This window comes from Xyrauchen texanus, chromosome 22 (assembly GCF_025860055.1).
Source record: "Xyrauchen texanus isolate HMW12.3.18 chromosome 22, RBS_HiC_50CHRs, whole genome shotgun sequence".
Taxonomy (NCBI): domain Eukaryota; kingdom Metazoa; phylum Chordata; class Actinopteri; order Cypriniformes; family Catostomidae; genus Xyrauchen; species Xyrauchen texanus.
In genome coordinates, this window is record NC_068297.1 from 15,465,162 (window position 1) to 15,526,109 (window position 60,948).

Genomic DNA, 60,948 nt, shown 5'->3' on the forward strand with positions numbered 1-60,948 from the left:
CTTCCATGTTTCTAATATTCTAGTTTTAATAAAACATCAGGAATACTACAAGTTGCTTCTTTTTTTTGTTGTTGTTGTATAGGGTTCCCCACGCCCAACCCTCATTTCGAGCACTGAAATTAAACCGATCTATTTTTTTTTATTTTAATTTATCCCCTTTTTCTCCAAATTTGGAATGCCCAATTACCACTACTAAGGTCCTTGCGGTGATGCGGTTACTCACCTCAATCCGGGTGGCTGAGGACAAGTCTCAGTTGCCTCCGCTTCTGAGACATTCAATCTGCACATCTTATGACATTGCTGCGCCTGACTCGTGGAGACTCACAACATGGGAGTCTAATGCTACCCTCCGATCCATGCACAACCCCATGAGGTTACCCCATGTGACTCTACCCTCCCTAGTAACCAGTCCAATGTGGTTGCTTAGGAGACCTGGCTGGAGTCACTCAGCACGCCCTGGATTCAAACTCAATTCTCCAGGGGTGGTAGTCCGCGTCAATACTCGCTGAGCTACCCAGGCCCCCTAAACCCATCTATTTGTTATTTATAATGGAAATGTTTGGAAGTAATGAGCTGGAATTAGATCATGAAGGAAGTGAGTGTGGTCAAATTCCAAATGATATATTTGGCCCCTAGAAGGACACTACGGAAAGGGGACACCACTTGTAATGACCAAGGTCGTTAAATTGTAAGTGTGCAACTGTATACCTTCAGAAGAGTGCACGTTAGCAAACATATGATGGTTTACCTGGGATTTTAAAGGACTATCAGCGCAAAGTATAGGTTGCATATTTTCATGTTTGTTTGTTTGTTTGTTATAAAACACAACAACACACAATCTAAAACAAATTTAACAAAAGTTTTAGTTGCCACAATTTGCCACCCTGATGACTGTTTATTGTTGCCAGAGATTTCAACCATGCAAATCTCAAGACAGTGCTCCCTAAATTCCATCAGTATGTGGACTTTGCAATGAGAGGGGCGAACACGCTTGATCTTGTTTACACAAACATCCCAGGCGCATACCGGACGGAGTCCCGCCTCCACCTTGGCTACTCAGACCACATCTCTGTTATGCTAATCCAAGCATACAGACCGCTCCAAAAGCAGGTGAAAACCTGGCCAGCAGGAGCCATCTCTGCTCTTCAGGACTGTTTTGAGTGTACTGACTGGCAAATGTTCAGGGAGGCTGCAACATATGGCAACTCTTCGAACTTGGAGGAATACACAGCATCAGAGACCAGCTATATCATCAAGTGCATTGATGATGTCACTTTCTCCAAGACCATCACCAAACACTCCAACCAGAAGCTGTGGATGACTGCGGAGGTGTGTGCGCTGCTGAGGACCCGAGACTCTGCCTTCAGAGCAGGCGACAAGGCTGCCCTAAGAACAGCGAGGGCCAAACTGTCCCGGGCGATCAAAGAGGCAAAGCGCGCACACGCCCAGAGAATCCACAGTCACTTCCAGGACAGCAGTGACAAGCGGCGCATGTGGCAGGCATCCAGGCCATCACCAACTACAGGACAACATCAGTTGCCTGTGACAAAGATGCCTCCCTTCCAGATGCGCTGAATGACTTCTACGCTAGGTTTGAAGCACAGAACGACGTGGAGGAGGGGAAGACCACCCCTCCTCCCAACGACCAGGTGCTCTGTTTTACCACAGCTGATGTGAGGAAAACTCTACGTAGAGTCAACCCACAGAAGCCTGCTGGACCAGACAACATTCCTGGCAGTGTGCTACCGACATCTTCAACATCTCTCTGAGTAGTGCCGTCATTCCAAAGTGCTTCAAGGCCACCACCATCGTCCCCATGTCAAAGAAGTCTTCAGTGTCCTGCCTCAACGACTATGTCCCGTTGTACTTCCACCCATCATCATGAAGTGCTTCGATAGGCTCGTCATGAGGCACATTAAGCTGCCAGCTGCCCCCCTCACTAGACCCACTGCGGTTCACGTATCGTCCAAACCGTTCATCAGACGACGCCATCGCCACCACCCTCCATCTGGCCCTCACCCACCTAGACAAAAAGGACACATATTTGACTTGCACCATTTCGGACCGCAAAGCCCTACAGAGGATAGTGAGGACAGCTGAGAAGATCATCTGGGTCTCTCTTCCCTCCATCAAAGACATTTACAAAAAACACTGCATCCGCAAAGCAACCAGCATTGTGGATGAGCCCACACACCCCGCACACAATCTCTTCACCCTCCTGCTATCTGGCAAGACGTAGCGAGGCATTTGGGCCCTCATGTCCAGACTGTGTAATAGCTTCTTTCCCCAAGCCATCAGACTCCTCAATACCCAGAGACTGGACTGGCACACACACACATGTCCTGAGTTGCACTTTAATTATTGTTACTTTATACCTGGCTGCTACCTCAATAACTGCTATGTGCATAGAACACTATCTCATAGTATGTTATGTTTACATTTGGCATTTTAGAAACTGTCATCTTTTGCACTACTGTGTACTGGTCGGCACTGCACTGTCTCTCACTGTGCCTATTGTCCTGTTCATTGTTAGTAATTTATTGTACTGTCCCATACGTTTCGCACACGTTTCACACTTTATATAGGTATGTTATTTAGTCTGTGTAGTCTCATGTGGTTCTCTGTTTGTCCTATGTTGTTTTATGTAGCACCTGGGTTCTGGAGGAACGTTATCTCATTTCACTGTGTATGGTACAAACTGTATATGGTTGAACGACAATAAAAACCACTTGACTTGTCATTTGCTAAGTTATCAAGGTTACATTTCAGTGCAAATATAGTGGCAGCCACATATTGTACATTCGTCGTTGCGTAGTAATGCCCTGTTCCCTTCAGAGTGCTCACTTAAAGTGCTCTGCCCTGTGAATAGAGTTTGTGCCCTATGTGTGTTAGAATGGAAAAGAACTAGGAAGTTTAAACCACTGCAGCAGTTTATGAGGACTGTACACAAGGGCTCTCTGGATCCCTGGGTGCGGTTGGTTATTGTGTTCCACTAGATTGTTAATGTGAAAGCAACCGAGCAGTAAACATGCTGTTTTAATAACCTGCATGCAGTGCTGGGCCACAACACAGCAGGACACGCACACATATTGATGATTTATGAGCAAAGAGGTGTTCAGATTGTTGTCTTCACAGCCAGACACTCATCTCTTGAGTAATTATTTGAGAATACAACATTTGGAGTCAATGGAACATATAATGTACGGCCCATATGTGACTGCTGAACACATTTTTGAACTCTTAAGTTCCAAACCATTATAGGGGGTTGGTCCTCCCTTTGCTGTTTTAAGTTTAAACTCAAATGGGATTTGCTCCCATTCAGACTCAAGAGCATTAGTGAGGTCATGCACTCATGTTGGCGACGGAGTCTGGCACTCAGTTGGTGTTACAATTCACCGTACTGTAAAAGTGTTCAAAGGGATTTAGGTCTGGACTTTGTGCAGGGCAGTCAAGGTCTTCAACACCAGACTTGGCAAGCGCTACATAGACCTTGCTTTGTGCACAGGGCAGGGGCATTGTCATGCTGGAACATAAAAGGTACATATTGTTCTACTTTAAACATTTGCCAAAAAGGTTTGCATGGCTGTCTGCTTTTTTGTGTGTGCACTTGTTAGTAATGGGTGTAGCTGAAATGGCCAAAACTGTTCATTAGAAGGGGGTTTTCGCAAACTTGGCCATGTTTTGTATTTCCTCAAGTTCACATGGGTCATTTTTGCTGGTTCACTATGGAATGTGTAAAATCAAAATGATTTATAGATACAGTTGTATAAAAGAAACAACAAGGCTGGTATTTTCCTAATATTACAAAGCCTGTTAAAGGAATCGTTCACTCTCGATCACTATTCACATTCATTGCATCTGTTTGGATTGAAAAACAAGTCCTATAACCCTTCCTGTTCTAATTTTGCTCATTAACAGAACCTTATGGGAATGAAATGTTTTGATGATGTGGCAGTCATTGTGAAATACTCAATGTCAAAAGATGAGCTCATAAGAAAGGAAAACAGGAAATCGGTCTGTCGCATCCTGCTCTGACATGGCCACAGATGGTCTCCAGAGTCTGAGGTAGTATCGGTCTTAATACAGAAGTTAATCATTAACCAGAAGATGAATTCTGATACATCCTTGAAAACATTTTTATAGAAATGCATAATATAAATTAGGTAATGGAATTTAGATGATCTTCTTCCATCAATTTTGTTTTTCTTTCTTTCTTTCTTTCTAGATAACATACTGCAGTTCACATATACAGGCAACTTGTTCATATCCAAAAACAAATTAGGCTTCAGATTATGAATATTTCATTGCTCAGTTATTTCAGTTATAGACTTAATTGATATATAAAAGCTCATTTTCAATCAGATTCAGATTCACTCTCACGCGTCACATTACTGTTTTTAAAGGATCCTTATGCCATCTCAAACTCATGACTTTCTTCTGCAGAACACAAATGAAGACATATTGATGGCGATATGTGTTTTTGTCAATTCAATGCGTCCTACACTTTCAAGCTACAGCACATGTATACGTGAAGTGCAATGAAATGTATTGTTCCTATGAGACTGAAACAGATATATTTTGGTTTATTTCCCACCCAAAACTGAACCTATAACCTAAGAAGACATGAGTAAATCCATTGAATCACATGGATTACCTTTACGCTGCCTTTATGTTCTCCTTCTGCCCTTAGTTTCAGTAGTCACATCAAAGTAATAACTCAATCAGCCTACTATCATCTAAGAAATATAGCCAGAATAAGATTTTTTTGTATCAGTTAAGACTTGTTCATGCATTCATCACCAGTTGGATGGACTACTGCAATGGACTTCTCACTGGCCGTCCCAAAAAAATATTTGACACCTTCAGCTCATTCAAAATGCTGCTGCCAGGATTCTATTCTAATCTTTTCTATTTGCAAAAGTAAAGTTTCAGAATCTAACATTTATATTTCCTATTGACACACCAAAGCTGAAGATATAAATAACCATCTTAAGACAAATGCTTTTGTAAAAAAACATCTTATGTGCCTAAAACCTTTGCAGCATTTATTAATCTTTGTTAATATTAGTTCATAAAAAAATCTGTTTATTGTTAGTTCACAGTGCATTAACTAATGTTAACTAATGCATCTTTTGATATATAAAAAAAATAACATTAGTGTATGTTAAAATTAACTTTAGATTTATAAATGCTGTAAATGTATTGTTTATTTTAGTAATATAAAAATGTCACAATTCAAATGCCATAATGACAGTTAACACTCCATTGCACCACTCCCATAAAACAATTCCTTTAGACTGAACCCAATGTAAGCTTCAGCTGACAACATATCTAACACATGCTGTTAACGCCGTATATGAGCATGTAGAGGTTTCAGTTTGCAGTTGCAGGTCACTAATGAGGGGTATGGTACTATTAACCTTGAATGACATGCTGACACTCACATTGTATACTTTAGTATAGCTCATAGTTTGAGGGGTTCATCTAGCAAATGGGATTTTTTTATCAGCTGATGCAATGATGCTATACTATACAGACCACATGGCGAGACAAGCAGAGAAAGAGAGGGCAGGATGTAAAGATGACAGCAGCTATGATTTAGGAGACTGAGAGAGTGGCAGAGAGGCCTTTGCTGTCAGAATGCTTCTGATGTATTTTACAAAGGCAATCTTGTAATCAAGAGTGAGGATTGCAAGTTATGACTTAATACTGTATCTGTTCTCAAACAGAGGCCTTCTTAAATGTGAAGTGGGTCATTTCTGCTTCACTAAATCCAGCGAACAAACTTACCAAAATAATGGAATTACCATTTACACTTTTTGAGAGAAATCATAGAATGAATGGCTTTCTTATAGTTGTCTTAGCATATTAAGCCCAGATTGGACAATGTATTTTAACCCCTTTTAACCTTTAAAAAAATAAAAAATAAGTTGAATGGTTTGGAAAACACTTTAGACACTTTAATTCCAGCTTGGTTTTGATTATGTTGCCTGGATTATACTAAAATGATTACATAATGAGCTTTCTTGGTGCGGTTTTGAAATCTTATTATGGACTGCTATAGCTCATCTTTAAACTAGTACAAAGACCTTAGTGTGAAAAAGGGTTGTTCTCACATCTGCTTTCTACCATTACAAACTGCTGTTTAGCAGCACACTGCTTCCCTGGAGGTCGTCACATGACTTGATTTTGGCTGCTGTCCTGATTCTGCTGACGGAGAGGCCACTTATGTAAGAACAGACCTATCAAAACAAACAAAAGGGCTCTGTGGTAAGAAACTTGAGTATAGCACTGGTACTCCAGACTTCATGGACTATTATTGGACTCAGCAGGGTAAAAATGCCAGAAAATCCACCACATTCATCTGAGGCCAGAGTCAACTATCTGTAATATTTGTATAGGAGATTACCAGATGTTCCCCCATCCAAACTCCCCCTTACAACTTTAAGCAATTGTAATGCCTTTTAAGACAATGTGGGAAGTCTATTCCAGGTTAAAATTCTTAGTAGGATAACTTCAGCACCTCAGAATCATTTTGGAAGAAAACAAGCCAAACATGAAGTCCTTTTGTTCTGCCACATTGCAAGCACTTTCAAACACCAGAAAGGAACAGGGATATATTTAAATGGGTATGAGGAATACAAGGAACATGAAACGTGTAGGTTATTCTTTTTTCTTAGAAACAACAGAGAACATAAAAAATGCTAAGAAAAGTACAAAAGGCTGATACGTGAGCTCTGGCATCTTTCTTCCTCCTTTACCCAGGGGCTCGTTATTACAAGCACAAAGCATTTATATGTGTAACTCCATCGCTCTACATGAAGATATATATATATATATATATATGCGCAAGCATAACCTTAGACACCCTTCCAATTCTGTATGTTTAATGTATTAACCGCTGGGATTAAAACCATGTTTCACATGTTTCCTAGATCGGTTTTATTTAGTTAGTTAAACTCAGATTAAAATAAGGTGTTTAAGCACTACACTTCCACATTTTATTTTAAATTTAGACAGCAACCATGTTCATTTATCTCATTAATTTCAAGTAGAAGGTGATGACAAACATGTGGGATCACTTTAGTTTTACATAGAATGTAATCAGATACATTACCAATAAGAAACCTTATCCAATAAGATGCATAATAAAAACAAAACAAAAAGTTCAGGTGCAAGACAGACAGCGCATGCATCTGTGAGAGACAAAAAAAAATCTATGAAACCTTTAATTTGTTTTTCTTCATCAGTACTTTATTTTAATTTGGTACAAAAAAATTGTAGATCAGAAACACTCTCATCATTTGCCTTTTAAGCATTCTTTATTTTTTTCAGAACACAAGGACACACTCTCTCTCACACAAACACACACATGCTTAAGACTAGGATCATGCAGACTGGTTAAACAAATAAAAACAGGACAAATCAACAGAAAATGAAAGCCCTTTACACACGATGTCTCTGCAGACAAACGTGCATTGCCCTTTAAATGTATCACTAAAATCTAGCGTTTACTGGGAAAAAGGCTCACATGGGATGAGATGGAGGAAAATTTGCCATTTGAAAAAGAGGAACACAATGACAAATATGTCTGTGGTGTGATCAAGTTTCAGATTTGCTTTTGGCATGATGTGGTGAAAAGAACAGCTCAACCAAATATGAAAAGTCTGTCGTTATTTACTCAGTGTATAATGGCTTAGATTATATGATAGTGAATTTGCTATCATTTGGCTTCAGAAGACCTCAGAAATAGCAGGGATACAAACTCAAGTTGAAAAAGATGAGAAAGTCTTAGCAGGTGTCCCAGATGTATATTTTCAGTTGATTTGTTTGCTGTATTTAAAGCTTTTCGTGTTAGCTTAAAGTAACCCTTTCAAGTGATTCTAATAAGAAAGAAATGTGAAAATGTAACCAAACAATTTGGACATATAAGCTTCAGAAAAGGTGACTGAAAGGTGAGTAGTTTGCATCCCTGAATAATAGCACTCGAGTGGTGTCCTTTGAATCTTAAAATCTTCAGTCCCCATTCCTACATGAGAGCGAACAGACTTCAGATTTTCTCCTTTTGTGTTCCAGAGAAGAATTAAGTCATACAGGTTTGGAATGACAGAGTAAATCACAATAGAATTGTCATTTTTTTTTTAGTAAACTATCCCTTTAGGATCTCCCACATACAGATCCAAGATCAGCCATCTGGTCTGGAATATTTAATGAACATGTGCCCAGGTGGTCAGGATAGAGGAAAGTCCCTGAGGTGAACAGTGCACCAGTATGCTGTATAAGTGCTCTTCAGAACAGCAAGAACTGAATCTCTGGAAATTCAAACTGGACTCCACAACAAGAGAGAAATCCAGAATCCAATTGAAAGAGTTCTGAAATTTTCAACCTATTGGACTCAATATAAGCTCTCCAGGTTCTTACACGTCACAAGAAATAGTATAGTACATTTTACACATTCCCACAGTACTGTACATACAACTGTATGCACAATACATAATTAAACATTACATACATTTACAAATACAAATATATTAGCATACTCTTACACGGAGGTCAATTCAAGGGGAACTGAAGTTGCTTGCAACAGGATCAATGATCTCCATACAGTGTACAAGCAGAAAAAAAACTCAAAAATAATATCCACTTCTTAAATCCTTAATCCAATTCTTAAAAATAATATCCACCTTTAATCTATTTTAATTTGAAAGAGGAGAGATTACCCTTTGTTCTACTGGAACCATGCTCCCAGTAGATGTTGGGTACAAAGTGAATCAAAACTCGTTCAAAGCACTGAATGGCAAAAGTGAACTAGGCAAAAGGGATGAGAGCAGTCAAGTGCTGCTCCTGCAAAAAGAACAAACTTTGAACGGAGTTCCCACTATTCCTTTACTCACCCTCATGCCATCACAGATGTGTATGACTTACTTTCTTCTGCAGAACACAAAAAAGGTTTTTAGAAGAATATCTCAGCTCTGTAGGTCCAAACAATGCAAGTGACTGGTGGCCTGAAATTTGAAGTTCCAAAAAGCACATCAAGGCAGCATAAAATTAATCTCCAGTGATTTAATCCATGTCTTCTTAAGTTATCAAATTGGTTTAGATGAGAGCAGACAAAAATGTAACACCTTTTTCACTGTACATCTTGACATTGTAGTCTCTATGCACGATCATGATTTCAAGATAGATTACACTTCTTAGTGCTTGATGCATGCGCAGAGCGCTAGGAAGAATAATTCAGGTTTGAAATCCTGATTGACAAGGAGACTGCTTATGTCAAGATTTAAAGTTAAAGAGGAGTTACATTTGGGTCTGTGCTCACCCAAAACAGATTTTATCGCTTAAGAAGAGATGGATTAAACCACTGGAGTCGTATGGATTACTGTTATGCTGCCTTTATGTGCTTTTTGGTGTATTTGGTCACATTGTTTGGACCTACAGAGCGGAGAAATGTTTCTAAAAAACTTTGTGTTCTGCAGAAGAAAGTAAGTTACACAATTTTGGGATGGCATGAGGATGAGTGAATGATGAGAGAATTTTTACTTTTGGGTAAACTGTTCCTTTAAGACAAGACCTTACGCACATACAACATACACAAACATTCACTGACAGTGCATGTGGTTTTGGCCTGTGCTTAAAGGGAGGTGAAGACTTTTAGGCCTCTGGAGTTTTCTGGAGCTCAGCCAGAATTTTCTATGAGCATGACTTAACGGGTTCACTATTGCAAAAAAGATTCCACACTTACATAAATCTTGTTACCTTTATAAATGTGGACAAACTACAGAAGAGCAAAAATCTGAAAGCTAGCCAAAGCTACATGTGGAAGGTGGAAAAGATGAGAGAGATAGATAGATAGATGATAAACAGACATACAAAAACCCAGCTACATAGAACTTCCCAAAAACACAACTATAATTTTATCTTTGATAAAAATGGATATTGTATATAAATAAAAAAAACATTAACAAGTATTTATTTTTAAGTTAGACATATCAGACTATGGAAAACAACTTTATGCAGTATAATGTATTTGCTTTGTGAAATGCTGTGAATTATTGAATGAATGATGAGTAATAAGTAAATAGAATCTTTTGTTAGCTCGTTATAAACACACAAGGATGGTGTACTGCATCTCTAATGCTGAGTATTACTGCAAATAAACACTACACATCATCAACTGTGACGGTCACGTCGCCCACCACTTGAAATGAAGAACAGAGCCACCCAATCAGAACTCTCAAAAATGGGTGTGCATGTGCTCTGCTGTTTTGAATAGGTCTATTCGGTTTTATTTTTTGCTTTTATTTTTATTTGAAAATATATATTTCTTTGTCTTTTCGGTATTCGAAAAAGCAGTATAAAAGGTCACTTACAAACCAGAGGAGAAAAAAAAAAACAGTCTTGAGTCAGCGCTTATAAAAGAAAAGCAACAGTAGAGAAAGAGAGAGTTAGAGAGCAAGCCTTGCATATCTTTGTCATTAGCAGTGCAGGCTATGGGGCAACTTGGGTAAAAGGTCATAGGAAGGTGTGTTTAGTCCACCGGCCCCTGGAAGATCAGTCTGATGTATCCCTGCTCACCGTTGAGCTGCTGGGCACAGAAAGGACATGCGGCATGAAAGGTGTGCGTTCCGTGGGGGAGGGGGATTTGACTCCAATACGCTGCTGTTTTTTCAGAGCAAACGTGACCACAAGGACTAAATGCATGAGTGGGCGGGGCTGCATCCAAATAAAAGCCTGCCTCGCAGCCCAGCCAAAGCGGCACGTACGGCCCACGAGCACGGCACATTGGACATTCACGTTCCCTCCCCTCTCTTCCATCTCGTTCTGCATCGCGGTTCCCCCAGTTGTGATAGCCGTGAACGTGGCCGCAGTTCAGGTAGACCCAGGGCTGCTTCTCGTCCACGATGTCCTTCCTGCGCATGCTGGGGAAGGCGAGGGTGTTGAAACCCACAGGGCACTGGGGACGAGCAGCGTTCAGCTCCTGCCGGAGCGCCTCAAGGTGTTTGACGGTGGGAGTGTGGGACAGGCCCTCAGCTGTACGCCACAAGAGTGTTGCTCCACAGAGATCGATCAGAGAGCCGTCCACTAACTCTTGAGTCTCATTGTCGACCTAAAGAGAAGGAGAGTAAGACAGAGAAAAAATTATTAGCCCTTACTGTATTAACAGTGGACAGTTCACCCAAAAATGAATCATCATTCCTCATCTTCATGTCGTTCCAAATCCGTATAACATAGGAAAACCCTATGAAAGTAGTTATCTCTAGCAGAATTTCCAAGCTGCTCTTTTCCATGTAATGAAGGTGAATGGTCATAATGGTAGCCCCTGTACCCCATCCAATTTCCTTATGTGAAAAACAGCAGCTTGGACATTATGCTGCTAAATATATCCTTCTGTGTTTCACTGAAGTCGTCAAATGGGTTTGGAACAAGTAAATGATAAATGCTTTCAAAAACCAATTGTGTGTGATGAAATTAAATTCAGATGGTTGACATGAGTAGGTGCAGTGTTTAGAGTGTGCCTGCAGGGGGAAGTAAATCCAAACATTTTCAGTTTTATGATTCCAACTACAGCATAAACCACATTCCAAAAGGGGATTTCACAAACCCCAAAATGTAACAAATAATAATCATAATTAAACCGTATACTGGCTGAGACAATGCATGTCAGAACACTTACAATGCACTCTTAAACACAAACATTATCTAATGCACAATAGACCCCCTATGTAGTCATATAATCATCATATAATTCATGATTGTAACAAAGCCCAGACACCCTTCATCAGCCTTTAGTTTGACCTTCACAATACAGCATTAGCCACACCACTCCTCACACACACAGCTGTAATGACAACACATGTGAACGGTGCAGTGTGTGTGCGCTTGTCTGTACGTGAAGGTAACTGAGTGCAAGTGCAAATATGATGCCGGTTTGTAATTGAGCAAGCTTGTGTGTGTGTATTTATGCCTTGCATGTCTTCAATGTTTCATTCATCTGAAAGCCTCCAAATATGTACTCACATTATTTTATACAAACACATTTATGTTAAAAATTTAAAATAAAAATTTAAATCTACGGTCATATCAACCCAATCCTGTAAAATTAGCCTAAAACGCCTAATCAAGGCATACCCAAAGTAAATTTAAAGCTGTTCTTGAACCGTTTGGAGTACATGCATGGTTTTGGTCACATTTGAAAGGGGACACTCTGAAGTTTTTTCCCCAGCAGTCAGAATTACTGTAAGTGCTACTGATTCTGAGTAATAGAAGTTTGAACACAATGAAATAGAAGTTTTTTTTTTCCGCCTGAAATTTTGTTTGCATACAGATGCCTGCAGATGACTATAACTTGTAGCTATTAGCTTGAGAACACAATGGGATCACAGCATGAAGCCTTACCTAGTCCAAGTTCAAATTTTAGAACAATACCATAAAAAATGAATATTTTACACGTTTTTCTAAGGGTACACCCAGGCGTTTTACAAAAGTGCCTTTTGGATACTCCAAAAGGACCCTTTGGTAACCTAGGACAAAAAGGCTCCTACTTTTGAACGCTTCAACGTACAGTCATAATTTTGGGCTCTAATGAAAGATGACACTTAGAGCTATCATATTCCATATCCAGATCCACTATTAGTTTTGCTGACACAGAGTAACTGATGCATAAACACATTAGAGTGCCTTTTCCCTTCTTGAAACTAAATGTTGTGCATATAAAAGAGTCAAAACTAGTGCTATGGTGGACAATTTGTTTATATAAAAAATACACAACAAACTATTTACATGAATTTTTACACAAAGTATTTACAAACCATTATAAAATTGTACATGTTTCTAGCAACATGCCAGTCATTGTAGCAGTCACATTTGGGTACAAAGCACAAAGGCAGAACACAGGAAGACTACTTCACTGTTGTCTTTGCATGACACTGCCTGCACTTCAGACGACCAGCGGTGCAAGATTTGGTGATGTGCAACGGCCTGTGATCTGCTCTTCGTGGAGCAGGAGATACGGGTCTGGCTGTGGAGTGAGACCCCAACTCTGCCAGCTCCTCAGAAAGGGTCTCTCTGAAAGCCCTCCTCTCTTGATGAGGTGCTGTCCTGCTGCTCCACTTTATGTGGCCGCTTGCTGAGTGGGGGAGAATAAATACATGTAATTTACAAAGCTAGACACAACTTTTCCATCTTTTCTGTATTATATATATATATATATATATATATATATATATATATATATATATATATATGTATATATATATCTTTTTATCGAGTGTGTAAATATGCATTATTGTATGTATATTTACTGTAAATACTGTATACTTTGCCAATGTACTATGTAACAAATAGATGGGCCTACACCTCCCCCACCTCCCCGCGATTGTAACAAATAGACTCTCAAACACAATATATATTCTTATTTTCAAATTATATATATATATATATATATATATATATATATATATATATATATATATATATTTACAGTAAATATACAAAACATCTATATAGCATGTCAATAGATCTGAAACAAACAATGAACTAAAACCTCACACACGCACATACAAATACAAAAAACACACACAAACGGTTCAAACACTCACTGAGGAAACACACGACAAAGGGTAATTACAAAATGTGTTCATTATTCAAACTAAAGCTTATTTATGCGGAATATACAGTAATATATGTTATAAAACACAAGAAAACACTTACTTGTCCAGAGCCATGTCTCATCTCTCCATATTTCCTCTGCCTCCAAATCATCCGTATTGTTTTCAGAAATTTCATCTCCAAACTCAGAATTTTGACAATGAATGCCTTCTTATATCACATCCTGGGGTGAAAATCCTGTTTTTCGCGTCCGTTTCACCATATTTAAATCGCCAAATGTGTAAACAGTTCCAAAACAGTTCTCCAATGGCTTTATGCGCGGAGGCGCAAAACTGTCGGTAAACTCGAGGCTGCTTACGCACACGCATAACAGAATCGTGTTCTAATCAATCCACTAAAGCCGCATATCACTGTTTTCAGAATTTCATTGGCTATACGATGCGTCAGTCATTTCCACTCTTCGATGTAATTGGTTTGATCAGTAAACAAAGGAATGTGGGTATGCCCTTACACTCGACACAGACTGTGGTTGGGTATTGAAGGCTTTGGATAGGACATGGAAGCTCCTATTGGGTCAAATGAGGTGTCAATCGAAAGGTCAGAGTGCGTGCTTCCATTTTGATACCGGATATAGGAAATGTTTACATCTGAACTGAAGTTATTACCGATAATATGTGAAAGATTAGGCACAGCTGCCAGGTGCTTTGAAATGATGCAACAAGAGTCTGTGGATATTTATTGATGTAATAATGTGATTTGGACTAAACATTTTACTTGATTTGATCGTTTGGACATTTGACAATGAAACAACACCGTTTTTGTCGGGAAGTTATGGCTCAGTGGACAACTATGAGGCTTCATAGGTGAGTTGCCTAAATTTTGTTTTTGGTTGTTTATATGTTGGTGGTCTGACAAAGATATAGATTGTACCTGCTGTTGTGATTGTATCTTAAAAAGGTTTACATCAATCGAATCACGAGTATCTCAGCTTTCCAAATATATGTATTATGTTTACTTTTTTTTTTTTGGAGTTTTATCTTTCAAAAACATAAACCTCTGAAACACACCGTGGGTCGAGTTCGGCACGTCGGACCGGGAAAGCGTTAAATAAAACACCTTATGGTGTAATTTGCACTGCAGCATATTCGAGGCTTCGAGTGTACATGTTAGTAATGAAAACCACTGCATTTGGACATAGATCAAAACACCAAACAAGACTTCCACTGAAAAGCAGCCAATTCATAAAGTACAATGAAACTGAACCCATTACTCAAATGTGCACTTACATTTCAGTATAGATATTTTGAGTCCGATTCACCTCCAGAATTTGTTGATTTTAGAAGTAGTACATCAAAAAGTGAAATCATGACTGTAATAACACTTGCAGCACACATACACACGCACACACACACTATACTTTGCATCATTCATACAGTATGTTTCTCTTTAGTAAATGGGTATTGTAAAGATAGGATATTTCAAATCCCCCAACTAATCTCGTGTCTGACCAGCATAGTTTCAGTACTTAACCTCTGTTATACCAGCATTGAGTCAAAGTCTAAACAGTTTGGCTATAAACTTGATCTGTTCTGAGTCACTAAGATGAATGTCACTGCACAGCAGCACAGTCAAACGGTGTTTGGCCAGCACTGAGGCAACATTAGCTCCATGTTTACTCAGTGCAGTGCCAGTAGTTGGACTCAACAGGAGCAGGACATGAACAGCAATCAAGAGTGTGTTTGTTCTGCCTGTGACAAGTCAGATTAATGGGGCGCCTCTCAGTTCACGAGCCACAGGACTTGTGATGTGATGCGCATGTAAGCGCGTCAGAGCCAGAATTTGAGTTGTACACTAAGCAGTGTTGTTCTCTTTACCAAAAACTAAAATAAAAACTTAATGACAATATTTGAGTTAAATAAAATAATAAATAAAAACAAAATTTAAAATAAGGACTGAAGATTTAACACGTTAATTGAGGAAATAATTATATGAAAAATAACACGTAAAAAAAATATCAAAGCAGTTCATCATGTTCCCAACCAGTTCATAAATTCTGTAGTAATACATGTTCCTACCATCTAAGCAATTCAAGCTTGATGTACCACCTTGATGTTTGTAAAAATCTGTGGTAGAAGGGGGCAATCTGTACAGGCTCAACCTTCCTCAGATGAGCTTTTAGGCTCAATGACATTTTGACCGAGCACAATTGAATGCAGGGATTTCAAGACACGTTTTCAAAGTTTCAAGATATGTTTAACCTGTTGATATGCAATTCTCCCCGCACGCGGTGGTGATGTCACTCTGCTTACATTTAACATATATTTTACTGTCTATAAATGTAACTAATGTTAACAAAATATACATCTTTTCAAAGGTCTAAGGGTTCAACATTGATATCCGATATCTGTTTCACAATAGCAATGCTCCAGAAACAGCAATTTAGTTATTTGTGCCAGGATTACAAATGAAAACATGCAATATCAAAACGGGACTTCATAATTTTATGAAAACATGATCGCCAGATGAATCAAGTTTGCCACACTTGGGTCAATTGTCCATGACAAGCGTTCATTGACATCAACATCCAATAGCACTTTTTGTCCATAAAAGTGAACAATCTGGGAAATATTGATATATTCTCCATTGAAAGAATTCCCATTCCTTGTCGTTCTTCAACAATCTTAGCAGCATTCATGTTGTAAAACTGTATATTATCTTATATATTAGAGTCTCGTAAGCAAAATGAGCCTGTCTCCAAAGTATATTTTTAAAAATGCGGCGTAGTTTCATTCATAATAGCCAAGCAGTGCAGTCAGATTTTGTGTCGCCTTGAAAGGCGGAGCCTTAATTTTACTTCGTATGCTTCCAGTGATTTTCAGAGAAAAAAAGCTTGCAGGAACTGTATTTTTTGTTAGATCATCTTCAAATTTTAAACGTAACTTCTTTGGACTTGTGGCTTTAAGAACATTGTATTTCTGGGTTGTCTTGGCAATTTTATTATTGTTTTATAGATTATAAAAACATGTTCATCACAAATTATTTCCATTACTTTAAACTTTGCTTCTCTAACTTAAAAGAATAACAACATATATTAATTCTGAAACTTTGGAAATAAAGCCCAAAGTGTCTTCTTTCAAAAGATACTACAACTGTGTCCATACTCCAAAGGGTCCAGTAAATACAACCATTTAAGTTCAGGTATGTAATTTTCATGGTTTGTGCTCAAAAAGGGGGTGCGCATCAACAGATTAAATTGACACAGCCTCCTAAAAACAAGCACTTATGACCGGAGGCTCAAAACGAATAAGACATGAATAAAAAAAAGTGAGGCGCACGAATACAAGACCAACAATTAAAAATAGCGCAGAGAGTAGGCAAAAATGGAAAACAAACAAAATTTTGACTGTAATTGTCTGAATGCTTGTCTGTTGCCACAATACATGTATATGATGTATTTGAATGATCTGAACATTTATAGTATTTCATTTTAAATTTACAATTATTTTAATCATTATATATTAAATTATCTTTATTCAGGGGCTTTTCTCAGTAAATATCGATATGCGATTAATTAGAACATCAAGTAATAAAAATGATTACAACTTTTAATCGATTGACAGCTGTAATTATAATACCTTGGCACCAAGAGTGTATACATTTTTTTTACTGGAATTCCTTAATGCGGGCACATACATCCTGGTCACAAAAGTTCTGAGTTTCATAGACTTTCATAGACATTAGTCCAGCTTGAACACAACCATTGAAAACAATGAACTATCATGACCACAAGGGAAAAGTGTTGAGAGAAAGAGATAGTTCTGATTGGACCTCCTGTCTGACGCACTTAACAGATCAGCTTTGGATCGTCTTACAGATTCGTGTTACACCAGACAGAGCAAAACTGTCTCGCCTGAGCTGTTACTGTGGCAACTGCATCCCAGAGCAACCGGTCAACGGCACCGGAGCGCTCCAGTGTCCCATCTTGCAAGAATCCATCTGGCTGTTTAACACGGCTTCAATTTCAGAATCCTGTCTAAAGTGCACCACATAACGTTTGCAAACACTGGCTTGAAAGTTATGGCCTTATGATCTGGCATTATATTGGAGTAGAGGGTGTGTCTTTAAAATGCAAAAGCTCTTTTGTTAAAGGAACAGTTCACCAAAAGAAAATTCACTCATCGTTTTTGCACGCTTATGTCATCCCAGTTGTTTGACTTAATTTCTTCTGCAGAACACAAATAATGATTTTTAGAAGAATATTTCAGCTCTGAAGGTCCATACAATGCAAGTGAATGGGTGCCAAAATGTTTATGCACCAGAAAGAACATAAAGGCATCATAAAAGTAATCCATACAACTCCAGTGTTTTAATCCATATCTTCAGAAGTGATTTGATAGGTGTGGTTGAGAAACAGATAAACAAGTTATTTTTTGCTATAAAAAATTCTCCCTGCCCAGCAGGGAGTGATATGCATGAATCACCAAAAGTTGAGTGCAGATTGAATGAGCAGGGAGAATTAATAGTAAAAAAATAAATTAAATGTTTGTCTGACTCACCCACACCTAACGTATGATTTCTGAAGACACTGATTTAACCACTGGAGTCTTATGGATTGCTTTTATGCTGATTTATATGATATTTAGAGCTTAACATTTTTGGCATCCATTCACTTGCATTGTATGGACCAAAACAGCTGAGAATTTCTTCAAAAAAATCTTAATTTGAGTTCAGCAGATGAAAAAGTCATACACATCTGGGATGGCGTAAGGATGAATAAATTATGATAATTTAAATTTTTGTGTGAACTATTTCATTAAAAGGTAAAGTATATAATTGTTTCAGTTTAAAATACTTTAGCTGAGCTTAATAACAACTAGAAGTCATTCATATGTTGACTTGCCACAAAAATCTCATTGCTCTGTTTGTTTGAGCATCACAAAGCAACATTGGCTCAACCCAATGGCGTGAGATTTGGGCCAGATTAGGGGAGCGTTTTAATTTTGCAATCCGTTTGGTGACAATAGCGCCACAGAAATTACACACTTCACTTTTAAGAATGTGTGTGCTGTTATGTGTATTAACGCTTGCAAGCACAGCACTGACCATTTTCCCTCGCTGCAGGGCCGAGCGGGTCTCTCTCAAGGTGAACACATTTCCACAAACCGAAATCTCTCTCCACACACCAGGTTTTGAGTCCTCCGTAAAACCAAGGCGAGGATGCATTACTAATACACCGTTAGTTGTCAGACCATCCATCTGTCCATCCAATGTCCTCCACTTCGCTGCCTTCTCCTAAGAATAAAAAAAAAAAAAAAAAAGGTACTGTAATTACATTAATGCTTTCAAATCATTACAATACAACATTTAACACCTAAAACACTTATTTTAATACTTTTTCAAGCTAGAGTCCATCAAAACCTCTAGATCTTTTTGTTAGTGATTTGGACATATTGGTTCCACAAAGCAATTTTTTTTAATCAACGCCAGCAGTGCCAGTCATTTCCCACTGTCTTGATTTCACAAGTCACACTTTCTCAGCACCAGTTTATTTCCCTCTCTCTCTCTCACCCCTAGAAAGATGTTCTTGGAAGAGTCGAATCCAGCAGCGTAGATGCGGGCGGTGTAAGGGGGCGATCGCTGGCACATGATCCGGCACGCAAAGCGAGAGATGGTGCTCTGAACTGACTGGGTGTCTGAATTACTTTGACTTCCGGGAACTGTGTCGGTCACCACAAAATCTATTGGACTCTCAGTTGAGCGGCCAATCTGATGTGAAAAGAGAATAAACAAGACAAATTAAGATGTATTCAAGGACCTGTTTGAACCACCATTCACAATTATATTAATGTCTTCTTCCATAACTACAGTGGATGATAGCTACCCCTACTCTCTGCCTAGTGACAACATTACTTCAGGGTTATTTTAGGCTGACACTTTGAGTAGTGTGATAAATGGAAGCCTTTGAACACCATCCAGGCAAGCATTCTAAACCAGGTCAGAAATAAAGACCTGAAGGAAAGCACAGCACAGTCAGCAGCAAGTCAGTACCTGAAACATGTCTGTATTGCTGTCTTGAGTGTACTCCACCACAACTGTCTGTGCTCGGGACAGAGTGTAGGAAATACTGTGCTGATCCTTGTTGCTTATGGCCTAGGGAGACCGGAAGAGTAAGAGACAGAGAAAGTGGAAAAGAGAGATGTGAGGGAGAAAGAGAGGAACTTTCAGTTGTGAAATAACAATAACAAAAAAAAGTCATAATGCACATACTTAGAAATTAGTGCTGAATAAATCCAATAAATAAAATCTTTGAGAATGAAATGATTACATTAGTAGATACAGTTCAAGGTTAAGAGAGCCAGGATGGCTCAAGTTTGACCTTCAGGCTAACTGATTTTAACAGAATAAGGATGTAAAACAAGAGTAGACTGTGGAATAAGGGAGCTGAATTTGACAAAACCTCCCTTTGGGGACATTTAGGGATGTCCTGATTAATAAATAAATCCTGTTTTCATAAATTCTTCATGCACAAAAACTTTAGGGTTAGTATATAATAATAATAATAATAATAATAATTCAGCTTTATACAAAAACAATAGAAGTCTATAGTAAGTCCCCATTTAGAAACAAGTAAACATGTCTGTGTGTGTGTTTGTGAGGGTGGGGGAACTACAGAGGGGCCATTCATGAACTCAGCAGTATCCAGATGTGTGAGTGGAAACACTGTTTCATTCAAGCTCAAACCCACGTAGTTTTAATATTCAAAACAAGCCCAGGACCAAATTATACTATAAGTGCTGATTCTCTTTTAGGTCCTGTGAAGTCCCTAGGTGGAGTTTTGGGTGTGTACCTTGGCTGCCTGTGGGGTGCAGGCTACGTGTACTGTGCTGGGTTTGACACCATTGGATTTGGGCCTCTTGAAGAGTGCGAACCGGCTCTTTCTTCTGCCACGGTCCCCGTTGGGTAGAGCGCCATTATACCTGTAGGAGGAGAAATTAAACTGAAAAACAGCACACAAAACTTCCCCCATCATGAACTCTGCCACAAATAACAGGTGGAGTACACAACAGGCAGACAAAAGCGTTAGAAGAGCACAAACAAACAAAAACACACAACCATACGAATCTGTTAGTAAGCTGTACACATCTACTCATGCTTTTCGAAGTAAGCAGCCACACAATCTAAAATATTTAGAACATTATCTGGAAGCAAAGACAATCACAAATATACTACATAAAAGCCATTGTACAAGTTACAGTAGTGTTTGGGTAGAGCAGGCTGTTTTTTTAGGGTTGCTTATGGGCAATACCAGGGCTCAAATCCAGTCCAGGAGGATCATAGTACTGCAAAGTTTAACTCAAACCTAGCTCCTGCCTGTAATTTTCAAGTAATTCTGAAGACCTTGGTTTGCTTGTTCATGTGTGTTTGATTAGGGTTGGAGCCAAGCTGCAGGATGATGGCTCTCCAGAACCAGATTTGAACAGCCCTGGGCTATATACCATGTAATTCAAAACCAAATGATGAATTTCAAGATTCATTCTTTAAAAAAAAAAAAAAAAAAAGAAGAACAAATTATCTATCCATCTATCTATCTATCTATATATAAATATATACACACACATATAGTATCTCATAAAAGTGAGCACACCCCTCACATCTTTGTAAATATTTAATTATATCTTTTCATGTGACATTGAAGAAATTACACTTTGCTACAGTATAAAAGTAGTGAGTGTACAGCTTGTATAACAAAATAACTCAACACACAGCCATTAATGTCTAAACCGCTGGCAACAAAAGTGAGTACACCCCTAAGTGAAAATGTCCAAATTGGGCCCAATTAGCCATTTTCCCTCCCCGGTGTCATGTGACTCGTTAGTCTTACAAGGTCTCAGGTGTGAATAGGGAGTAGGTGTGTTAAATTTGGTGTCATCACTCTCACACTCCCTCATACTGGTCACTGGAAGTTCAACATTGCACCTCATGGCAAAGAACTCTCTGAGGATCTGAAAAAAAGAATTGTTGCTCTACATAAAGATGGCCTAGGCTATAAGAAGATTGCCAAGACCCTGACACTGAGCTGCAGCACAGTGGCCAAGACAATACAGCAGTTTAACAGAACCTCCACTCAGAACAGGCCTTGCCATGGTCGACCAAAGTAGTTGAGTGCATGTGCTCAGCGTCATATCCAGAGGTTGTCTTTGGGAAATAGATGCATGAGTGCTGCCAGCATTGCTGCAGAGGTTGAAGGCGTGGGGGGGGGGGGTCAGCCTGTCAGTGCTCAGACCATACACCGCACACAGCATCAAATTGGTCTGCATGGCTGTCATCCCAGAAGGAAGCCTCTTCTAAAGATGATGCACAAGAAAGTTCACAAACAGTGGATTACTGGAACCATGTCCTGTGGTCTGATGAGTTCAAGATAAACTTATTTGGTTCAGATGGTGTCAAGCATGTGTGGCGGCAACCAGGTGAGGAGTACAAAGACAAACTGTGTCTTGCCTACAGTCAAGCATGGTGGTGGGAGTGTCATGGTCTGGGGCTGCATGAGTGCTGCCGGCACTGGTGAGCTACAGTTCATTGAGGGAACCAAGAATGCCAACATGTACTGTGACATACTGAAGCAGAGGATGATCCCCTCCCTTCGGAGACTGGGCTGCAGGGAGGGGACCAAGACGACCACTGCCTTGCTAAAGAAGCTGAGGATGAAGGTGATGGACTGGCCAAGCATGTCTCCAGACCTAAACCCTATTGAGCATCTGTGGGGCATCCTCAAACAGAAGGTGGAGGAGCACAAGGTCTCTAACATCCACCAGATCCGTGATGTCCTCACGAGTAGAAGAGGACTCCACTGGCAACCTGTGAAGCTCTGGTGAACTCCCAAGAGGGTTAAAGCAGTGCTGGAAAATAATGGTGGCCACAAAAATTATTGACACTTTGGGCCCAATTTGGACATTTTCACTTAGGGATGGATGGATGGATGGATGGATGGACGGACGGATGGATGGTTTTTATATAATAAAAATATAATACACATAAATATATTTGGGAGAGATGGCATACTGAAACGGACACAATCCACATAGCAAGTCTCTACCAGGGTGAGAGCACAGTTTGAACAGTAAATCTTGTGAAGAAGTTCTGTTCCAGTGGCGTGCTGTATAAATAGAGGGAAAGTTTTGCGCAATTGTGAGACAACAGGACCCTTTATTTGCGTATGTACTAAACATACATACATACTGAACACAATGAACACTGCACCTGCAGTGCCTTGTGGTTTCCTTTGTGGAGGTTCTGGTGCTTCCAACCACACTAAGGGGCCATTTACACAGAATGCATTGGTGTTCGCTTGAACTGTTAATAGTTTTTCGCTGTAAACATGAGCTAAATGGACATTTTTTAAAAAATTTTCAGCATCTCACACATGAACACCATGTTTTTAAGATGCCGTGCCAATTTAAAAGAACAAACGTGTCTTGAGACACCTGCATTCTGTTCCAATTGTTGTGCTGCAAACATTTTTAAATGTAAGAACACAATGTCCGAATGATGCAGAGTTCTCTCTCTCAGTCACCCACCCAGTTTCTCAATGTGTAGTGTCCTTCAGGAACCACATTATTGCATGTGTCTCTCTCTGGGTGTCAAAATGTGTGGGTCTTGGCTGTAAATACACATTTATGGACTTCATTTAGTCTCTGATTGATTTAACACAAGCTCACAGAGGACATTTAAAAAAAAACATGGTTTGACGTCGTTGTCTGCATTCCCAACATATTTTGGCAAAACCACATTATTGCAATGTACTCTGTAAACAAGTCAAACAAGCTCACTGATTGTGCTTGTTTCTCTTGAGGCAGGCCTCCCCATATCTACCCTCCGATCTTGAAATATGATCTGCCATAAAGTTAAGAAAAGTGCAATAAAGACGTTTGGGTTTACCCCCAAGTATATATGTTCAGCTTGGGTAAGTCTGCCAAAGTCAAGGTACTGACCAGGGAGTCAGAACATTTCTAGGCCTGTTCCATTCGCAAAATCATTCAGTCCACTGAAACGTTTGCTCTCAGAATCTAATGTAGCATTGTATTTCACTACATCTCTCAAATCACAAAGACAAACTTTGATGTTGGCTTGACAAGGCCTTTTCCGAAAGTTTGAACTAGTTTTAAAGCTTGAAGTTTAACTGTTATATTACAGTAAACTAGCCAGACATACAGAAAGATAAAGCATCAGCTAAAGATCAAAGCAACTTAAAGCAGATCAAATCCTTTTATGGTTTGTTTACATTTGCATGATATTCCAACACCATGTTAAGACCCCACTGTGTTTCCCAACGAAGGGCTCCATGGTTCCCAATACACATGCATCAACCTCATATCTTGTCAAAATGATGGTTAACAACAACAAAATACATACAAAAATGTTTCAATGGTATGCCAATTGTATTTTCAAACATGTACACAAAGTTGTCACTGAGACAGCATTATAAGCATTCTGATAAACGTCCAATAAACGTGTGCGTGTGTTATATATATATATATGTATAGATATATATATATATATATATATATATATATATATATATATATATATATATATATATATATAAATAAAACATTCTAAGCTTTTGTACTATAGTTTACTCTTGAAACTTGGCATTGTGATACTGCAAGTATTATTGGTTTTTGTGTTATAAAGTACTTATGTCACTTTGGACTTAAATGAGTTCTTGAATGCATCTGCTAAATGATTAAATGTTGAAACTATTAACTCTGGCATGACAGATGTTGTTTTTATCTGATCTGAGGTCAAAAGCATTCTTACCCGAGCACAATGAGTTCTCCATATTTGACTGGCACTTTGGTTGAGGACGTGGAGATGTTTTCCTGGTCGGGGGAAAACATGGATGCAGTGTGTGTGGGGGAGGGGGGTCCTTTCCACTCCCAAAGTGAATGCAACACAACCACACACACTCAGCTCTGTCTCCTCTTCATCACCATCATCACCCTCATCATCACTGCAACTGTACAAAACAGAGAGAGCGAAAGAGAGAAATATATTACTAAAACCTTAAGCACTTCCTTTTAAACAAAGGTGAAAAACTGTAAAAAGCTATTTTTAGCACTTTTTGCTAGAGTTTCGTTGAAGCTGGTGGAAAAACTTTTATTTCAACTGGAAAATGGTGAAAGCTTCTGTGTACAGGGTATCTGCAGGTTCGAAGGAATGACATTTAAGACTTTAAATCAAAATAAAAGACCAAAATTTAAGACCACCTTTGCAATACAAAAAAAACATTAATTCATTAGCTGGTAAATACAAAACCACTGAGGCTAATTGAATGTCTCTGGACATGTTTTTTTATATATATATATTTTATTGTAAATAAGTTAATACAATATTAAAACTCTAAATTAATTAAGAATGCATGTAGCCTATATTGTGGCTATACAAGATGTATTGTAAATGCTAACTGATTAAATTATGAAAGAGAAGCAGAGGGAGAGACGCTGTGCTGCTGCTTTCCCCGATTATAAGCAGGAGCAACAGTGTTAAAGATGCAATATATATATATATATATATTTTGAATATGTTGAAACATAACACTGGGCGAATGAAAACTGCACCGTTAGAAGGGTTTCATGCTGAAGAGCCGCTTAAAATTTTTTTCTCTCTCGTAAATGTAAATGAGTGTAAATGTCAACATCATAGTGTATGTCGAAATGATTGATGCCAGTCACGCAAAACATGAGCTCATTGAATATCAGTCTGCTTTTTTATTCCATCCGTTACTCTTGGTCGGAGGCTTCTGTAAATATTTAGTTTATACGTATGGATACATCATTCTTAAAGTTTATTGGTGCAACGCTCAAATATTTAGTAGTGTGTAAATTGTGACTTAGTGCCGATTTACACCACAATTGGCTAAGTTGTAACATGCGTATAGCTGGTGTGTGTGTGTGTGTGTGTGTGTGTGCGATATAAAGTGTCTCCAAATATTTGCTTGTGAAGAAAGCCGTGAATTGCTCTGTATTGTTGTGATTCATGAAGCGTTCCATTCAATTCGGAGAGTTTGAAGTGCAACGGAATGACACTTTATATCAGACATCCAACTTGGAAACTGGTGCTGAAAACACTAATTTCGTCGAGATGCAAGTGTGCGTTAGGTCACTTAGGGCAGGGAGGTATACAGTCAGTAACAAACATTCACTTTTATTAAATAATGTAAATGAGTCAAATTTCGTAGATTAAATGATAATAAAAGATGTTTAGCAAACATTTAGCAGAGGCAGGTGTTCAAAACACGATTAATTACACTGTTTTGATTAACGTAATGTTAGCATTGGAGCATCGTATATCAGTTTGTTTGCTATGAGACGTCTCTGACAATCAATGTACCCCTCAAAATCACAATGTAATCAATCTCAAAATTAAAAAGCCAACTCTCTGACACATTTGTGTTTAGTTGTCAGGTAATGGTCACTGAATTTCAAATTAAGAGTTAAGTCACATCATGCATGATTACTTTCGCTCATCGCTTTCATGATCGATCATTGCTGCCACGTCAGAGTACCCATGCCCATCCCTAGTATATGGTTGCACCAGAAGCATCTGTCACCATGACAAATTCTGTGTGTGTGTGTGTGTGTGTGTGTGTGTGTGGATACTTGTCAATAAAGCTAATTCTAATTCTGACATGAGATTAAGCTTGCTAACACAAGCTAAAGGGCAAACAGTCATTTTGTGCTCAGCTAAACCAAAGCAAACAAGCACCCAAACACACACACTCATTAACAGCTAGACAATTAGTAAATAAAACCTAGTGACCACTGTTAAATACGTCTAAATAACAGGCATGTAAAAACAGGACAATTTCAACATGCACCTTTAACAGCATTAACACAGGAAACACACCTTGGTTCTGCATTTAAGGAAAGTTCCGGGTTGAATACAAGTTATGATCAATCAATAGCATTTGTGGCATGAAATTGATTACCCAAAAAAAGTTTTTTTGACTTGCACCTGTTATATTATCTATCTATATATATATATAGGCACCAAACTGTACACCTAACCTCGACTCAATTCTTTTTTTCTTTTGGTAATCAACATGTCCAGGGTTGGGGAGTAATAGAATAAATGTAAAAGGATTACATTTCAAAAGACTTAAAAAAAAAAAAACTCTCCCAACCCAGATTATGCCATATATACTGTCGACTGAGATTAACTTGTATTAAACCAGGAATGTACTTATTAGACCTATGGCAACATGGACAGGATACATAACATGCCTCATACTCCATGAAACCATGAAAAAACCTATACAAGCTAAAATCTGATCTGATCTGATCTTACCAAGGAAAAGACAGGGAACATTACTCATAACCTTCCTTTAATGCAGGCCAAGTCCATTTGTCACACTGGTGTACCATTAAGTACAGTAACAGTACTAGGAACAGGAAGAAGTTACACACAGTTTATACATGTCCTTTATCTCATTCTAAGAAATAAAAAACAGAGAGAGGGGGGCACAGAATGTGAAAGAGATATCAGAAAGAGAGAAGGCAAAGGAAAGTGTGAAAATAAAAGTACATTTTGCTATATGGCACACCTTCTTCCAAAAGGACAGAAACTCAATTGAAAAGGGCAGTATACACAATATTAACCACAAACCAACCCTGCAAAAGAGAGTATTAATGAACCTGAATCAATGCTTCATTTCCATCAGTGCAGGCCTGAAAATACAATACTGAACTATTACAGGACACACCACCCTACAGCTATAAAGAACAGCAATATTGAGTGTGTTGTGAAAAGCGCTATAGAAATAAAAATGACATCACTATTTGTAGCATAATTACACATTTCTACTTGACAACCCTTGTTCAAGCAATTTTTAAAGTCACTAAGTACGGCACAAATTTTACTCTATGCAAAATAACAAAATGAAAATGTGTGATCAAGGGGGAGAGAGAAAGCAAAATAGAACAAAGGGGTAAAAAAAAATGAAATTAAAACTGAGGAGAAAGAAAATCAGATTTCCATTTTTGGTCATCAGATGCTGCAAAGCAGAAATACACCTATGCATGCAAACTCTTCTAAGATAGTTAGCACTTTCCTCCATCTCTCTAGCAGTTTCATAAACAAAACCACAACATATCAAAGTCAGTAAAAAAGCAGTTTCTCTATACACACATCTCGCCATCTCACCACATTGAGAAGAGTTTATGTTCTATGAAACAACACATGGTTGCAGTTTCACATTGAAAACACTAAATTATATTTTAGTTCACAATCCTTTAATAATATTCTAAGGTCAAGAATTTATATCGGAGTTACATTTTTAAATGATTTTTGGGGAGGGTATTTGGGTGAGGGGAAAAAAATGAAAAAAAGAGACTGAGCACTTCTCAGAGCTAGTATGTAAGACAACATGAACACTCCATTAATATGAATGAAACACAGGTCATCCACCCCATGAACAGTTAAAACTGCCCCCAAATACTTTTGTCAATACAACAATGTGCAATATTCAATCCATACATTCCTACTTAAATCAATTTTTTATTTATATTCTTTAACATATCCTACCTCTTTTTCAATACATTACATCACCTGCACATAAATGTATATCTGTATATAAAATATTCAAATCAACATTATTGCTCTATAGTATATTTCTCTTTTATTCTGTTATATTGTCACTATATGTATATATGTTTAAATGTACACTGGCGGCCAAAAGTTTGGAATAAATGTACAGATTTTGCTGTTTCAGACAGAAATCGGTACTGTAATTCACCAAAGTGGCATTCAACTGATCACAAAGTATAGTCAGGACATTACTGATGTAAAAAAACCCAGCAACATCAGTATTTGAAAAAATCTAGACAAACCCCATTTCCAGCCGCCATCACTTCAACACTTTATCCTTGAGTAATCATGCTAAATTGCTAATTTGGTACTAGTAAATCACTTGCCATTATTTCAAACACAGATGAAAACTATGTGGTTTGTTAAATGAAGCTTAACATTGTCTTTGTTTTGAGTTGCCACAGTATGCAATAGACTGGCATGTCTTAAGGTCAATATTAGGTCAAAAAGGGTCAAAAGAAATAGATTTCGCTAGAAACTTGTCAGTCAATCATTGTTTTGAGGAATGAAGGCTATACAATTCTTGAACTTGACAAAACAAAATCTTAAGATTTTATACAAATGTGTACACTACAGTCTACAAAGACAAAGGACAACTGACATTAACAAGGACAGAAAGATGTGGAAGACAGATGTAAAACTAAACAAGATAAGAGCTGAAACGATTGGTCAACGTTATCGACAAGGTTGACAATAAAATTGTCGACAGAAATGTAGTTGTCGAATAGTCATTTGACCTCATTTAACATAACATAAGATCATATGAAACTCTAATGATGAAGCGAGAGTGGCGCGCATGACTGAGGAGTGGAAGAAAACATGTCCAGATGCACTCTAAACTTTCATAACAGTAATGTGGATCACAAAATATAACAGAATTATAATGGAAAAATACAGAAGAACTGTCATCATTGAATAACGCAGAGCCGGATCTGGCATTCCACTTAAGCAAAACCTGCATGTCAGAGCATCTAAAAAGCAAACAACCTGCCATTATATCTTTATTGCATACTTTATTAAAGTTCAAATAATAAGGAAGTGCATCCAAACAAACCAAAAAATCAAATGGCATTTCTCTGTGCGGTCAGTGCCACGTCTAAGAGTCATGTGAAGGTGGAGAGATTGAAAATGCACCCGACTGAGGCACTCTCTGGCACATGGACACCCATACCTCGTGTGCGTTTGCTGTAGCTAGATTAATAACATGATGGATTGCAGTATTGAATCATAATATACTGTAGCCTATCTCATATCGTGAAGTAAATTGGTGATACGCAGATCTATTAAGAAGATAGAGTTTTTTTTGTGAGTTAAAGATGGATCGAAGTGAAAATAAAAGGTGAGAGAGTGTAGTCTTAGCCCATAATACACGGCAACAAAGTTTTTGATCAGTCTTTTTTGGCTTATTTTCCCAAAATAATATCTAAAACTCCTTTAAAACAACATACATTTACATTCGTAGCTATACTGCAGAAGACTAAATTGTTATTGGAGAATGCTGAATACAATATTTACTATTTCAATATTTTAAAATATCTAAAAACAGCCTACTTAAAACAAGATACATTTACCTGAGAAGCGACATATAAGATATTTAGACTTACTTTTAGAGAATATGTGGAAAACAAGACAAGAACTCTTGATTACAATATTTATTTATTTAATTTTGCAGTTAATTTTTACTGAATTAAACTTACAAAAAGGTTTTTTTTCCTTGGAATTCAGTGAATGTCATTAGGAGATATTTTTAAAAGAAGATTTTGTCCTCTTTATTGTTAGTCCGCATGTTTAATACAACATTTTAAGTCTCAGAAGTGCAGTCCTTATGGGAAGAATTGCAAAGAAAAAGCAACTTTTGAAACAGAAAAACAAAAAGAAAAGGTTAGAGTGGGCAAAGAAACAACGATATTGGACAACAGATATCTGGAAAAAAATGTTATGGATCTTAACCCCACTGAGTTTTTGTGGGATCAGCTAAACTGTAAGGTGCTTGAGAAGTGCTGACAAGCCACATCTATGGCAATTGCTACAGGAAGCATGGGGTAAAATATCACCTGAGTATCTGATCAAACTGATAGCTAAAATGCCACCAGTGTATATGTTTGTATGTATATATTAGAGATGGGCATTTTGTCTACTCAAGTACTCAGACTAATTACTCAGAGTACTCAAGGGTCAATGACATGTCTGAAAAACATCTATGGCTGCTGCATTAGTCTTGTTGTTCTCTTTTGCATTTTCAAACAAAACCACAACATATCAAAGTCAGTAAAATAGCAAAAACAAAAATAGTTTCTCTACTTCATGTGGTGAGATGGGGAGATGTGTAGATAGAGTTTCTGTTTTGTGAAACATCATTACATCTAGCTCACAATCCTTTGATATAAATTCTTGACCTTAGAACATTAATAGAGTTATATCTGGGGGGAGAAAAAAAAAAAACTGAGACTGAGCACTAATTCGAGCTAGTATGTGACAAGACAATATGAACACTCAAACTGAATTACTGAAGGTTTGCATGTACAAAAACATGGGCAAACTTGATAGCACGCACACAAAAATTATCCGAGCTAATCTACTAACAGTCTTCCAAGTATTGCATAACATAGTAAGTCTTGGCAATTTTTGTGTGTATCCCGAAATTAATATGCAGTTTAGAGGCAGGCATTAAAATTCACATAACTAAGGGCAGTGTAGATACAAAAGAATAAAATTGCACCAAGTGAGTTCTCAAGCCTGAAAGTCATCTCAGAAAGGGAAACTGCATTTATTAATGCGTAATTAATAGGAATGAAACGGGTATTAATCGGAATTCGTGCTGCACATTTTGAGTCTTTGACAGTGGAGAATAAATCGAACACCCATTGATGTTTTTTGGGGGGGGGTTTTGGAACGCAATATCCTAACTGTTAACATCATATACAGTAGAAGTCAGAGGTTTACATACACCTTAGCCAAATACATTTAAACTCAGTTTTTCACAATTCCTGACATTTAATCAAAGAAAACCTTCCGTCTTAGGTCAGTTAGGATCCCTACTCTATTTTAAGAGTGTGAAATGTCAGAATGATAGTAGCGAGAATGATTTCAGCTTTTATTACTTTCATAAAATTCCCAGTGGGTCAAAAGTTTACATACATTTTGTTTGTATTTAGTAGAATTGGCTTTAAATTGTTTAACTTGGTCAAATATTTAGAGTAGCCTTCCACAAGCTTTTTACAATAAATTGCTGGAATTTTTGCCCATTCCTCCAGACAGAACTGGTGTAACGGAGTCAGGTTTGTAGGCCTCCATGCTCGCACATGCTTTTTCAGTTCTGCCCACACGTTTTTTATCGGATTGAAGTCAGGGCTTTGTGATGGCCACTCCAATACAGTGACTTTGCTGTCCTTAAGCCATTTGGCCACAACTTTGGAGGTATGCTTGAGGTCATTGTCCATTTGGAAGAACCATTTGCAAACGAGCTTTAACTTCCTGGCTGATGTCTTGAGAAGTTGCTTCAATAGGTCCACATATTTTTCCTTCCTCGTGATGCCATCTATTTTGTGAAGTGCACCAGTCCCTCCTGCAGCAAAGCACCCCCACAACATGATGCTGTCTACCCCCATGCTTCAAGGCTGGGATGGTGTTCTTCAGCTTGCAAGCCTCATGCTTTTCCCTCCGAACATAACGATATCATAACGACGTCATTATGGCCAAACTGTTCCAAGTTTTTTTAATCAGACCTGATGACATTTCTCCAGAAAGTAATATCTTTGACCCCATGTGTACTTGCAAACTGTTGTACTTGCTAAGCAGCCTTTCAGGTTATGTAGATTTAGGAGTCATTTTACTGGTGATATAGATACATGCCAACCCGTTTCCACCAGCATCTTCACAAGGTCCTTTGCTGTTGTTCTAGGATTGATTTGCACTTTTAGCACCAAACTACGTTCATCTCTATGAGACAGAATGATTCTCCTTCATGAGCGGTATGACGGCTGCGTTGGCCCATGGTTTTTATACTTGCGTACTATTGTTTGTACAGATGAACATAGTACCTTCAGGCATTTGTACATTTCTCCCAAGGATGAAGCAGACTTGTGGAGGTCCACAGTTTTTTTCTCTGAGTTCTTGGCTGATTTCTTTCGATATTCCCATGATGTCAAGCAAAGATGCACGGAGTTTGAAGGTAGGCCTTAAAATACATCCAAAAGGTACACCTCCAATTCTGTACTCCTATCAGAAGGACATCATTTTCTGGAATTTTCCAAGCTGCTTAAAGGCACAGTTAACTTAGTTAACCTACATAAACTTCTGATCCACTGGAATTGTAATAGTCATTTAAAAGTGAAAAAAATCTCTCTGTAAACAATTGTTGGAAAAGATTACTCCTGTCATGCACCAAGCAGATGTACTAAATGACTTATTTCATCAGTGGATTGGTTAAAAAATTTGTTTTAATGACTTCAACATAAGTGTATGTAAACTTCTGACTTCAGCTGTACACTATAACTCTTTAAAAACCTACTAACAATTTATGCCCAAATTATACAGTCAGTCATTCTATGTTTTAAACATTGCAATCTTTCGCCAGTTAATAGCAAAGTAATTTAACTGGTGGTTCTATCCAACATTAACATGGTCACGATATATGTGGTTTGAAATTCAGATTTCGTTTTAGTATATAGTATCAGTGCGATGGCTTAACGTGTCCATAATATTGTATTTTCTATTCTTTGTGAATTATGATTTAAAGAGAAGAGTGCCATACATGGGTATTCTACACTACTAAACTACGCTTTTCTTGATAGCCAGCAGGGATTTTATGATAATGTATAATCATCTAAATAAAAAATATTAAAATATATTAAAATATATTAAAATTATATTATATATATATATATATATATATATATATATATATATATATATGAATAAATGGCATATTATATTGAATAAAAATAAGAGTATTATTTAGTGAGAGCGGTACTGTAAGTGAGCATGCAAAACATGCACACATGCAAAAGCCACTTTCTGGAGAGTGTGTCTAACATATTGCACGTATAGCTATTTGCGTATAGTTCTTTTTAGTAAATCTCCTGCAATATGCCCTAGACATGCACATGCAATTTAATAAATTGCACAAGCAAATTAGTACCCAGTGATTTGGATCTTAGTAAATCAAGGCCACGATTGTTCTATATGACCAAAAGGCAAACTCAAAACAAGCTCAGAATTTAAGTAACATTTACACTGCAAGGATTTTTGAGGGAAAAAAACACTCTGGGGAAAAAAGACACTGCCGTACCTATGCTCAGCAATGAAGCAGAAAGTTGTTGTGCAAAGCACAAATCCAATAAAGATAAATGAGAAACAAGTAAATAAAAGATCATAAAATACAGTAACACAATTTTGAATTCCAATACAATAAATATAAACAATTGCAATATCACAATTTCACAATCCATATATTGATATAATGCCATACCATCAGGTGATTCCCATCCTAGTTACAAGTTTGGTCTTTCCTTGTTAAAACAGAGAATCATTCTAAGGTTTGTAACATCCAGCTACTGTACTAAAATACAGTTTTTACACTGGCCAGATGCACAGGCTGTTTTTCCATAGCAGCAGATATTTGGGCAGGGCTGTTTCAGGCTCTCCCCTGCTGTTTTTGTCCTGATTTGTCTAGCGCGCTCTCCACTTCTGTATGACCTGAAAAATAACCCAATCACATAAACAACCAGGGGCTTATAGCATGAAGCTTGTTGAACAGGGTAACAGGATTGGTCTTGAGTTGACAAGCCAGACTAGGGCTGAAACGATTAGTCGATGTTATCAACAATAAAAAATTGTCTACAAAAATTTTGATCTCATTTAACATAACATGGGATCAGATATGAAACTAATGATGGTGCAAGAGATGAGCTCTACAGCTCAGACCAGAGAGGAAGACACATCATACAGTCCAGATGCACTCCAAACATTCCAAATAGCTTCAGGTCATGTAGATCGCAAAGTATGAGGAAATTATACAAAGAAAACGAAATACAGAAGCACTCCCGCTGTGAAATACAGTAAAGCTGGAGCTCTATTTATTATTAAATAAATAATATTTTATCCCCTTTTTCTCCCCAATTTGGAATGCCCAATTCCAACTACTTAGTAAGCCCTTGTGGAGATGTGGTTGCTCACCTCATTCCGGGTGGTGGAGGACAAGTCTCAGTTGCCTCCGCTTCTGAGACAGTCAATCCGCACATCTTATCACGTGGCTCGTTGTGCATGACATCACAGAGACTCACAGCATGTGGAGGATCATGCTACTCTCTGCGATCCACGCACAATTAACCACGCACCCCATTGAGAGAGAGAACCACTAATCGTGACCACGAGGAGGTTACCCCATATGACTCTACACTAGCAAAACAAAATAAACCCATTTATGATGATACAAGACTCCGACGATTGTGCGATAAAATCTGGCTGACTGCACAAAATCCGTTACGTACTTGTTTTTTTTTAAAGACGTATTTTGAGTACTGCCATTGAACTTCATGTGAAATACTGTTCTAGTCAATGAAAGAAGAGGTTTGGGAGGCATTCATCCCTTTCGCCATCTTGTGGAGTGATTAATATTTCTTGGCATATATTATATTAATCAATCTTACTAGCTGTTTTATAGACAGCTTAATATTATATTACATTACATTTTTCATAGATACTTATTTTTTGATGTCTAAAGTAGGTAAATGAAAAACAACTATAGTGTATTCAAAAAGAATACAAGACTCCATCTTCCTAAAATGTATATTTATACTTTCAAATTAAATAAATTATATTATATATAGCGTAAGTTACATAGCTATGGCGATGAACACCTCTAAAAGCAGACCAAAATACATGGTACCTACAGTAAAACCATACCTGGCTAGCCACCGAAACCAGCTTCATGGTACAGGCCACAGGACACCACGTTAGCATTAAGCCACAACACAACCCTTAACAAGAGTTCCAAGCAGTGAGAAGTAGTGTCACAGGTTAACCTGTTGAATGTATAAACTTGGACTTACAAACGTACACCCATATCACTTGTACTGTACATTGCCGGCAAAATTAACATCTGTGTACACCAGGGAGGTGTTATGGAGTTTTTATTTTGTTCAGTCTAAAATTTGTTAGTGGAGTCAACTCTTAATAGTTTGTTTTCTTAAGTTTGTCACTATATTTCTAAAAGGACAAAATGCCAGAACATACAATAATTCATGTGACAATTACCTTTATTTTCCCACAAATCTGGTAGCAGTTAAACTTCCCAGTTCACACTTTGTACAACCAAACCCATAATCTGGGTCAAACTGCTTTTTAAAGCAACAGCCACATCACTTGCTGTGGAAGCTATCATTTTGGTGTGATGTCACAGGGGAGAATTAAACGAACCGTGTTTATTGACCATTTATTTTGTTGTTAAACTTTTTTCTGTTAATGGTGTGGTATTACCTGTTTGGTTGAGTGTTTAAATTATTTTATTTGATTGTTGTAAACTTTTTAAGTTTGTTTCTGTTAAATTGGTATGCCCTGTAGGTGGGGCTTTAGCCTATAAATAGGCTTGCTGGCTGAATGCATTCAGCTCCGATTGTGGATTGAGCAGTGTTGCCAATTTGGGCCATTCGGTTTAGCCAAATTAGCAAATTGTTGCCGTTTTTTCTTCTTTTTGTACAGTTTTTATTTATTTTTGTTTCCTCCTGCACTGTAAATATTTTTTCACCTTCCAATTAAACAACATTTTTGGATTATTCATCAACTTTTTTTACAGCACGTCATTTCCTTTTATAACTCAAACTGTATAGCCTCCTTACAAGTAGCAATCCAGACACATGCACACAATTCTGTTTCACAAGCAGAAACAGGCTAGGGCGGTTTCAGAGCAGAGATGTCGATTACTTTTTACACAGCTCAGCCCACAGCTTACATTAAAAACAAAAACACTGAAAATTGCTTGGCTGATTCAGCACTGGTGAGATGTTGCTATCATTCCTCACCAGCCTGAAGAAACCTTCAGTGTACACAGGCTCAGGCTGGGATTAAGGTCCAGTATCCAAGGCAGATTGGCTTCATCTCCACAACTGGAGGAGGGCAGGATCCTGCCTTTATGCGCCAGCTGTATCTGCTGTTCCCAGCCTGGCGGTTTACACCAGTAGCTGCCTGGCACCACCACACATTTCATTCCCTTTCTTTACTACTTTTCTTTCTATTTAGGCTTGTGGTCCAAACCAGACTGATTCTTTACTGATTCCATCTCCAGAAGAGGTCAAGAAATGTTTGAGTATCATCAATTCAAACCATCTTCAGTTTGGTCATGACATCATGGTTTTGCAACCAGCAACCCTGCAAGCTATCAATTCTTTTTACAGGAAAGCTTTTTAATCTCTTGCAAGGTTATTACAGACAACACAATTGATAAAATGTTTGAAAGGAGTGTTTTATAGACAACTTAAGGATCTGTAAATCAAACTAAGGGATCAGATACTGTATGACAATGTGTAGAAATTTAAACATACATTTTCAGCAATAATAAAGAAAAAAAATTTAAAAAATATATATAATTCCTTTGTATTCAGTATTACCAACAAAAAAAGAAACGTCCCTTTTTCAGGACACTGCATTTTAAAGATAATTTTGTAAAAATCCAAATAATGTCTGATTTATTTAAGCAATGTCCGTACTGTGAGACGCCTAAGACAGCACTACAGGGAGACAGGAAGGACAGCTGATTATCCTTGCAGTGGCAGACCATGTGTAACAACACCTGCACAGGATCGGTATATCACACCAGCGGGACAGGTACAGGATGGCAACAACAACTGCCTGAGTTACACCAGGAATGCACAATCCCTCCATCAGTGCTCAGACGGTCCACAATAGGCTGAGAAAAGCTGGCCTGAGGGTTTGTAGGCCTGTTGTAGGGCAGGTCCTTACCAGACATCAATTTCACCTATGGGCACAAACCCACCTTCGCTGGACCAGAAGGAATCATCGAAGGAATGACAGCTTGTCATTGTAGGCAATCTCAAATCTGTGCATTACAGAGAAGACTTCCTCCTCCCTCATGTGGTACACTTCCTGCAGGCTCATCCTGACATGACCCTCCAGCATGAAAATGACACCAGCCATACTGCTCGTTATGTGCTTTATTGCATGCGAAAAAGGAATGTCAGTGTTCTGCTATGGCCAGCGAAGAGCCCGGATCTCAATCCCATTGAGCACGTCTGGGACCTGTTGGATCGGAGGGTGATCATTATCCCCAGAAATGTGCTTGCAACTTGCAAGTGCCTTGGTGGAAGAGTGGGGTAACATTTCACAGCAAGAACAGGCAAATCTGGTGCAGTCCATGAGGATGAGATGCACTGCAGTACTTAACGCAGCTGGTAGCCACACCAGATACTGATTGTTACCTTTGAATTTTGCTTGCCATGGGACACAAAATGTGTTTTCAGAATATGCCAGAATATATAAAAAATTACCACCTCAAGAAGTACAACACAGGTTTTACAGCAGTGATGTCGAATGCTCATTGGCTCGTGACCTTTGCGACATGTCGTATTCTGCGATGTATATGTTTGAATGAGATGACAGCGCATTACAAAGTGCATCAGAAGCATATTTCCAGCTATTAATAACATAAATTCCACTCTCTACCACACAAAGCTATTTTATGACAAATTTTGTACTGAATTTTGACAATTTTCAGAATAAATGAATGTGATTAAATTGATCAGCCCCTTACATTTTTATATTCTTAATAAATAGTTTTGGTTAGGTTTAGGGGTAGGAATAGGGGCTGTAAAATATATATAAATTAATATATATTGTAACAAAAATTACAGTATTGCCACTGTAAATTAATCTAATGGTTACATCTTTTTATACTGTTGAAAAGTGGATGTTTAGATGTTGGGGTAGTGTTAGGGGATCTAAAATACCTATAAAACAGTAAAAATGTACAAATATATTTATAATAGATTTGTGTATTCAAATATATTAGTAACAGATTAGTCAATATCGTACATTTCTAAATACGTAAACATATTACATTTTACATGCTTTCAAAACGTCCATATTGTACTTCTAGTGCCTATCCAAGCATATAAAAATGTTACAAATATTAACATACAGATAGCTACATATATTAATGAGATCAAGCAGGTCGCTCTCATCTTTCCAGTCACATTGAAGCATTCAATGATTATGACAACTGTAATTCTGTGCTCTGTGAAGGGCATGTGAACAGTCAAATGAACTAGTCAAAATGTATTTGCCAAATGCAGCCCAAAACCATTCCGTTTCCCATGAGTCCATCTCAATGAGATGAAAACACAATATATCCCAGAGTAAGGAGGCATCTAATTAGCGTTAATATCCTATTTGCTCTAAATATTTCAAGCCCAAAAACTGATGGTGTCATTGCCCCTATCAGATTTTAGTGTTATGACTTTTACTCACACATTTACCATCAACGATTATAACCTTTGCACAGAACTTTATGTGGGTACATGTAGGCAACATCATGTGTGTAAAGAGAAAATATGTTCTTCATGAGAAAAGAACAATGATGACATTTCAAATCTGTAGCACAAAAAAATCCAGCAAATAAATGTGTTCACACTAAAATAGGTTATGAATCATTTCGCTTACATTACAAATGTAGAGTTTAAGTTTACAGTTATGGAGAGAGAAGTATAGTTTTAAATGTCAAGTCAAGTGGTTTTTATTGTCGTTTCAACCATATACAGTTAGTACAGTACACAGCAAAACGAGACAACGTTCCTCCAGGACCATGGTGCTACATAAAAACAACAAAGGACCAACACAGGACCACATGAGACAACACAACGAAATAAAATACCTAGATAAAATACCTATATATACCTATATAAAGTGCATGTGCAAACATGTGCAAAGTACGGGACAGTACAACAAATTACTGACAATGAACAGGACAATAGACACAGTGCAGCGCCGACCAGTACTCAGTACTCAGTAATGCAAAAAGTTTCTAAAAACGTACACATAACATACTATGAGATAGTGTTCTATGCACATAGCAGTTATTGAGGTAGCAGCCAGGTATAAAGTAACAATAATTAAAGTGCAACTCAGGACACGTGTGTGTGTGTGTGTGTGTGTGTGTGTGTGTGTGTGTGTGTGTGTGTGTGTGTGTGTGTGTGTGTGTGTGTGTGTGTGTCAAACCAGTCTCTGAGTATTGAGGAGTCTGATGGCTTGGGGGAAGAAGCTGTTACACAGTCTGGCTGTGAGGGCCCGAATGCTTCGGTACCTCTTGCCAGATGGCAGGAGGGTAAAGAGTTTGTGTGAGGGGTGTGTGGGGTCGTCCACAATGCTGGTTGCTTTGCGGATACAGTGTTTTTTGTAAATGTCTTTGATGGAGGGAAGAGAGACCCCCAATGTTTGTGATTATTATTATTTTCTTTTGTGTGTGTGTACTCATGTGTGACCACAGTGATGTTTGTTGAGTGTCTGGGTGGGGTTGGAGTGGGGTTAAATATTGATTCTGTGAATATATGTTTTACTTTTCATTGTTAACTGTTTGAATCAATAAAAAATGTTAATCAGAAGGTTTACGGTTTAAATACACTGACGTGCAAGCAAAACTGGGCAAACTTGCTGCTTTATTAAAGACCTGTTTGTGTGTGTAAACAGCCTGAAGTCCACTTCTGAGCTAGTAAAACCAGACCCAACCTAACCCAACTCCCATCACAATACCATAACATAACTCATGACAACACCCAGAATAACAACCTGCATTTAGACCTACACACAGTTTTCTCCCTGTATAAAGAGCTGGATGAGCTCATTAGTCCACAACTGATTTCAACTGCATTAAAGGGTAACTAAACCCTAAACCAACTTTTTTTAGTTAATGATCTGTAAGAATGGGGCTTTATTAGTACTGGTCATTGATTCAAGTAATTTTTTTTTGACATTTGTGTATAAAGTGTTTTAATTCTACAATATATGGTGTAAAAACGTCTTGAGTGCTGCCCTCTTCAGGTTGAACGGTGGCTACTGCAGTTGAATTTTCCTATTGGCTGTTTCGGTACTTCGTGACGCAAGCGGTGACAGCTGACGTAAGCAGGATCCAGCTCACCACGCCCTTGGTACGAGCTACCACGACCATGGCAGTATATAAACCATCTCGTTTCGTCAAAACCACTGTAGCGAGTCAGGAGTTGGAATTGCGAGTATTGAAAACGATCAGGATAGAGTATTTTAGCATCTATTTAGCATAGCATTTATATAGTTATTTAGATTATTTTGTGTAGCCTAGGTAGTTAATTAGCATATTTGTTAGTGTAGTATTGTTAGAAGCATAGTTAGTTAGTAGCATAGTATTGTGTCAGTTAGGATAGCTTCAAGTTAGCGTAGATTATCTGTATTTAGAACAGTGGTCAGGATGGTACGTAGTTGTAGTGTTGCTGGTTGCAACAGCACTGCTGGACTGTATTGCTTTCCAGCAGACTTGGAAATTAGGCGCCAGTGGTTGCATGTCCTTGGGCTGGAAGACCGCGAGTTCCCGCCTAGAGCTGTAGGAGTGTGCAAACTGCATTTTACGCGGGATTGCTTCAACGCAATGGAGGTGGAAATGGGCTTCTCCAAACAGCTCGCGCTGAAAAGCGACGCAGTGCCAAACGCTGCTCCTCCTGCATGGACTCCACCACCTCAGCGGCGTCTTGAGGTGAGTGATCATATATATTTGAATCACAATTTATGGTTAGGCTAAAGTTAATCCTCTGGGGTCGACAAACGCAAGGCAAAATATGAATATGCCTACAGAGCGCGCGCTATTGACATCAACTCGATAAAATTCATCATATTCATGTACATGTCGTCTTGCGACCGTGTGAGGAATAATAATAACATAATAGTAATACTCCTGGAGAAAATTACCTCAGAAGTTTGTGAGTTAATTAACGTTAACTAATAGTATTTATAAACATTTTAAAATCTCTAAAATTACTGAATATAAGACCGTAATTGTAAACCATAACACATTTTTTTTTTAAGCCTACTATGACCAGAGACATTGGGTCCCAGACTGAACCAGTCTGGTCCAGATCTGCAGGTGTGCAGGCTAACATGAAGCCAATGAGGAGAAGCAAAGGTGATTTTGAATACTATGGAGCTTTTGAATGTTTTTCATCATATAGTTAAGATTATATAATTTTGTTTTGTACTTTCGCTGATTATTGATAAAAAAATCTATTATTAATCTGTGCAGCCACCCAGGCCAGAATGCCAGGAGTGTGTCGTGTGACACAGGCACACTAATGGAGCCTTTTACAGACTGTCCCGGGGCAACCTCTACACCAATAAAGAGGAAAAGATGTGAGGTGTCCACTGATGACTCCAGCTACCATCAAGATGGAAGTGAGTGCACCATGAACAGTACAAGGTAATGCATTTAGTCCCGTTAGGTTTTTCAGTTAGGCTATATTTGAATGTTCTAATTTAGCAATTAACGTTACTTGTTTTTAAATACTTTTGATTTGTTGTCATTAAGTTATTTCTGATACATACACATTACATAACCAAATTATGATTATTTATGCTTTTATTTAAATTTGTTTTCTTTTTTTCCTTTTACATAGAGTCTTTAATGAAGTATTACCCCACAAAGTGACTAAGTACATTGTTTATGAAGATAAACTGCTGGAGCTTTTTAGAAGATGCCCTGTCTGCACCCGGAGTTTGGTTGTTTCACAAACAACCATTGGGACACTTCTCCGTGTCAAACAGCAATGTGCTTACTGCGAGTACTCCAGTGATTGGTCGAGCCAGCCAATGGTAAACAATATACCAGCAGGAAACCTACAGCTCTGTGCAGCTGTTCTGTTCACTGGCTCATCGTTTTGCCAGATATCGAAGGTGAGAGATAATAACATAAGCTGTCATATTTGCACATCACCCCTCAGGATATTATATGAAGATGTATTTTTTCTCTTTTAGTTCTTGGATGCCTTCAAAATCCAGGGGATCTCTGAGCCATGCTTCCACAAGCATCAGGCCAAGCTCCTTATCCCAACCATAAACTGGCAGTGGAAGATCGAGCAGGATAAAGCTATTGAAAATGCCATTGCTGATGGGGCTGTGACTCTTGGTGGGGACATGAGAGCTGATTCACCTGGTAATAAATAACTCATTAATTATATGTATGTGTATGTATATAGAGTCCAACGAACGGTTCAATACGAATACATGTATCGTTACACCCCTAATATATATATATATATTAGACTGCTGTCAGGCTTTGTTGACGTTGGCTTTGTGCAAATAACACAATTGTAGGACATTCAGCAAAATATGGCAGCTACACCATGATGGACCTCAAAGCCAATAGGGTCATAGACATCCAACTAGTCCAGGTAAACAACTACACAATGAAAACATTTTGTTATGTGAATTACTATATACTGTGCATTGATCTAAGTATTTGTGTTTGCAGAGCAATGAAGTTGGAAACAGCCAAAGAATGGAGAAAAAGGGATTTGAAAGAAGCCTGTCTCTTCTTGAGGAAAGAGGTGTTGTGGTCCAGTCTTTGGTGACTGATCATCACACAGGGGTACAGAAGTTTATGAGGGAGCAAAAAAAGGACATTAGACACTTCTTCGACCCTTGGCATATGGGAAAAGGTTAGTATTTTCAATAGAACGAAAACAGTACCAGTATTTCTAACGGAACATTTTTCAGTTAAAGTGGTAGACAATTATATGGGAAGATTGCACAAAGTGAACTTTTTAAGATGCCACAAAAAGGTTACTATATATCACAACTTATTTTTATCATATAGCCTATACTGAATGTTAGTCCACCACCTTGGTCTATAAAGTGCAGTGGGAAACGCTGATTACAGTAATTGTTTTTATTATTCTTTGTGTTCAGGGCTTGGTAAAAAAAATGGATGCCCTTAGTAAGGGTAAGGGACTGCAGGACGTGGGGCTGTGGAGAAAGAGTGTGGTCAATCACCTTTATTGGTCTGCGACCACATCAACATCTGGGGAGGAGGTAGTGGCCAAGTGGAGCTCTGTAGCAAACCATATTCAGAACATCCACTGCCACGAAAACACCCTGTTTCCTTCTTGTCTTCACGAGCCTCTGGTTGGTGATCAGACAAGACACTGGCTCAAACCAAGTAAGTACAGATAAGCTGTAACGCTAATGTATTTTATTTTGTAGTTGCGTCACTCTCTAGATTTATATTGAACTATCTTCATTACATCAAGTCAAAGTTAATCCAAATTATAAAACACTGTGATTAACTGTTGTATTAAGAACTTTAAATATTTTGTTTAGGCACAGCAGCATGTGAAAAATTCACAGCAATTTTGTTGTCACCACGTCTTCTTAAAGACATGCTCAAAATTAGTCCAGAATACCACACCTCTGGAATCGAGTGTTTCCACAGCCTCATTCTGAAGTTCTCAGCCAAAAATGTGGTGTTCTCCTTCAGAGGAATGTTGTGCAGGTAAACAAGCTAATGGATTACACATTTAGTGCTGCTTACTAAATACACTACAATTTTGTAACCTGTAAAAACAAATTTGTAACTTATTATAGTTATCTTAAGTCATGTTAGAGATCGTTTCATTATAATATTGATTCATGTATTTTTCCCTTTCAGACTACAGCTTGCTGCGATGCATTATAATGAAAATGCAGGCAGATCACAGGCATCCACTGCAGCTGGTGATCTGCGATACTCAATAGTTTTCCCAAAATTCAAGCATGGAGAATTTACAGTGAGAGCTCTGAAGAGCAATCCTACCACAGGTAACTTATACTTGTCTGAGTTATCTCAGAAAAAAAAAATAATATATATTATAATAATTCTCTTTCTGAAGGCTACATTGACAAATTAATGGAGCTGCTGTTCCACCATGTGGTTGAAGACCCTCAGCCGTACCTGGACTTCTCTGGACAAGTTTATTCGGCCCGACAAGGAGGAGGCAGTGAGCAGACACAGGTCAAGGTTCTTTAAAAACACATGAGGGTATACCCACTCTGACAGCTTGGACACACCTGTCTGTCATCTACAACATTCCAGAAAAAGCACTCTGAGATTTTACTTTGTTATAGAAGTTACCAGTGTGATTACTGACATGTTCTTTTCATGTATTCTTTAATGTCGGTGTGTGTGTTAGTCTGGTTACAGGTAGGACTGGGCGATAAAACGATAACGATAATTATCGCAATATAATTTTTACTAGTGATCTAAATGCATGATACTGGATGACTAATGGTTAATTTTAATAAAACTCTAAGTCAGAATATTACATTTTACCAAATAAAATTGAAGTTGTTAATTTTTTTTTAACCGATGTTACTGTTTTTGTTAATGAACATAAATTTAACTTAGTAAATCTGCATCCTAACTCAAGCTAATACTACTGTCAACTCACTGTGAAATATGCGTTTCGAGACAAAACATGTAATATTATTATTGCAGCCTGCACTGCAAACTGTGCTGAAGATACGTGCCATCACAGTCAGGCAACACAAACCTGTTTCAAGACTTGAAACAATATCCCCCATTAGCACACGCAGAAACTAAGAAATATATTTTTCTATTAAGATATTTATTTTGTTAAGTAAAAATGACAAATGTATTAATGTTCTACCTGAGATTTGTGAAATGTTCTGACAATAAAGAGTAGTTTAAAACCGCAATTAAAGCTCTGGTTTCTACAACTTTCACTTAGGGGCAAACATCTGCCTTAAAACTTGAACATTGACATTTATTGTGATTAATTATCGATATCGACTGATATAAAAAAAATTATTGTGATAATTTTTTGGCCATATCGCCCAGCCCTAGTTACAGGTTAAGGAACCACTTGCATTATTGGAGATTGACTGAGTTGTCCGTCTATCTGTATATGTGTGGAAAATTACTGCTTATCTATTTCTTAGCCAATGAGAATCATTCAACCTGTAAGCAATGACCAAGCTTAGACCTTGGAGATGGTATAACTGCTGTGATCTTTGTAACTGTAAGGGGGCGGCCTACGAACTCCTGTGTGAGTCTTGAAGCTGACTTCTGCTGATGAAACCGCAAACTATCTTCAGTAAAACTTTTCTTTAATTAATTATAATTCTGACTCCGGGTCTTCATTCTTCATATCTGGTTCTGGGTCTTTGACTGTATACCCCTTACAGTACATATTCATTTTGAGTTTTGTAGCTGATTTTCTTTTTTTCTTTTTTTTTTTTATTTGTGTAATGTGTAACTCCAGTTAAAAATGCTTCTTTATAATTCATTTTTATTTTATTTTTATTAAAAAAATATTCAATTCAGTGGGGGAAGGAAACCTCTGTATGGTCCTTCTTCAGGAAACTCTTCCCTGATCCGTGTCACAATGCAAGAAGGTATGACCACCCGAACGTGTTGGCCAAGGTACCCCCAACACCACCTAATGACATTACGATACGCAAGTTGTCTAAGCGCTGAAAGACAGGTAGTGCACATGTATGCTGAAGTGGAGGATACATTGGTTTTTAATCAATTATTCCATTTTGTTTTATATATAAAATGTAACCTTTCTTCCTGGAACTAACCTGTTTGTAACTGTCTCTTCCATCTCACCACATAACTGTACATAAGTGCCATAGACAGCTTGTAACACATATGGGTTTAGTGCTACAGGCTCAAAGCCTGGATGTGCCTTTACACAGCCCACTCCACCAATCTGGTCACACCTGTGTACTACCTACAACATGAGAATTGTTTATTACTACTTTGTTAGGATGATTTATTTAATATTTGGTATGTGGAGGTTGTGTTTTTTAAGGGTTCGTACAAGGTGCGAATGCCTGAACTTGAATTTGACTTGAAATTTATGAAATGGAACTTCAAATATTGAAAGACAATATGTGAAATTAGTGTTTCATTTTATTGATAAAGCAATCTTTTCACACAAAATCATATCTTTATCAGATAGGCTGAAGCTTTAGAACCATTTTGCATGGCTATGAGTGTGATATTGTTCATAAATATCCAAGTATATGATACAGCTTTCATTTTTCAGGTCAACAATATTCATGAGGTGGAAATCTGTTTGAATGCGATATCTTTGTCATAGTAACCTTTCAATTGTTAAAGTTTCCACAGTCATTGCATCTGCTACACTTTATTTTGTACCTTTATTTTATTTTGTTTATTTCTGTTTACCTATTTATCTGTATGAACCCTGGTTTTGTGTATAGTACTTATTAACTGGATTTAACACTCTGGTCTTGTCATATTTCATAGCTATACCTTGGGTATCTCCCTACAACAGACATTCTCTACCAGGGAAAGTGAGCTGCAGTGCCCACAGGTGCACCTGTTGAGACAGAATCATTTGTAATTGTAGAGGGACACTTGAAATAAATGGTTTTCGATTAATTATTAACACAACATCATACCAAAATTAACCTAAATGCATGGGTTTTAATTTTTTGATAGTTCCGTTAGCATTTGCTATAAGCATTAGCCTAATATAGCCATAATATAGCCATAATGCTAATGTTTTACCATTCAGACACTGGCCCCATTCTCCCTTGCGCGGCTGCTTCGCTAGCATCGTCGGATGCTGATCGCGATGCGGGAGTTAAAACCGCAGTTTGAGCCAGCGGCTCGAATTGATATGGCGCCGGCCCTGTGTCCACAGACAATTCACCCTCCTCCACTTCAGGTGAAGGTGGGGGAGAAAAGTCCTCAACTTCAAAAGACCGCTCCGTGGCATAGCTACTTGCGTCACTCTCCATTTTAGAGTCTGACAGCAGCTGTCAATTAATCCGTCACTACAGGTCTCAGGTGCACGCCCGCCCCCGCTCAGCCCCGCCCTCGGTTCGTCCCCTCTATCGCCGCTGGGGTCTGCCCACTTTTCTGGCATTTTTCAAATATTGCTAGAGGGTGGAGTCAGACTCTGAGCAGGGGTTTAGTTACCCTTTAACAAGACCAAATAAAATCAGACTCAGCCTGTAATAGCCTAACCATCAATAAGTCACTTGCACACACTTATGAGACAAGGAAATTCCCATGTTCACATTCAAACCACACATCTGTAAGAGTCTCCTTTTTTGAGAGTTCTTGAAAAAATTTCCACATCTGTGATTAAATAAGAAATCTAAAAGCACAGAGAGGTTCTAGCCTAACTTTGCTGTCAAGGGTGGTCTGAATTATGGCCTAACAGTGAGGAAAATTGCTTTTATGAATGGGTAGGATGTGGAAGCTTAAACAGTTCCCATCGAGAGATTAGGGGGATGCATCAGTGGCATCTGTGGTCTAAAATAAGAAAAGTTAAAATGAGAAGTTCAGATGGGAGGGAGGGACACATCTGTATCCAGCATGGGTATCTGGTCTGTTTGATACATGAGCACCACATGGTGCTCATGGAAACTGGACTGCACATGTGGTAGATCACAATAAAACTGCTGAAAGGGGGGGCCTGGGTAGCTCAGCGAGTATCGATGCGGACTAATCGACTTGCGAGTTAGAATCCTAAGCAGCCAAATTGGCCCAGTTGCTAGGGAGGGTAGAGTCACAAGGAGCAACCTCCTTGTGATCACGATTAGTGGTTCTCGCTCTCAATGGGGCACATGGTAAGATGTGCATGGATGGCAGAGTGTAGCATGAGCCTCCACATGCTGAGAGTCTTCGCAGTGTCATGCACAGCGAGCCACATGATAAGATACGCAGATTGACTGTCTCAGCAAAAAGAACTGCTGAAAGCAAGCAGGTGATCTCCACATGAGGAGGTACACAACAACTATGCACATTGACGATGATCTCTAACTTTCCAACACTCTACATTAGAAACTATTTGAATCAATAAAACACTGTTAACCAAGACTGTTTCACAGAAAACATCAGACATATCATCAAAATCTACATTTTGCAGATAAAAGCTAAGATTGCAAAGAAGAAATAGGTAGATGTAACTTAGATATCCAGAAGAGCGTGCAACATGTGCATTCCTGTGCACCAGTTATACAGAGCATCTTAAATGCCACACATACACATCTGCAAAAAGTGGCCTAAACTCAAGTGTCCCTTGAGACTCATGGGAAAAACAAAAATCAAAGCTTGTGAAAAAATGTCAGCATGGAACAACAAGCCTTTGAAGCTCAGAGACACACATCAAACGTTTCCTATATACCGCCCTGAAATGTTAAAAATCAGGGGTTTTCTAGGGCAGGGCAAGTGCTGACCCCACAAACACACTGGAAACAGAAGTGGGTGCCTTTTTTTTTTAATGTGGTTATGCTGCGCTGTACCTACAGAACAACACTAGGTTTTCATCCAAAAAAGAAGTTAGACACATGAATTTCTTTCTTCTGTGGAACACAACCAAAGATATTTTGATGGAGATATGATGTGAATATATCCACACAATGAGTGTCAATAAGGTCCAACACTTTCAAGCTCCAAAAAGGACAAAGGCAACATAAAGGTAATCCATACGACGCATGTTGATTAATACATGTCTTCTGAAGCGATGCGATCAGTTTTGGGTGAGCTTCAAATCCTGATAGAGTGTAGGAGACTGCAATATAAACATTTATAGTGAAAAAGGAGTGACATTTTGGACTCTTCTCCCCCAAAACCAACCGTACAATTATTTAAACTCATTTTAAAAGAAGATACATATAAGTACATTATAAGTACATTCATGAGAATGAACATAAGTTATCAGCTTCATGGGACAGACGTCTGAGGTCTGTGGATAATCTAAACAAGCAAACCCTGATGTTTTAGAAAGTGATGAGATATACTTATTAGTCAGAGACAAACGGCACCAGAGAGGCCTAAGAGAGACCTGCTGATCATAAGACGAGGGTAAGAGAAACTGATAACTCTAGGAAAGTTTGAACAGTTGCCACATTTCTAAAAGGTGGAATTGAATTAACTGTCATATAAGACCAGACCATTCGCATTTACTAACACGCTCTTTTTTTCCACCTTCCATGATGCTTGTTAATTTCCAAAGTAAAATTTTTATAACTTATAAAAAACTGTTCCTCACAAACACAAACAAACACACCACACTATGGCCATTTACACAGTGCTGAGCTTGCAGGATAATTTACTTTAAGCTTTCTTTAAGAACAAAGGGCACATGGAATCTGACTTATGTTCTGTTTATAAACACTCAGCTCAGGCCAGTGTGTTTGTTTAATGGACGGATCAAAGTGCTCAACTCAAGTTTAAGCATAAGAAGAAAGGCTAGGGTATTTCTGTTTTTCAGTCTTGTGCACAGTCGAGCGATCAGCCTTTCAAAGTATATTATTTTGACCATGAGCCCATATGGAGGCGCATGTGCTGACGCAAACTGTCTTTGGGTCCAAAAAAAACTGGGCTTCACGCTAACCTTCATGCATGCTGTGTTGATGACAAAAATTGCGTCACGCAGAAAACCGAACTAGACTATTTTGGCCTTAAGATGTGCCTATGGTCCCGCATGCACCACACCGCACGCACGAAGCGAGCCACAGTGACACCGGCAAAAGTGGTAATGATTCTGAATGCGTCAGAAAAAACAAAATTTTGTTTATTTATAGAGAGAAATGCACATTAGGGTTGTGCCAACTGACGATGATCTCGGGGATAGATGTCAGAGTGATTATATACACATACATACATACATACACTACCGGTCAAACGATTTGAAACACTTGCTTGCTGGACAATCTGGGATGTCCTGAAGCCTTCTTCATTGCAGTTGAACCTCTCTCCTTGAAGTTCTTGATGATAAAAACGCCATTCCAGTGTGTATGAGAGGCATAAATGTAGCAAATTTAATGCATTTTCAAATGAAAACATATTAGCGTGGATGTGGACTGGGAATACAACCTCAGTATCACCATTCAGCTCTCTTAGCTCACAAAGAAGTCTTTAAATGTGCATTTCAATTAGGGCTGCAACCAACGATTATTTTGATAATCAATTAATCTAATGATTATTAGAACGATTATTTGACTATTCTGCAATTATTGCAACGATTATTCATTAGCTCTTAACCGATTATTCAGCTTGTGCCCATCTTAAAAGGTTGTATTAAACATGCTTACTAACAATAAAGAGTAAAAAATAATGTTTTAAAAATACAAAAATGACATTCACTAAATTAAAGGGAATCCTATCGTCATCAAGTGTTTTTGTCTTGTTTTCCATTTAAAATAGTCTAAAAACCTTAAATCAAGATACATGAAGCAACATATAAGATATTTAGACTTGCTTTAAGAGGATGTATCTTAAATATAAGTGCATTTTGTATATATTTATTTCACTTGGTTATACTTCAAGTGCAGTAAAGACAAAACATACTTGCATTCAAGATCTACTCAAGATCTATTCAATAAAAGCAAGTCTAAATATGTCATATGCTGATTCTCAGGTGAATATTTTTTAAAAGGGTTTTTAGATATTATAAAATATATTCAACATTCTCAAATAAAAAAATATTTCTGCAGTATAGTTCCTAAAGAAAATGTACCTTGTTTTAAAAGGAGTTTTAGATATTTATATTGGAAAACAAGCCAAATAAAAAAACTAATCAAAAATGTATTTTATTGCAGTGTATAATGGGGTGAAGACTACCCTTGCTCACCTTTCTGTCCACTTTTCTTCATGATAAGATACACACAGTGACACATATATTATGATTCAATAAGTCACGAGCAATCACGTTATAATCTAGCTGCATTAAGCACACTTGAAGGATGATCATTCCCATGCCAGAGTGTGCCTCAGCCGGGTTCAGTTTCAATCTATCCCCCTTAGATCGAGACATTTGCCCAACTCATAGAAGATGCGCTGAAAGCACAGAGTTTCGGACTTTGTAGTCATTTACATGAACTGCTTCCGTATTACCTGAACTTTAATTAAGCTATAACACATTAAATATAACTGCATTAAAGACGTAACACCGGGGTGTTTCCTTTAAAGAGCTCTGGCTCCGCTTATTCTACAATGAGAGTGCTTCTGAATTTACTTATTTGGTATTTTTGCATTATAATTCCCTCATACTTTGTGAGCTCCATCACCTGAAGCTGTTTGGAAAGTTTAGAGTGCATCTGGACTGCGAGCGGTGTAATTCTTCCTCTCCTCAGTCAGGCGTGAACTGCAATGCTGCTCTCGCGCATCATTAGAGTTTAATGTGATCTCATGTTACGGTAAATGAGATCAAACAATTATTCGACAATGCCGATTTTTGTTCAGTATTGACACATTTTCAATAACGGCAACTAATAATCTCAGCTCTAGTTTCAATTGAATTTGTGTAGTGAGGAAACTGAGAGTTCTGCATCAACACACACATACACACCTTCCATCTGGTACTGATTACACCACAAAGGAAGAGACCACTGCAATGCCCCACCACACATATCTGAAACGGACACAAAACTGGGAGTCCTTTGCTAATAAATTGTGCCACAAGAGCCTTTCACATTTCCCAGGGATCTCACTTACTAACCCAAAGTAACTTATTCACAAGAATTATTTACATTAAACATTTCCGCAGAGTGAAAAACAATAATTATTGTTGTACATTGCTAAACAAACTCAAGTTTCATAAATAGACAAATTATTTATATATATTCAAATTGAGAGAGAGTGGCAAGTACGGAGTCTGAAACTGAAGATTAGAAGGACTTTTTGCAAAGGCAAAACACAGTAGCTAAATGTTTTGTTACAATTCAGTTAGTTATGCCCAAAAGTGGATCTTTCCGGGTTGTGGACAATGAGTCTCAGTTGCCTCCACTTCAATCCTATCACGTGGCTCGCTGTGCATGGCACCACAGAGAATCAAAACATGTGGAGGCTCATGCTACTCTCCGTGATCCACGCACAACTTACCATGCACCCCACTGAGAGCGAGAACCACTAATCGTAACCACAAAGAGGTTACCTCATGTGACTCTACCCTCCCTAGCAACTAGGGCTGGGATAAACGATAATTTTTTTTAAACGATTAATCTAGCGATTAATTTTTCCGATGCATCGATTAATCTAACGATTCAATTTTTTTCAGTCCGATTCGATTTCGATTCGATTAATCGACTTGTGACGACACCGGTAATACCGGTTTCATCGGGGGTGGGGGTGTATAAAATGTAAAAAAAGAAACATTTGCCGGTAGTTTGATTGACTGGCGATCTGATCAATCAATCATAATACGGCATTTTTGTCCAACAAAATAGTCAGGGGAGAGAAGTTTAACGTCGGTGGATTTGAATTTGAATAATGGATTGTAGGCTACTGTACTGACGTCTTTCCGCGGTTAAAACAACAGTCCTTCTGATGTAGGCTACATTCATGTTTAGCCTATTTGATGCTATAAATTAACCAAGGAAAAGACGATCGGTTCACGAGCAGCTTTAACTGAGGCAATCGGTCACGACACATTAAAGCGCCACAAAATAGTAGGCCTATTTATGGTTTAATTTTCTTTGAATGACCAAATTTGAAAGTTGAGACTTTATTAAATGAAAACTTTAGGTGTCGACAACGTATTATAGCCTACTCCAACATCGAGTGCAAAGTGGGGAGTAGAAAAAAAACTTACGGTGCTCTGTCATCTGCAGCTGCAACCGGGTGCCGCCTCTGGTGCATTGCCGTGGTGCTAGAATGGAAGGCCATCTCCATTTTGCAAAGACGACATATCACGGAAATTTTTCCTTTTAAATTAAAGAATTCCCATACTTTAGAGGAACGAGTGCATGCCGCCTTGCACTTCTGATAGTCTGAGGAGCCACTCGTGTTGCTACTATTCGCCGGCGCCGCCATCTTTGTTTTGGGTCCGACGAATCGATGCGCATATTTTGCAATTTGCTTAGGAGACCTGGCTGGAGTTACTCAGCACACCCTGGATACGAAATTGTGACAACAGGGGTGGAAGTCAGCGTCGATACTCGCTGAGCTACCCAGGCCCACCTGATATTTCAGAATCTTTTTTTCCATTTTCTCCCCTTTTCTTCCCAATTTGGAATGCCCAATTCCCAATGCGCTCTAAGTCCTCGTGTTGGCGTAGTGACTCGCCTCAATTCGGTGCCAAAGGACAAATCTCAGTTACCTCCGTGACCGAGACAGTCAATCCACGCATCTTATCATGTGGCTTGAGCGTGTTACCGTGGAGAAATAGCACGTGTGGAGGCTTCAGGCTATTCTCCGTGGCATCCACGCATAACTCACCATGCACCCACTGAGAGAACCACATTATAGTGACCACGAGGGGGTTCATCTAACATGACTCTACCCACCCTAGCAACCAGGCCAATTGGTTGCTTAGGAGACCTGACTGGAGTCACTCAGCACACACTGGATTCAAACTCGCGATTCCTGAGGTGGTAGACAGCATCAATACTCCCTGAGCTACCCAGGCATTTCACTTCCTTAAAATGAAGTAGCGATCCTAACTGACCTAAGACCTAAGACAATGTTTTCTATGATTGATGTCAGGAATTGTGAATAACTGAGTTATTTGGCTAAGTATGTAAACTTCTGACTTCAAATGTATCAAGAAGGAATCTGTTACAAACAGCAATCAAGATGAATCAGTGTTAAAAAGGCAGTAAAAACGGCTTACTCTTAAGTGAGTGTGGAACGGACAGATGAAGAGAAAAGTGAGGGGGGGGTTCTAGGCTTCAGTTTCAGGAGTTTTTAATTATTCAATGACATGAGCGCTGAGCAGAAACCAGAGAGAGAGAAAAAGACAAGACTGTGACAATGAATTAACCATGCGGGCACACACACAGCGCACATATACATGCATCCATGGAGACACACAAAGTATTGAGTCATGGAGCCATGTTTGTGCATCTCAGACAAAGGCTAGCAGGCCAAACACACATCTAAAGAACCACTTCCTTCCCAGGAGAATACAATGCAATCTTCCCAGAAACTGTCAAATTAACCCAATGATTCAGTATGGTGGGCATAGTGAGAAGAGGGGGAAACGCTTTAGATACATCCACCCAAAAAGAAAAAAGGTCATTTTTGAGAACTGTGGTGTGTGAATGAACAAGTAAAAAGGATGACTATAAAGCTGTTCTTGATACTCCCTTAAAAATGCCAGTCGACTGCTTTTTTTAGAGCTGAAGAGTATAATTTCTGGGCCACTAGCTGCACTAAACGGAATTGGCAAAATAGGAACCATTTACAAACAGGTTTCCCCAAACACTCCCCGTTGGTGGGACAAACACCTAGTCCAGCTCCAAACTCACGCCATTGTTTGAGTTAATGTTTTTATAGCATCACAGAGCCACAGTGTTTACATATTTTAGGGAAATCATCCTACTAATGACTTATAGGTGTCTCTGCATAGAAAGCTGAGATTTTATAAAGTATTTTAACATCAACTTAACTTTTTGTTGTAATTTCGATCATTTAGAGGATCTTCTAAGTGATTTGCATTCCAGATACTCAGTATTCCGGAGCTCATCGTTCTGTTGGTTACAGCTTTGACTGGCAGGGACTGACCTCTCAGTCTCCATGACAATAACTCATTTACAGACCACAGTGGTCAGCTCTGGCTCTCCCCACAGGAAGTTGGGAGAAAACAGAGGCTTGTGATGGGGGTTGGTGTGTCCTTCAGGTCACATAAGCGGTCTCGTCTTTCAAACCCCATTTAGAATTTAGCTGCTCGGAGCAAAACCCCACAGAAAGTAAGAGTCATAGCAGGACATAATATCTAACACAAACCATATACACAGAGTTAAATCATGTGTTGAAGAAACACAATCAAGTTATACAGTTACAAGCCCTCCAACCACACACAAACCCACACACACATACACCCCTCCAGAAATAGGAACTTTAATGTAAACAAAATACCAGGAACAGTTTGGGTTACAGTTATTGTGTTAAAGAAAACTACAAATACAACATAACATTTCTCAGCGTTCACAGGTACTGGGACTCCAAGCTTTCACAACATCACAGGTCTGAAGTAGCCTGTCAGCACATTAGAGCATGTGAGAGAGAGTTCTTCCTGCTTTCTTTTCCTCTGAGGTGCCCACTGTCTGACCTAGTTTCCACAATATACGTCATTCTCAAAACTTTATTGTGTAGACTCAAAGTAGCCAAAAGGCAGCATCGGCTAAAGAATATAACTGATGAACATCTCTATGCATTCAACAGTATATCTTTATTTGTTATAGTATGTAATATCAAATCACAGACTGAGATGATTCTGATTCAACATCTTAATTTCACAGGAAAAAATGGACATTAGTGGTTAATGTGGTGGAAGGTCTACCAAAACACTATTGTAATGCTGAGGTTTGTCACTGTTTTCCGAAAAATCATTGTGATCGTTCTTCAAAACAAAAGCCGCAGAGCTGGAACATAAATTATTCAGTTAAAAAGTGAGCAACATCTCATTTGCACAATTCTACATGAGTTTTAAAACCTACAAAGTGTTGAAAAACTGGCACAACACTGGTTGTTTGCCATCACGGACTTAAATCTGTGTAGCAAGCAGACAGAAGTTATTAACCACTAAATCTACTTTCAAGATATATTCCCTAGATATAAGCTACATTCCCTATGTAGTCTAATAAACAGAAAAAGTCAGAAAGTTTCTCAGATATCTGATCCTCAGTCCAGCCTTGCTGCAAACAGATCACGGCTCATGAGTAACGAGTGTCTCAGCGTAAGAGGGCTGGTCTAGGAAAAGCTCCTTCTAATCCATGCCCTGCAATTAAGAATATTTACAATCTAAAAGTCTGATCCTAGACAAGCAGTGACTAAATATTAGGGGTGTAATGATCCACCAATCAAAATTGATGCATCGATCAATTAACCAACGATGCTATGCCATCGATACAATGCGTAAAGTTCGATGTTGGAATGCCCAATTCCCAATGCACTCCAATTTCTTGTGGTGGTGTAATGACTCGCATCCATCCAGGTAGCGGAGGACAAATCTCGTATCTGAGACCATCAACCCACAACCCGGAGACATAGCGTGTGTGGAGGCTTCGCGGAATCCACACACAACTCGCCACGTGCCCCACCAAGAGCAAACCACATTATAGCGCCTGCAAGGATGTTACCCCATATGACTCTACACTCCCTAGCAACCGGGCCAATTTGGTTGCTTAGGAGACCTGGCTGGAGTCAATCAACATGCCCTGGATTCAAACTTGCGACTCCATGGGTGGTAGTCAGTGGTAACGCGCTCAACAAGCCACGTGATAAGATGCGCGGATTGATGGGCTTAGATGCCGAGGCCAGCACCACGATTGAGGCGTGTCACAATCCCATCAAGAGGACTTCGACCGCATTGGGGATTGGGCATTCCAAATTGGGGAGAAAAGAAAGGATGTACCTTTATTTTAATGCTTTAATGCCAGCCACGTCCGTACTCATTTCCGTCATGTGATGCAGCAAATTTATGGTATCAATCTCACTTTATAAGAGCAAAATATGCTTCTCACGTGAGACATGTATGGGCGCGGAGTAGGGCTGGGCGATAAAACGATCTCGATATGACATCGCGATAATATTTATTTAGACTACGATGATAAACTTTTGACATGTTTACTCGATATGGATAGACCTAACAGCCTATTACAAAGCAGAGATAAACGGACAAGAGCCAGTCAGAATGCAGATTTTGGCTTGTGCGTCTAAGTACACGCCCATTTGCTAGCAGAGCACTGTTTGAGCAGTGAAGAAAGTGAATGTAAAGAAAAAATGAGTGGAAACGACAAACGCGAAAGCGACGGTGAAAGTGAACTCGAACTATCTTCCAAAGCTCAGGAAATTGTTGACAAAAAAGGTAACAAGACGTCAATTATATGGAAGTTGTTTGGATATCTGAAAAGCGACGAAGCGCAAATAAAGACGGTCTGCAAAATATGCCGTCGGTCGGTGATAACCAAGACGGGAAACACAACAACACCTACACAACAAACCTTTTCAGTCACCTGAAAAGGTACCATCCCAGCGACCACACCGAGAGTATGAAAATGCGGGCCCATGTTAATGTTACTCTGTCCTCATATGATATGATGAGCACTACCTAAAAGGTGTTGCATAGTGACTGGTTTACAATGTTTACATTTTGCACTTTTTACTCAGATTTCTACCTCTAAAACATTTGAGATATATAAAACCAGTACACAATTAATATTTTATTTATCTGACAGTTAAGTACTTAAATCTGCCAGGGACTTTGTGGTTCACTTGTTTACATTTGTTGTCTTGGTAGTACCTCTACAAACATTTTGAAATGTTTGCTGCCCTGCCAAAGAAATTTGATGTGATAGTACTGTAGTCACAGCTTTTAGTTTTATATTTTATAATAAGTTACAAGGCAAGCTAACTTGCATTGTTTTGTCAAGGCAGATAAAGCATGTTTGCTAAAAGTAAAATGTTAACATTTAGATTTAAAGTTTATCAATATTCTTTTATAACAAAATATATTCTCAACCAATCCATGTTTGCACAGTTAAATGTTTGCATTGTTATTTATTTATGTTAATAAACTATAAATATCAACAACTATTGAACCTTCTGGTTTCTTCAGGCGTCATTATCAGTATACTTTTCAAACGGGCAGCATTATTAAATTATATATCGTAACAAATATTGATATCGATCAATATGGAAAAAAATATTGTGATAATATATTTTGCCATATCACCCAGCCCTAGCGCGGAGTGACTGAAGTCACATCTACAGGGCTGCGAGCTCTGGTGACAGGATAGCATGGAGGAGTTCACATGAGTGATTAAATTGGGCTTCCCTCAATATCATGGCACATGCAACACATTTGATTTCTGAATGAGAGTTTTCGCTTTTAAAGCACTTTGGAGCAATTCAACTATGTCAAATGGCTAAAGAGCCCTGATATTCAGAACAGAGTCAACGAGGTACAGAGAAAATACCTGACCTGCAACTTACTAACATTTATCACAGTAAACTGTAACAGAAACTTTCAATACAACTGTGGAAATTGTAGCCAAGAATAGCACATACTCTCCTGTCATGGGTATTCTGGATTAAAAGACTTGCTTGACAGTTGTACTGATGACAAATTGTCACTGTAGTGTTTAACTCATCAGGAAATGAGCTGTCATCAAACGATTGGTGATCACTTGTATGTGATTGTATGACTATTTGTGTGTGTGTGTAATATATATATATATATATATATATAAACACATTTTTCCCCTGTATTAACTGAAGTACCTTATTTTGTTTTGGATGTCGTAATATGGATACTGGATTTGCAATTTTCAGGGAGCTCAATAAAATATTGAAATTATATTTTGGTTGCATTTTTTACATAATAAATTGTTCATGCAAAATAGGCATATAATATTGATTGCAGGCACCTTAATAGAATAAAACCAAAATCGTGGCACACTTTTGAGGTATCTGCAAACATCAGTTAGTTGGCTAAGAGAATCGATACAAGATCGTATTGTGATGAAACTGCCGATATACCCCCATACTAAATATACAGAAAGTGATACAGAGGGAGATAATTTTACACTAGAGCAGAGTTGATGAGTCTGTAGGCTAGCACACTTGAGGGAATATGTTAAATATTCCCATGTTACATAAGGCAACTTGTAGACGTAGACAAAGACAAACAGCAGATCCAATCACAAGTACAACAACCCCAAAGCGTTGCACTAGTAACACTTCCAAGGAAAAAAGCAAAGAAACTACTTTAGAAAATGTGAGTCACTTATAATTGACAGCTAAATTGTGACACAAATTCAAAAAGAAAACATATCCTTTCTTGACAGTAACTTTACTCAACAAAGCAGAAGCCTTCAAGATACAATCAGCACCGATGTTCTCCTACCAAGACACTCAAGGACAATTTACCTAACAAACAAATTTACTTGACAAGCACAAGTAGCACAAATCGGAATCCTCTCCAGCCCCAGCATAACAAAAAAGTGTTTAAAGCACATCAACCTGAAAGATTAATAAACCTAACAAAACACTACCATCTAATGACTTTAATACGCTTTATTATACTGCTTTATGATTTACATTTCAACAGTGTGATACTAGAAGCAATAAAATGACAATAAATGATGTATTCACGTGTGTTAAACCATTGATTGTCCCAATAAATAATTGAGATGTAGCAGCACCGGGTGGTACCGAAGTGGGGGGGGGTACTGACTGACGTTAGTACGGGGACGGGACAAAGGCCACATTGGGTAGGACCAGATGTACGGTCTGCCTATGCAAATTACTCTAAGCGTTTAAATACATCAGCAAAGAACAATTAAACGTCTATAACGAGCCCACAAAAGCCAATGCAAATTCTGGCCATAAAGTATATGGAGTGCATTGCTTTCAGCGACCACGTTCTGAATTAGTATGAATCTCCATTGTCTTGTCTCAGGGCAGTCCAATCAAGTTTGGACTGAAGCCTCTGCATTATCAAAATAAAAATGAATCAAATTGTAACATTTCCTCAATCTATAGATTTCATATTGAATTGTATATTGCCATTACTGACTATAATTATTGCTACTATTGTTTTTTTGGCAATAATGTGTTTTATAGTTAGTATCTATTTCTATCCGGTCTGTAAATGTAAAATAGACAAGCTTTTAAGAGCAATATAGAAGGGAGTACTTAAATGACCCTGCTTCAGTCACACAGTCAGCCTTCACAAATGTCAATCGGTTTTAGGAGAGACACCCCAATCAAATATTTCAGATAGAACTGAAACAATAATCGTTTACAGAATAATAAATAATCTGGCTACTGACAAACTAACTAACAGATTGAAACCACAATATTATTGTTTAACTTTAAACGGGTCGTTGGATTAAAAACAGCATAATAACCCAACGACCTTTTTGACAAATAAAAGACAACATTGAACGTGTCATAATCGCAAGGAGGCATGCCTGCATTTTGAAGAAACACTGGTGTAGTTGTTTATTTTTGTGATGAACATGAGATACTCACGGCGGTGCTGATGTGGGTCTTTTCCGAGCCACGAACAAAGAGCTGCTCTGTTAGCACAGGTTTAGCTACAACCGCTGTCTGACTGAAAAAAAAAATGAAACGAACTAAAAAATAAATCACGGAACGAATAAATAATGGGGAGCTCGCGATGGACAGAAGAGTCTCGCGAGGCTAACTTGCTAACAAAGGCAGGTGTAAAGAGTTCTTCACAAATGTAATACAAAACACGCTCTTTGCCGTTATATAGTTAGTGTGATCAAAAGAGTATCCGATTAGGAAGAAGAACAGATGATTTCGTTAAAAAATGATGACTGTAAAATGGTGTTGACCGCCGGCTGGTTCACTACCACAGTAAACCGACTGAGGTGTGTTTTGTGTTGTAGTGGCTCCTGGCTCGAGATTCGATGAGCGGAGATAAAACCTCCAGCGTCACTGATTGGGTAAAGGGGATTCTGGGTAATGTAGTTGTCGGCAATAAGCTCAAACGCAAGCGCACAGCAAAACTCATATTTTCTTTCTTTCTTTCTTAATTTCTTTCTTTTTTCTCTCTCTCTCTTTATCTTTGAAATTAGACATCGTAATTAAGTGCACTTCGCCCTCAATTACCTTGTGGGATTTGTTGGGTTTGGTGTTTATTCACATTGCCTTTTTTGGCATGTAGTTTTGGATAGGCAGATGAATGACTCAGCGATCAAGAAGCT

At 38.4% G+C, this 60,948-nt stretch overlaps 2 protein-coding genes across 3 annotated transcripts; one reads left to right on the forward strand and one right to left on the reverse strand.

Annotated features, from left to right (window-relative positions):
* Nucleotides 1-7,215: 7,215 nt before the first annotated feature.
* On the reverse strand, nt 7,216-60,635 carry LOC127662871 (E3 ubiquitin-protein ligase pellino homolog 1). 2 transcript variants are annotated; one of them, XM_052154259.1, is made up of 7 exons: nt 60,248-60,635; nt 24,427-24,625; nt 20,456-20,585; nt 19,657-19,758; nt 19,177-19,374; nt 18,712-18,900; nt 7,216-11,107 (listed from the first exon to the last, which is right to left on the reverse strand). In XM_052154259.1, the coding sequence occupies exons 2-7, from the start codon at nt 24,504-24,506 to the stop codon at nt 10,529-10,531; spliced, it is 1,278 nt and encodes a 425-aa protein (XP_052010219.1). In that variant the 5' UTR covers nt 24,507-24,625; nt 60,248-60,635; the 3' UTR covers nt 7,216-10,528. The 2 variants fall into 2 exon arrangements, with proteins under 2 accessions (XP_052010219.1, XP_052010220.1); XM_052154260.1 differs by lacking the exon at nt 60,248-60,635 and adding an exon at nt 33,725-33,898.
* Nucleotides 40,288-45,356, forward strand: LOC127662328 (uncharacterized). The gene is made up of 11 exons (XM_052153453.1): nt 40,288-40,987; nt 41,317-41,413; nt 41,539-41,704; nt 41,901-42,177; nt 42,259-42,436; nt 42,598-42,674; nt 42,755-42,941; nt 43,319-43,441; nt 43,603-43,774; nt 43,931-44,079; nt 44,151-45,356. The coding sequence occupies exons 1-11, from the start codon at nt 40,706-40,708 to the stop codon at nt 44,285-44,287; spliced, it is 1,845 nt and encodes a 614-aa protein (XP_052009413.1). The 5' UTR covers nt 40,288-40,705; the 3' UTR covers nt 44,288-45,356.
* Nucleotides 60,636-60,948: the final 313 nt, after the last annotated feature.

What these genes read in the sequence shown, in the direction of transcription:
- LOC127662871 (XM_052154259.1), bottom strand. Translation starts at nt 24,506, where the DNA reads ATGTTTTCCCCCGACCAGGAAAACATCTCCACGTCCTCAACCAAAGTG. An exon ending in GCAATACAGACATGTTTCAG is followed by an intron (nt 19,375 to 19,656) that starts GTACTGACTTGC and finishes TTTTCACATCAG; the next exon opens with ATTGGCCGCTCAACTGAGAG. An exon ending in CCCTGCAGCGAGGGAAAATG is followed by an intron (nt 11,108 to 18,711) that starts GTCAGTGCTGTG and finishes CCTTCTCTTTAG; the next exon opens with GTCGACAATGAGACTCAAGA.
- LOC127662328 (XM_052153453.1), top strand. Translation starts at nt 40,706, where the DNA reads ATGGTACGTAGTTGTAGTGTTGCTGGTTGCAACAGCACTGCTGGACTG. An exon ending in CACCTCAGCGGCGTCTTGAG is followed by an intron (nt 40,988 to 41,316) that starts GTGAGTGATCAT and finishes TTTTTTTTTAAG; the next exon opens with CCTACTATGACCAGAGACAT. An exon ending in AAGACACTGGCTCAAACCAA is followed by an intron (nt 43,442 to 43,602) that starts GTAAGTACAGAT and finishes TATTTTGTTTAG; the next exon opens with GCACAGCAGCATGTGAAAAA.